The sequence below is a fragment of the Pristiophorus japonicus genome, chromosome 11 (assembly GCF_044704955.1).
Source record: "Pristiophorus japonicus isolate sPriJap1 chromosome 11, sPriJap1.hap1, whole genome shotgun sequence".
Lineage (NCBI taxonomy): Eukaryota > Metazoa > Chordata > Chondrichthyes > Pristiophoridae > Pristiophorus > Pristiophorus japonicus.
The window spans coordinates 199,273,907-199,345,995 of NC_091987.1; the positions used below are offsets into that span (position 1 = coordinate 199,273,907).

Sequence of the window (72,089 nt, forward strand, 5' to 3'; positions counted from 1 at the left end):
TGAATAATCCCGGTGTGTGTGTGTGTGTGTGTGTGTGTGAGAGAGAGAGAGCGGCTTCTCTATAAGAAAGTACTGAAAGTGGGAAGGCGGACGCGAGCAATAATTTCAGGCTCCCAGCCCAGAGTCAAAGCAACCAAACCCGACTTCTCCCCCAAAAGCCAATCTTGAATCGAGCCCATGTCAGAAGAGTAGTTAGCAGAGCCTGGTTCTGAATGCAGCCGGATGACTAGAAGGGGTTAACTAGAGGGGTGGAACCCGGGGGTTGAGATGCGCTGCTGTAACATTCATCATGTCAGGTACTTCACGGTAAAATAATAAAGCAAGTCCCTGGACCTTGGCCACGGTCAAACCATCTGGGTGGCATGCAACACCTCCCCATCGTGATAGGATGCACATTGATAATATTTGCAGGGGTGGGGGGAGAGCGAACCCGCCTCTATGTGGTTGAAACACTACATTATATTAAAAAAAAAGCCACACATCCAATAAGCATTTTCCAGGAGGTCCCTGCCCTGATTTGCACGGCTGTTTACCCGTGACAGAATGTATATAAAGCCCAGTCTGCCTCTACACTCCAACACACAGGTACCAGAGGTAATGGAGCAGTCTTGCAGCAGCCGTGGATTTTACATTACAGAGCTCGCAGATTGATGAGAAAAATACAGCTCTCTGGATTTAATCTCACGAGAAAGGAACTCCCTCTTTTTTTCAGATAAAGGATCGGTTTTGGACTTTTTAAAAAAAAAAGGAATTTCACTTTTTTTGGGGGGTGGTGAGAAGAGAATATAACCTAACAATGTTAGCGGTAACTAGATCGATCATAATTGTGGATCTTGTTCTGTTATTCAGCGAGTGGGCTCGGTGCATGGAAAGTCAGTTTGTCACCCCGGTCCGGCTAGACGCTCCCTCCAGAGACAAGCACTTCTTCCAGAGAAGCCTCGAAGATGCCCACGGGCGCAAGGAGGTGGCTTTTAAAATCAAGGCGTTCGACCAGGAGTTTTATCTGAATTTGGTGCCTGACTCCAGCTTCCTGGCGCCGGCGTTCAGCGTCCAGTCGCTGGCTGTTGCGCCCCGCCCCGCCTGGGGTACCAGCTTGAGCCACTGCTTCTTCTCGGGCTCTGTCAACGCCGACCCAGGATCTTTCGCGGCGCTCAGCCTGTGCGACGGTATGCACGGGGCGTTTGGTTCGCGGGGCTCGGAGTATCTCATCCAGCCGCTCAGAAACCAGAGCGGCGCCCCGAACGGCGCAGGTGCCGCCAGCACTCACGTTATCCGCCGCAGGAGCGCCTCCAACCCCTGGGCTAACGCCACCTCCAGATGCGGCGTGAGTGGGACCCATGCAAATGTGCAAGTCCTCGAGAAATTTAAAGGTGATCTGATTCATTTCTCTCCCCTCCCTCTCGCCGGCAAGAGTATTTTGCAATTTGCAGATTCATTGTAATTTTCGGAAGGCGCATCAAAAAAAATGTCTTTCCACTGATTTGCAACGAGTTTACATCAAAATTTCCCGGTCACACATTTTTGCAAACAGCAAATTCTTCGCAGCAAGTTGGGGGGGTTTCTGTAACTGTGTTTTAGTTTTAAACTGCTTTGCATTTTTAATTGAATGTAGGCATTGCATGCAGTCAGTACTTTGCATTTGTCAATTTCGGTAACTGACTCGGTCGAGAAATGACCAGCCCGTCAGTTACATCAGGAAGTCGGTCATACATAACATTTGGGCGCATTGCCCTTCCACATCTGCACACTCAGCCCTTCCGTGCAAAAAAAAAGCTTTTTTTTTGCTGTTGAGGCCTTTTGCGCCATGATTTCCTGCGATTCTGGCTTTATGTGGGCGGAATATATATCAAATGCAATGCAACGCACCCGCTGAAATGTCCCGAGGTAACTTTGTATCTTTGGATGTAGCTGCGGTTGCAGTCACTGGGTGTGTACTTGGCGCTGACGGGAAGGCGGGTTCAAGAACCATTCCCTTTTCCTTCTTATTGCAAAGTGAAACTTGGCCTTTCCTGCCCACCCCTATCTCCCGTTCCTTCTCTGAGCTCCAGCTGCAGTTTTCAAGCCCCTGCTTCACACTGCCTGTGTCAGCATGCAATGCGCATGTGTTCTGCCCCTCACTGTATATCTACAGAGGGATTGAGCCTCGCATTTCACGTGATCAGACTTGTCATGTGTGACCCCCGCACTGCAGCTGTGCATTTTACCCTGTCTTACATCAGTCACATTGGCGGGAGTGGGGCGGGTTGTGCTGGTCTGGTGGTTATGAAGTCGCTTCTTGTGTATCTCAGAGCCTTGATGACTTTCACTCCCTCACAGCGGCAGCCGGGCAACCATCTTGCAGCTGAAACATTGACAGACCAGCGGTATCCGCATGACTGCAACGACTTTAGCTGTTAACCCTTTGCAGGCGGCAGGACCAGTTCAGCACAGCAACGTTTCTCGTTTTAGTCCAGGCACACACATGTTCAGTTTCAATATAAATCGTTTACTTTGCAGTAATCTGCTACCAAAGAGGAGCTAAAACGATGCAGCACTATGACATGGCACAGGACTGCCATCCTGCCTCTGTGCTGTCAAGACAGCTTACTTGACATCCAGTCCTGGATGAGCTGCTATTTTCTCCAAACATTGGGAAGACCGAAGCCGCCACTGTCTTTGGCCTCCACCGCAAACTCCGTTTACTTGCCACTGATTCCATCCCCCGTCCCTGGCCACTATCAGGTTGAAGGGGGAACCAGTCATGTTTGCAACCTATTTGAGGCTGCCTATTTCCACCTCTGTAACATTGCCTGCCTCCACTTTTGCCTCAGCTCATCTGTTGCTGAAACCCTCATCCATGCTTTTGATCCCTCCAGATTTGACCATTCCAAAGCTCTCCTGACTGGCCTCCTATCTTTCACCTTCCATACACTTGAGCTCATCCAAAACTCTGCTACCCGTGTCCTAATCCGCACCAAGTCCCTGTCACCCATCACCCCCGTGCTCGCTGATCGACATTGGCTCCCAGTCAGGCAACATCTCAATTTAAAAATTCTCATCCTCCTGTTTACATCCCTACATGGCCTCTCCCTTCTCTATCGCTGTAACATCCTTCAGCCCTACAACCCGCCAAGATCTCTGCATCCTACAACTCTGGTCTCTTGTCCATACCAATCCCCTTGCCCCACCATGGGCGGCCGTGGCTTCAGCCATCCAAATCTTAAACTCTGACATTTCCTTGCTAAAGATCTCCGACTCTCCACCTCACTCTCCTCCTTTAAAACCAAGCTTTTAGTCACCTGGCCTAATATTTCCTTCTTTGGCTCAGCACCAATTATTTGTTGCTTTATTACGTTCCTGTGACGTACTGAGGGACTTCCTATGTTAAAGGCACTATATATATGCAAGTTGTTGTAGCTCGGGTCATAAGTGATGGCTTGCTTCCTTGTCACTTTACTCCCCGCCCACAACCCCACCCCCTGCCCTTACTCCATCGCTACCACTGTCTCACAGAGTGGGAAGGTAATTAAATCTAAGACAATTATTTATTATACAAAACTATTTGGAGGCTGCAAAGTACCATTTAGAAAATGTCTTCGCCAATGATTAAGAGCACATTGAATCTCTCCTCCCCTATTCTTGTCAACTGGACTAAAATTACAAGATTGAGCCTATCCTCTAGAACCAAAATTTACCTCCAGTGCACAGCCGATGATACCAGTGAATCCAAGACAATCGGAACGAGGCTGTCTAACTTCCTTAAGATCTTTCTGTAGCTTTATGAAAATGGATGTGCTGTACCTTATGGCTTTCATGGTGGATTAAAAACAACTCTCCTTAATTGTACATCATTTAGAACATTAATTATTAATCATAAACTAATTTCTGCTGAGAACAATTTGTGACACCATACTCTTGTTACCTCTCGTTTGGATATATTCAGCTTTACCTTAACTGGAATGGGACTAATGACTAACTGGCACTGAGTTAAATGGGGCAATTCAATCATGGAATTCTCTTATTGTTACGATCCACTTGAGATTTGGAGATTTAGGAGGTTATCAGAATCACCTGATATTCCCGATACCGTAAATGCACTGTGTATTTTTGGCGCTAAGCCATAAAGATTCTGAGTTATGTTGAGTTAGCTGATCTTGCCTGGACTCGAGGTTGAGATTCTACATTTGGCTTCAGTACTCCAGCCTAGGGAGGTAATAAAAATCAGATTGGGATCCCTGCTCCTCTTTATTGTCCAGTGTCCCCTGGCAGAAAATGGGTATATATGGATGCCAAGTAAGAAACGGATTGAATTCATTTTAATGCCTATTGATGCTTGAATAGTCAGCCAGTAGTTACTGTCTAGTTGTGGTGGAGGAGTGGTGAGAGATCATGGCGGAGGGGCGGTGAATGTTTGTGACGGAGGAGCGGCGAGAGATCATGGCGGAGGTGCAGCGAGAAAGCGTGGCAGAGGTGCGGCAGATGAGGGTATGGGTTCAGAAGAGTCAAGGGCCCAGGGGCAGCATGGGCCAGCCCACACTGCAAAATGTGTGCGCACTAGGTCTGTGCAGCAGAGCAGGTCTCCAGTTAACCCTTGCCACTGGATAAAAGCCTAGCTCTGTCAAGCCCATGTGGTGGCTGATGTGCAATAGTCATCACACATTAAAAAAATCCACGCACAGGCATCTTCCACCCCTTCAATTGGAGCTCAGAACTGGAACATTGGGTCCTTCATTGAAACATCTGTGAACTCATATGGAAGCACGTCATCCTCATTCGAGGGACTGCCTATGATGATGATGACGGTCTAGCTTCACACATGAAGAATAGCCATTTGGACACGGTACCAGATGGAGGTCAGGCCCAGTCGAACTTTATCCCAGTAAGAGTTGGCACCTTTAAGAGAAAAGAGGGATGAAATAATAATTTACTTTGAAGTAGAGGACAGCGAGTTACTTGAACTGATCTCCATTCTCTATCCAGTACAACATGCACTGAAATATCCACTCTTGGTAGTCTGTCGTATCCAACAAAGATGTTGATGTGCTAATCATCAATGGCCTGTGTCTTCAAGTGGCTGTATAGGCCAATTCTGGATGCACATAGTCTCTTGCACATCAGGCAAGGGAAGTTTGATACGCCTGATGCTGACAATGCTGCCACCTGATGTCGTCTATCTCTAGTGTCCCGCAGGCATTGACATTGGCTTTCTTCGAAGGTCTGGCAGGCAGTCCTTGTGAGGGTTCGCCACTGGATTTTATTAGCTGCTCTATTCTCGACTTTGGTCGGATGCCACAGTGCTAGAGGTTAGCCTGAATGCAATCTTTGTAGCGCTTGCGGGGGCGCCCCTGGTGTCTTTGACCTTCACAGAGCTCGCCGTGAAGAAGCCGACGAGGGATCCTTGACTCATCCATGCGGATGACATGTCCAGCCCACCGGAACTGGGCTCGTATGATCATCACCTCAATGCTAGTTGATTGTGCTCTCTCCAGAACCTCAAAGTTTGACACCCGGTCTTGCCAGCATATGTGGAGTATAGATCTGAGACTGCGCATATGGAAAGCTTCAAACTTTTTGATGTGATGTCTGTAGGGTGTCCAGGTCTCACATCCATAAAGGAGAGATGAGAGAACGACTGCTCTATACATCAACAGTTTAGTTGACAGTCAGATGTGGTGGTGACTCAACACCTTAGTGCGCAAGTGACCAAGTACCTGGCTGGCTTTACAGATCCTTGCATCAATCTCCTTGTCCAAGGACCCATCACTTGATATAGTGCTGCCAAGATACTTGAAGCTGTCCACTGTCTTTAGTTGTATACTGCCGATGGAGACTGTGGGAGCAGGTGCTGTGGTGCCAGGGGCAGGCTGATAGAGAACCTCGGTTTTACTAAAGCTGATGGTTAGGCCAAACAGTTCTGTTGCCTCAGCAAATTTGCTGAGTATGAATTGTAGGTCACTCTCCTGGTGTGCCATGAGGGCGCAGTCGTCAGCAAAGAGTGCCTCTAGGATGAGTCGTTTCCGTACTTTGGTCTTTGCAGCAAGGCGGCGAACAGTGAACCATCTAAACGATATTTCAGGTAGATCCCAAACTCCAAGTTTGGGGTCTACCTGAAATATCGATTAGATGGTTCATTACAATATCCATTACAATACTAGTTAAGGACAACTTTTAAATTGAATGGATAGATCTTGGCACTCGTGTAGTGTTGCAGTTCTTTATTAAAGAAAGGGAGTGCTGTGACATATTTGGTGCTCGCATAGCTGATCAGATCACTTGATTTCATTCATTGATGTTACTAATATAAATCTTCCATCTTTCTATGCATTTCTATAATTCCTTTTTTTGTAACACTTCTTATTTTCCTTTTTCAGAGGTAGATCTACCACATGCACCAACCCTGGCTGACAGCTTTGCCAGATCAATTTATTGTAAGCAGTTTATAGAAGGATAGAGCTATGCATGGGGCAGGGAGGTGGAGGCGACCTCAATGCTTCCACCAAGGCTAACGTCTCACCATTCAGATCTCTGGAGACCAACAGTTTGGGCAAATTCATTGTTTCTACACATGCAATGTGCTTTGTTCTATACAATAATCCAATGGTACCAGACCCAGGGTCCTACGAACGGGGAATATGGAGCCCAGTTTTACATTTTTTAAATTAAATAACTTCAGGACTTGTGAGGTTTTCTAACTACAAAGAGCTCTCAAAATCTGGAGCTACAAGAGCAACAAAAGGGCCACTATAATGGCTCATACCGATTCGATGTTTCAATGTGCTGAAGATGACGATGAAGCATTTACCAATATTTTTCCACATGCTTTGTGACAACCATAATCAGAAAACCTAACACACGGTACTTTACCTCATTCAGTATGCTTATATTTGTCACTTACCGAATTACTTTCCAGGCTGACTGTCAATTGACTTTCTTTAAATTGGAGTGAAAGTCTATTGATCGACAGATCAGCAAGATTAACTTTAACACGATTAATATTGTTTTAAAGCAATCTTCTAGTTGTACATTTTTGTTCTCCATCTCCCTTAGATGGTAGATAGTAAATGCATTAAGGGCCATTAGGCCCATTTAAATATATCAAATCCAATGCTCACCTTCTCAGCATATCCTTCATTCTCTTCTCTTTACAGAAACGCATCTCATTGCTTCTTGAACCCAGGACAATAATTAGTGGATAGCTATTTCAAACTAACAATATTTTTGATGAATGGGATTTGGCAAGTCTGACTCCAATAGGCAGCCACTGAACCAAGCTTTAATTGGTCTTATGGATAGCAGTGTAATTATGTCCTTGTATTGTTAAACTGTGTATTTAGTTTATGTGCATGCCAGTGTTGCTGGCTACTGACCCACTTGTCAGCAGTTATCTCAGTGTATTTGCCAGATTTGCTAATGTTGACTATTTTAACAAATCCTCCCAGCTTAACAATCTGGCAACTTCACCTTGGTATTGCTGCCAGCTTCATAAGATGGGCATTTGAGGATCTGATGGCACTGGTATGCCAATAAATCCAATAGCAAAGCAATTTTACAATACTATTGTACCCATGGTTGGGTACCCATATCATCAGGTAAGGTACAAGTTCTATTGATGTTTGTGGGTTAAGTTGTACTCTTAAAATAAATGTATATTTAATGAAGGTAAGCACTAGCAAAATGTCCTTCTTTATTTTACTTAACCAGCATCAGACCCCTGCTAACATTTTAATTTTCTCTTTTTAAAGCATCCCATACCATGGATCCTTCACCTAACGGGGAACTTGTGGGTAAAAAGTCCAGTAGATCCAAGCGTTTTGCATCAATTTCCCGTTTTGTGGAAACTTTAGTGGTGGCCGATGAGTCCATGGCCAACTTCCACGGTGACGACCTTAAACACTACGTCCTGATGTTAATGGCAGTGGCAGCAAGGTTATACAAACACCCCAGCATATTGAACCCTGTCAATGTTGTGGTGGTGAAGTTTATGGTCATCAATCATGAAGACAAGGGCCCGAAAATCTCCAGCAATGCAGCGCTAACTCTGAGAAACTTTTGTGCGTGGCAGAAGAAGTTTAACAAGGCCAGCGATAAGAATCCCGAGTACTATGACACTGCAGTCCTTTTCACAAAACAGGTATGTTCCTTCATCTCCTTTTCTATTGTGATTGATGACATGTCAGTACCCATTAGGAGCACGGAGAAGTCAGTGTATCTTCTCTGTCTGCACAGACCTTTCCTCGCTGGAATATGGAATGATTCTACGGCCTAAGACATGGTACTGCCAGTTCCACATGGACAGCTCAAATAAACACTCCCAATCTGATCCATTTCCATCCCTACATCTTGCTCCATCAGGAATTTGATTTTTCAGTAAAATGCTACAAGTTTATCTCTGTGCCATATTACAAAATATTCTAGGCCTAGGCTGTGATGCACTGTAATGTCTGATAAATCACGCGCTGTGGTTCCTTCTCTAATAGAAGAACATGTGTAAAGCGCCCACTTCATACCATACCTTTACAATGCTTCCAATGAAAACATATCAGAAAGGATTTAGTGCATATGTATTTTATACAGTAAAACAAAATCCAGCGACTGTTATTTTAGTAATTCATAGTTATATACTATTTTGTATCAATGGGATATTCATTGAAGGGAAATAACGAGTTAGGATGGGGTCATTATGTTACTGCAGCCAAAGAGATTCAGCTTCCCATTTATTTCAATAGATCCATAGACATCTTTTTTTATTGTTATGAAGTGTATGTACCTGAATCAAAAATCTTAGCAATGAACTGGTCTAAACTGGCTGTTTAATTAACATGTCCTATTCATACACAGGCTCATGCACTTTTGTTTTTATAGATCAAAATTCAACGTGCCAGAACAGCTCTATTTCTAGACCACTGGAGCATTGACCCTGAAACTTGTGTCTGCTCTTCTTCATTTGGACAGCTTGTGTGTTTTATTCTGTCACTCATTAACTGCTAACTTCTCCTCGGGTTCACAAAACCAGTTTCTTGATGGTTTGGCTATTAATGGAGCATGTTCAGTTCGGACATTTACTAAATTAAATATATACCAGGTCAGCAATGCTAAATCAGTCTTTAACCTGAGCCAATCAGGTAATGTCTAAACTCTGTAATAAGGGCTTTTGAGAAATGATCTAGCCAACTGAATACAACAAGCCAACAAGATTGATCATTTTTTTGCTCTTGGTGTTCAGATTCAAGTACAATCAATCTAAATCCCCAACAAAAACATGTGCTTTTTTTTTTTGCTCCTTTTGTCCGACCGCCCCCCCCACTCCACTTCTGACCCTTGCTAGGGTACAGCTCCATGTGTGCAAACTGCTCTCTGGCACCTCTCTACGTGAGTCATTCTTAAGTAGTTTACAGAATGAGTGTCGGCAGACTATTCATTTATGGAGAGCATCACAAGCTGAGCTCGAGCTTGTTCTTCTTCGATGCCCTTGCAAGTGTACAGCAGGGGTTGTTGGATAGCAAATAAGAGTGGGAACCTGCTTGGTTTAAATTTCCTCTTCCGTGCTCAAAGAAACTGAGGTCAATTGAAACGCAGCAACTGTTCTTATTGGCAGAAGTCTGTGTTCTTGCTGCGACTTGTGTTATTGGAAGATCATTGGTTCTGCAGAGCTACACGCTTTGTTTGTTTGCACTATAACCACAGGTGTTTGCATGTGCTTTGCAAGTCCCATTATGGTTTAGAGGGACAGATCAACTGATACATTCTGCCTTTCGATGCTGAGATAGGGTGAAGCAGGTATTTCAAAATTCCAATCACCACGGTACTGCACCAAAGCAAAATACTGTGGATGCTGGAAATCTGAAATAAAAACCGAAAATGCTGGAAATACTCAGTAGGTCAGACAGCAAGTGTGGAGAGAGAAAGATAGTTAACGTTTCAGGTTGATGTTCTGAAGAAAGGCCATCGACCTGAAACGTTAACTCTCTTTCTCTCTCCACAAATGCTGCCTGACCTGCTGAGTATTTCCAGCATTTTCTGTTTTTATACCATGGTACTGCACTTGCTTTCTGAATGTATCTCTTCTTACATATGTAGCTTTCACAGAAGACATGGGTTTCGGGTGAGGTGCGCACGAGACCTGCTTCCCTTCAGCTCCAGATGTATCCTCATGTCTGTATTTCTACATTTCCTGTAAACTTCTAACTTTATTTTTGACTGAAAATATCAGAGAAAAATTAGGAATGTGTAATTTGTTAACCCGTTTTTAGCATTCCTGTTCTCCTCCTCCCAGACCAGACACCATTTACTTTCTCATGCTCTGTTCTGTTATTGCACATCACGGTCACTTTCCTTTCCATAACTCCTGTTTTCATGCCTTATTGGCTTTGTTCCCAGGTCTGAAGCAGCTCCACTCTGCAATTATAGGGTCCTTTCCTCTGATGCATTCAAAGCCAAGGTTCACTCTCTAACACCTCAGCGAGTAGATGCTCCAATAATAAACTTTGTAAGAACATATGAAGTAAAAGAAATGCTGTCATCTGTTTAGCTGATGTTCAGGTCTCAGTTTTGGTCATGTTAGAATCAGACCGAGTAACTAGCCATGTGCTATAAGTTGCTTGTGATATCCTGGAGCATAAGCAGTGTTTACTAACCTTGTTCACGACTACATTGTAATCTACTGAAGCTCCCAAGAAAACCATGCTATGTAGAGGCAGAGAGGTTGTTTCCACTGGTCGGGGAGACTAGAACTAGGGGGCACAGCCTCAAAATACGGGGGAGCCAATTTAAAACCGAGTTGAGAGGGAATTTCTTCTCCCAGAGGGTTGTGAATCTGTGGAATTCTCTGCCCAAGGAAGCAGTTGAGGCTAGCTCATTGAATGTATTCAAATCACAGATAGAGAGATTTTTAACCAATAAGGGAATTAAGGGTTATGGGGAGCGGGAGAGTAAGTGGAGATGAGTCCACGGCCAGATCAGCCATGATCTTGTCGAGGGGCTCGATGGCCTACTCCTGTTCCTAGTTCTTATGTTCTTATGTTCTTATGTACAGATGAAACCCTCTATTTTAGTCAAATCACCTGATTTTTGAACCATCCGGGTTGTTACATCGCCATATGCAAAGCTCAACTCAATTTTTTTTATTCGTTCCTGGGATGTGGGCGTTGCTAACAAGGCCAGCATTTATTGCCCATCCCTAATTGCCCTTGAGAAGGTGGTGGTGAGCCACCTTCTTGAAGTGTTGCAGTCCGTGTGGTGTTCTTCATAGTGGTTTGGTAAAACTGAGTGGCTTGCGAGGCCATTTCAGAGGGTTAGTTAAGAGCCAACCACATTGCTGTGGATCTGGAGTCACATATAGCTTGGACTGGGTAAGGACCGCAGATTGCCTTCCCTAAATGATAATATGCGCAATAATTCTTTATGCTGAAATGGTATTAGAGGGGTTGGAGATTTAAGCGATATTTGGGATGGAGTTTGTGACATCTTCTCAAAACTTGTAGTGTAGAATCATAGAATAGTGCAGCAGAGAAGGAGGTCATTCGGTCCATCGAGTCTGCGATTGGTGTGGCCTAAAGCATATTCTTTAGGCATCCAGTTCCTGCATCACTCACTGGGAGTGATTTAAAACTGCTGGCTGCACATTTCTCGTTTGACAAATGGGCATATGGTAGTTGAAGATTGGAGGGGAGAGTCACCTCAGCCCAAGGCCTGCCTAATACAATTTTCAGGTGGGCCGGTAAATGGACAAACAGCACGCCTGACCATTTCCAGTGGGGAGGCTGCTCACATATGCGAATCAAAGATGTCCGCTGTTGTAGGACCTGATTGCAATTTGAAGTACAATGGGTGGAGCGTGAGCCGCATATGCGGCGCCCCGTTGAACCAGAAGGTAAGTGATTTAACCAGTGCTCCTTAAAGGGACTGCCGGTGATTTTTGAATGATAAGGGAGTCAAGGGTTATGGGGAGCAGGCAGGGAAGTGGAGCTAAGGCTAAGATCAGATCAGCCATGATCTTATTGAATGGCAGAGCAGGCTCGAGTGACCATATGGCCTACTCTTGCTCCTATTTCTTATGGTCTTATGACCACCCCATAAAAGGGCTCCAAAACTATTTTTCTTCACTGCCGGCCACTGTTGCCCTCCCTCAGGGATCGGCTCCATCCCCCACCCTCAAGGCGTGGTCTGCCACCCAGTTTAGCCTAGTAACCGGCCCATTTCCGCACCTCACCAACTACTTTCAGACAAGGCCTGAACCTCAAGATGGGTCAGGCCTCCTGCTGCTTTCGGACACTTCTCGTCCGTTGAGGGAGGAAGTTGGTGATTCTCCACACTTTGTCGGCATTTGCCATCTTTTCCACACCGGTTGATAGCACTTACCAGATGCGCACAATGTAAAAGCTAAAAGCTTGAGCATAAGGTTAATCTCCAAGCCATTGCTTTAGTTTATTGGTACAGCGGGACCGGTTTACAATGAATTCTGATACGGTGGAACTGAGTTTATGATGGAAAATGGCAAACTCCCAATTCACTTCATGCGTAACCAAACTAAATTGCACTTCTGTTAAATTCAAATAAACTAACTCCATTATGGTGAAACTCTGACCATTAATTTTCCATTATTTAATCAGTCAGGGACTGTGGAATGCACGCCACAGATCAGTGGAAACTCCATTCACAAAGTGTTTAATTTCTGTCTGCACACTGACTGGAACCTGAAATTTACACTGTGTGATATTACAATACAAATGCTTAATGCATTGTCAAATTCCTCTGTCACTAAATAGATGCGTTAGCTGGTTTATTTAAAAAGTTAATGCTTCTGTTAAAGTATTGGAAGGAATGTGCTAAGTGCTTCTACCATAATATATAAACCTGGAAATTGTGACGTGTGATAACTCTTATATTTCACTTCCATAGTCAGGGTTACTTTTTAAATGTTTTATATTCATTAAGAGTTTGATGTCCTGCAGTATCAGTTGCTTTGGTTTAAGACGTTCCTTCAAATGTGACTCTACCTTCACCTGTAACTTAAATAGTGCCTGACAAAGTGAAATTGTGTTCTGATAGACAACCTCTTCCTTTAAAATTGGTTCTACTGTCCAGTATACACTTACTTGAAAATGTTCCTAAGTTAGCCGCTATTGCATAACCATAAATTAACAAACTTTCAGTTCTTTACAGGGGAACCGTTGCAACTCACTCTTTTCATTCATTCACGGGATGTGGGCGTCACTGGCAAGGCCAGCATTTATTGCCCATCCCCAATTGCCCTTGAGAAGATGGTGGTGAGCCGCCTTCTTGAACTGCTGCAGTCCGTGTGGTGAAGGTACTCCCACAGTGCTTCCAGGATTCAGCGCCAGCGAAAGTGGTTTTTGGGTCAGTGCGTAGATCTGTTCAGGCGAACCTTGACAGATCGCAAGTTCTGGGTTTTCGCGCATGCGGAAACACGGATCTTGCGGGTTCTTTTACAAGGCTTACGATGGCGTACGTTGAGCGAACTCTGTCATCAGCCTTGCAAAATCCGGGCCGATGTGTGTTATATGTCCAGCTGGTGTCCCTTTCAATCTGCAGGTATTTCTTATGAAATGAAAAGAGGTAGTTGACCTGAGCAGTTAAATTCAATCAACAGCGTGTTTTGTTCCTGGGAAGATATTCAGATCCAGACAGAGAGTTTGCGTGGTCATAGTGGGTTTACACACTTCCTGACCTCCAGAAGCCATAAGGGGATGGCACGTCTGCTGTTCTGACCTTGCTAATGCGGGGACTTCAAAGCGAATTTCGATATCCTTGATCTGAATTTATTGCAGGGGTCTCAGAGTTCTCCACCCCACTTAGGAGATGCTGTGCAAAGGAAACTTTTATCTGGAGTGCTGAACAAAAAGGGCAGCAGTGGAAACTTATCAAAGGAGCCAAGTCTTTAGGAATTGTGGATGGAAAGTCAATTTACAGGGTTAGAAAAACAGTTGCTATATCTAATTTGGAACGATTGAGCATAGAAGTAAACACAGCATTAAAACTAATAGGAATAATCTATCAATCCTGGTCTAAACAGAGGGATTGTCATTTCGCAAATCAGTAAGCCAGTTGTTATATTTTTCCAATGATTAACAGTATCACAAAGTATCAGCATATAATGGCTTCTGGTGATTCTGTTAATTGTTTTTCCTCATTTGTGGTAATTGCAAACTAGGCTTGGTCACCTCAATAGATCACAAGTACAAAAAGCTTCAAAAAAAGGAACCGAGCCATTTTAGCCTGCATGAAGTTAGGAAAAAAACATTGTTATTAAAATTCCATTGCGTCATCGCAATAGATGAAGAAAAAACTTAGTGGCCCAGAAATTGTGGTCGGAGGCTTCCTGCAGACTGATGCCTCCGACCTGAAAACATTTCTACGAATTCACCTGGTGGTTCGGGAGGCTCAGAGACTTGTGGTCCTGGGCCTCCATGCGAAGGCCTGTGTAGATGGCCACGTATCCCAGGGACGTAAGCGCTTCTCACGCGTCCCTGGGAGCACGTGGGCCAGCCCAACCGATCCAAGGAGGGATATTCCCATTCATACTTGTAGTGAGTTCCATTGTGTCACCTCAACATACAAATCTAACACATATTTAGATCCAAACTAACCTGATTCCAGCTTTGATGTGGGTGAATTTGTTTGCAATTGTAACTTATTATGTCGCGACTTCTCAAAACACTTCACATAAAAAATTACTTTCGAAGTGAAATGACTGTTATGTAGGCAAATACAGCAGGTATTGTGTGCCAGCAATGTCCCACAGACAGCAATAAGACGTTTATTTTGGTGGCATTGGTTGAGGAGCAATGTCGGACCTCAGGAGAACTCTGTGCCCTTAAAGCTTATGTGATTCTTAGTGCAGTGCTTTACCACTTGGTAAACATGCAGTAATTTTAATTTGAATCTACTTCACATTTGGTTCAGTATTAAGCAAACCTGCAAATGGATCAAAGAAGGTTGGGCCTCTACTCATTGGAATTCAGAAGAATGAGAGGTGATCTTATCAAAACGTATAAGATTATGAGGGGGCTTGACAAGGTGGATGCAGAGAGGATGTTTCCACTGATGGGGGAGATTAGAACTAGAGGGCATGATCTTAGAATAAGGGGTCGCACATTTAAAACAGCGATGAGGAGAAATTTCTTCTCTCAGAGGGTTGTAAATCTGTGGAATTCGTTGCCTCAGAGAGCTGTGGAAGCTGGGACATTAAATAAATTTAAGACAGAAATAGACAGTTTCTTAAACAATAAGGGGATAAGGGGTTATGGGGAGTGGGCAGGGAAGTGGAGCTGAATCCATGATCAGATCAGCCATGATCTTATTGAGTGGCGGAGCAGGCTCGAGGGGCCGTATGGCCTACTCATGCTCCTATTTCTTACGTTCTCATATTAATGTATATGAAATTTCTGGAAAATTCCTCATCATATATGATTATAAAACTCTGCAGCCCGTGTCGTAACTCGTAACAAGTCCCGTTCACTCATCACCCCTGTGCTCGCTGACCTACATTGGCACCGGCCTCGATTTTAACATTTTCATCCTTGTTTTCAAATCCCTCCATGGTCTCACCACTCCCTATCTCTGTAATCTCCTCCAGCCCTACAATCCCCCGAGATATCTGCTCTCCTCCAACTCTGGCCTCTCGAGCACCCTGATTTTAATCGCTCCACCATTGTTGGCCATGCCTTCAGCTGCCACGGCCCCAAGCTCTGGAATTCCCTCTCTAAACCTTTCTGTCTCTCTACCTCTCTATCCTCCTTTTAAAATGGTCCTTAAAACCTACCTCTTTGACCAAGCTTGTGGTTATCTGCTCCAATATCTCCTTATGTGACTCGATGTCAAAAAAATTGTTTGAAGCAACTTCGGATGTTTTACTACATTAAAGTTGTTGTTATAGTATTGGAAACTCTCTGTTAGGTTCTTAACACCAATTCCATGGGAAGCTATTAGAATGTATCAGACATGCTAAAGCATATTCTACTACTTGATGCTTGCACTCTTCAGTGCAGCATCCTTTTTGTGTGCAACTTATAAAAAGAGGTGAAGTTGTGCCTGTGTAATTAACACACCTACTATATATTTCTTCTTCGCTATTTTCACAATATTTTGACATTCTTTCAAATTTTGATGTGTAAAAGACCTGGAGGCAGGCTTCTGAATTTTTTGTTAACATTTAAGAACGTAAGAAATAGGAGCAGGAGTAGGCCATTTGGCCTCTTAAGCCACCTTTGCCATTTAATAAGATCCTGGCTGATATTCTACCTTAACTCCATTTTCCTGCTCTATTCCCATATCCATTGATTTCCTGAATATCCAAAATCTATCGATCTCAATCTTGAATATACCCAACGACTGAGCCTCCACAGGCCTCAGGGGTAGAGAATTCCAAAGATTCACCGCCCTCTGAGTGAAGACATTTCTCCTCATCTCAGTCCTAAGTGGGCAACCCCTTATTCTGAGACGGTGACCCCTGGTTCTAGAATCCCAGCCAGGGGAAATATCCTACCTGCATCTACCCTGTCAAGCCCGATAAGAATTTTGTATGTTTCAATGAGATCACCTCATTCTTCTAAACTCCAGAAATATAGGCCTAGTATACTCAATCTCTCCTCACAGGACAACCCCTCCCCCCCCTATCCCAGGAACCTTTGTAGCACTCCTTTAATGACAAGTATATCAATCCTTAGGTAAGGAGACCAAAACTGTACACAATACTCCAGGTGTGGTCTCACCAGGGCCCTATATAATTTGATACACTGTACATTCCAAAATCACCACATATTCCACCAGGCCTTGATAAGTGTTGACTTTTGGTGCAGTTATACTGCACCTACCATTACTTGCATGATGTTGAGAGTAGTGAAAATGAACAGCGTTGATCTTTACCTTTCTCATTGTGACCTCAGCTCAATCAACTCTGACTAGTAGTAGAATTTCTAATGTTGCAAAACAAGCCCTCCGTTTGGTCAGTTTAACATTGCAAAGTGAAAGCAGGTTGCCCACAATCTTCTTAAACGCTATATTTTAAGTCGAACATTCTTTCTCTGAAGTCCACTATTTTGCCAGAACATGTACCCATTATTTATAAATTCTTTGCTCTATTTTCAGAGCCCGATCATAGTTTAGCATTGTGAGGTGAAATTCTGCAGACAATTTAGGAACCTTTATTTTCATGTTACTTTCATGGTTCAGTCATTCAGTGAGAGAATCTTGGCTGAAATCTTAGCACAAACTGCCAGATGTTAACATAATGGCTCTAATTACATGAACACATCAAAATCACCTAATCTGTTGCTTCATGCGGAACTAGTCCTCATTGTTGAATCACGCCATATATACAGGTTGCTGTATTGTTTTGTTTTTCAGACTGAACTTTGTCATTTAAACATATTGCAAGGTATTATCAGCTAGATCAGGTCAAAAGACTTGACACAGGAGGTATCATGGGTTGAGTGGATGTAAATGCACAGGATTTCTGTAATGAATTGTTACCTTGCATCTAAGTATAATCATCAATGAGGTATTTCTGTGGAAGGTTAATTATTTTTTTGGTAAACTGTCATGAGACTTCAATATTTTAGAAAAATAATTTTTACCTTTACACATGGAGGGGAATTTACCCTGTAATATCATTAAGGCACTTTTTCCCTCCAAAAATTTCTCAAGTAATTTAAGAATTGTGCGATAATTGCCATTCATAAGAGCATAAGAACTCGGAGCAGAAGTAGGTCATTCAGTTCCTCGAGCCTGCTCCGCCATTCAATAAGATCACGGCTGATCTTCTACCTCAACTCCACTTTCCTGCACTATTCCCATATTCCTTGATTCCCTTAATATCCAAAAATCTATCAATCTCTGTCTTGAATATACTCAACGACTGAGTCTTCGCAGCCCTCTGGGATAAATAATTTCAAAGATTCACCACCCTCTGAAAGAAGAAATTTCTCCACATCACAGCCCTAAATGGCTGACTCCTTATCCTGAGCTGTGACCCCTGGTTCTACACCCCCCAGTCAGGGGAAACATCCTCCCTGCATCTACCCTGTAAGAATTTTGTATGTTTCAATGAGATCACCTCTCTCATTCTTCTAAACTCCATAGAACATAGACCTAGTCTACTCATATCAAATATGTCAACTAGATTGGAAATCGTGGCACAAGTGAGGTCGGTTCTGGGAGGCAAATGACATTCTCGACATTCCATATAATGGGCCAGATATCCTTGTGTTTTCTGGTGGTTTGGTTTCCAATGTCATATCAAAAATCACCTCGGATAATGCAAAAAAAAAATCTGATTTTGCTGCATAACAATATCTTAAAGAACAGTAATGGACTTCTGTTAGCTCAGTTTTATAGAAAGTTAGTTTAGAATCTTGTCAGCTATCCACCAGATATTAAATCAGGACACAGTGTTCTGAAAAAATGGCTTGTACCCAACTATTCAGTTAGTGATTGGAATGAGAAGGCGATAGCAGATGGGTTTGAGGTTGCAGCCCCAGATTCAAACCCCAGCCTTCACAAGAAGCAAGCGTATTGTACAGTGCCTCACTGCACAATTGTAATTCATCCCCTGGGTGCTCTGTGACTCTCTTATGTAGACAGCAACTACAGATAGGTTCTAACACCATATATGGGAATAAAATTGTGATACCAAAGTATTCAGTATAGCTTTGCCAGTAAGAAGTCAATGTCTTTGTGCCTGTGTTTATTTCTATCTCTGCCTCTCTCTCTCTCTCTCTCTGTATCTGTCTCTCTTTCTCATTTGCTACTATTCCTCACAGATGCTGGAATGATCAAGCAAGGAACATTTGCATTTGTGTAGTGTAGTCAGGTCAGAATGTCTGAACCTATCAAAGTGCTTCACACAATGAACTACTTTTGGAGTTTGGTGACTGTTGTATGAACAAGCACCTACATAAGATGCGGAATGGATTTATGGTGGTCAGCACAGATTCACAGAAGAGCCTCATTGCACAACGATAATTGATCATTGAGAGGGAAAGCAGCATGGCAACATGTCTGGGTGAACCCAACTCCTGAGCGTTCCTGCACCATTCACTGTTCTACTCAGGTCTACAAAGTGGTTGATGCACAATTGCTATTCATGGACAACAGAATATTGTCTTCCTCAAACACACTCACAATATGTTATATAACCAAAATTAGTAGTACTTCTCTGCAATAAATTACAGAAAAACTTAATGCCCATCTGAAGCTCACCTGATAAACCCATCACTCGCGTGGTGCTGAACCGCACAGACCAGCGAAGATTCAGATTCAATTCCTGGTCTGTGTTGAGCCAGCTGGTACTGGCTGTCCTCAGAAATCTTTGTCTAGAGAGAGGAAAAAAACGCTCCCACATTTATTTCCCAACGAGGTAGCCATGTTGGAAAGTGCGTGCATCACACGGGCTGGACTGTTGGCAGTTGTGTTACCCCCGCTGTCTGCAAATACTCACTATCTGCTCAAGAATAGCCAGTTGTGCATGGTACCAGAGGGTTTTCATTGCCTGTTGAATAATATGAGTCAGTGCCTTCAAAAAGGTAAGGGAAAAGCTGAAGAAAAAACACATACACTCTTCCAATATTTGGGTGTAGCTGGCTATTGAGATCCAAATTTAAAAGTCCGCTTGTGTAAGAATTTTTAAATGCAATTTTTGTTTTGCAGTAACCCTTGGTTTGATAATTTGATTTGCTGGTTTAAACTTCAATGACCTTGATAAAAATTTGCAGTACTTAATTTTAGAAGTATAAGTTAAGGTAGTAATCTCTGGATTGCTACCAGTGCCACGTGCTAATCAGAGTAGAGGAAGCAGGATAGCTAGAATAAATACGTGGCTTGAGCAGTGATGCAAGAGGGAGGGATTCAAATTCCTGGGACATTGGAACCAGTTCTGGGGGAAGTGGGACCTGTACAAAAGGGACGGTCTGCTCTTGGGCAGGACTGGAACTGATGTCCCAGGGGTAACATTTGCTAATGCAGTTCGGGAGTGTTTAAACTAATATGGCAGGGGGATGGGAACCTATGCAGCGAGATAGGGCGAAGTAATATGGAGTCAGAAACAGATGGTAGAAAGGTAAAAAGCAATAGTGGAAGGCCGAGTAAACAAAGGCAAGAAACAAAAAGGGCCACACTACATCATAATTCTAAAAGGACAAAGGGTGTTAAAAAAACAAGCCCGAAGGATTTGTGTCTTAATGCAAGGAGTATCCATAATAGGATGGATGAATTAACTGTGCAAATAGATGTTAACAGATATGATGTGATTGGGATTACAGAGACGTGGCTCCAGGATGATCAGGGCTGGGAACTCAACATCCATGGGTATTCAACATTCAGGAAGGATAGAATAAAAGGAAAAGGAGGTGGGGTAGCATTGCTGGTTAAAGAGGAGATTAATGCAATAGTTAGGAAGGACATTAGCTTGGATGATGTGGAATCTATATGGGTAGAGCTGCAGAACACCAAAGGGCAAAAAACATTAGTGGGAGTTGTGTACAGACCTCAAACAGTAGTAGTGATGTTGGGGAGGGCATCAAACAGGAAATTAGGGGTGCGTGCAATAAAGGTGCAGCAGTTATCATGGGTGACTTTAATATGCATATAGATGGGGCTAACCAAACTGGAAGCAATACGGTGGAGGAGGATTTCCTGGAGTCTATAAGGGATGGTTTTCTAGACCAATATGTCGAGGAACCAACTAGGGGGGAGGCCATCTTAGACTGGGTGTTGTGTAATGAGAGAGGATTAATTAGCAATCTCGTTGTGCGAGGCCCCTTGGGAAAGAGTGACCATAATATGGTGGAATTCTACATTAGGATGGAGAATGAAACAGTTAATTCAGAGACCATGGTCCAGAACCTAAAGAAGGGTAACTTTGAAGGTATGAGGCGTGAATTGGCTAGGATAGATTGGCGAATGATACTTAAGGGGTTGACTGTGGATGGGCAATGGCAGACATTTAGAAACCGCATGGATGAACTACAACAATTGTACATCCCTGTCTGGCGTAAAAATAAAAAAGGGAAGGTGGCTCAACCGTGGCTATCAAGGGAAATGAGGGATAGTATTAAAGCCAAGGAAGTGGCATACAAATTGGCCAGAAATAGCAGTGAACCTGGGGACTGGAAGAAATTTAGAGCTCAGCAAAGGAGAACAAGGGGTTTGATTAGGGCAGGGAAAATAGAGTACGAGAGGAAGCTTGCAGGGAACATTAAGACGGACTGCAAAAGTTTCTCTAGATATGTAAAGAGAAAAAGGTTAGTAAAGACAAACGTAGGTCCTCTGCAGTCAGAATCAGGGGAAGTCATAACGGGGAACAAAGAAATGGCAGACCAATTGAACAAGTACTTTGGTTCGGTATTCACTAAGGAGGACACAAACAACCTTCCAGATATAAAAGGGGCCAGAGGGTCTAGTAAGAAGGAGGAACTGAGGGAAATCCTTATTAGTCGGGAAATTGTGTTGGGGAAATTGATGGGATTGAAGGCCGATAAATCCCTAGGGCCTGATGGACTGCATCCCAGAGTACTTAAGGAGGTGGCCTTGGACATAGCGGATGCATTGACAGTCATTTTCCAACATTCCATTGACTCTGGATCAGTTCCTATCAAGTGGAGGGTAGCCAATGTAACCCCACTTTTTAAAAAAGGAGAGAGAGAGAAAACAGGGAATTATAGACCGGTCAGCCTGACATCGGTAGTGGGTAAAATGATGGAATCAATTATTAAGGATGTCATAGCAGCACATTTGGAAAGAGGTGACATGATAGGTCCAAGTCAGCATGGATTTGTGAAAGGGAAATCATGCTTGACAAATCTTCTGGAATTGTTTGAGGATGTTTCCAGTAGAGTGGACAAGGGAGAACCAGTTGATGTGGTGTATTTGGACTTTCAGAAGGCTTTCGACAAGGTCCCACACAAGAGATTAATGTGCAAAGTTAAAGCACATGGGATTGGGGGTAGTGTGCTGATGTGGATTGAGAACTGGTTGGCAGACAGGAAGCAAAGAGTAGGAGTAAATGGATACTTTTCAGAATGGCAGGCAGTGACTAGTGGGGTACCGCAAGGTTCTATGCTGGGGCCCCAGCTGTTTACATTGTACATTAATGATCTAGATGAAGGGATTAAATGTAGTATCTCCAAATTTGCGGATGACACGAAATTGGGTGGCAGTGTGAGCTGCGAGGAGGATGCTATGAGGCTGCAGAGTGACTTGGATAGGTTAGGTGAGTGGGCAAATGCATGGCAGATGAAGTATAATGTGGATAAATGTGAGGTTATCCACTTTGGTGGTAAAAACAGAGAGACAGACTATTATCTGAATGGTGACAGATTAGGAAAAGGGGAGGTGCAACGAGACCTGGGTGTCATGGTACATCAGTCATTGAAGGTTGGCATGCAGGTACAGCAGGCGGTTAAGAAAGCAAATGGCATGTTGGCCTTCATAGTGAGGGGATTTGAATACGGGGCAGGGAGGTGTTACTACAGTTGTACAGAGCCTTGGTGAGGCCACACCTGGAGTATTGTGTACAGTTTTGGTCTCCTAACTTGAGGAAGGACATTCTTGCTATTGAGGGAGTGCAGCGAAGGTTCACCAGACTGATTCCCGGGATGGCGGGACTGACATATCAAGAAAGACTGGATCAACTGGGCTTGTATTCACTGGAGTTCAGAAGAATGAGAGGGGATCTCATAGAAACGTTTAGAATTCTGATGGGTTTCGACAGGTTAGATGCAGGAAGAATGTTCCCAATGTTGGGGAAGTCCAGAACTAGGGGGTCACAGTCTAAGGATAAGGGGTAAGCCATTTAGGACCGAGATGAGGAGAAACTTCTTCACCCAGAGAGTGGTGAACCTATGGAATTCTCTACCGCAGAAAGTTGTTGAGGCCAATTCACTAAATATATTCAAAAAGGAGTTAGATGCATTCCTTACTACTATGGGGTTCAAGGGGTATGGCGAGAAAGCAGGAATGGGGTACTGAAGTTGCATGTTCAGCCATGAACTCATTGAATGGCGGTGCAGGCTCGAAGGGCCGAATGGCCTATTCCTGCACCTATTTTCGTTGTTTCGTCGTTGTTTCGTTCCTGATGATAGGGGTCCAGATCTGTATCGGGAGGAGGGATGTATACAAAAGAAGTATCAAGTTTCCTGGCAGGTTAATATGGTACAGGTCATCATGATGAGCACTTATTTGAGGAAGAAATGTGAGCTGGTCTGAATTTGATTGGCTTGATCAGTTCAGGGTCCAGTTTCTTGTACAATAACAAAATCCTCCATTATCAGGAATTTTAACCCACGCCAGCAAAAAAAAAATTGGACTGAAGTCAAATTCTCCTTGGTAGAGTACCACTTAATTAAAGGTGTTTTTAAAAAATATTTTAGCAGTTCATTTCTGGCTGAGTTTAATGGCTTGAATAACTGGAGTTTGAACTGAATGCCATATCTTAAACCAAAGGCAACTCATGCATTTCCTCAAGTCTGACATTTGTATCAGGTAAAAATAGTGGAAAACTGAAAAAGAAAGGCTAAAAATCCAAAGCTTTAGATTTAAACTTATGTTCTGATCCTGGGGAAAAATTTCCTCTGTTAGCTAATTGGCACAAAATTGTAATTGTGCTCTTTACGGGTGTGCTGATAATTTCACCACAAGTTAGTAAATCCTCCACCCCCGCCCTGACGACCTCCTTTTTCATGGATAGTGAAGAGCAGCACTGGCATCAGCCATACAGACGTTTGTATTATATTCTGTCTAACTATCCCAGTTGTAGGGCAGGGTAGAGGTGGATAAGAGCAGCAGACAAGATACCACAGCCATGTCGCATTGGTTCATGTGAGTTCTCTCCCCATTGAAGCCAATGTCTCTTTACCTTCTCGGGGGTATCAACTCTCTTAAACAATGGCGCAGAAATTGCGGTCGGAGGCTTCCCACAGACGTATGCCTCCGACCTGAAAAAGTCTACGAACTTTCCTGGTGGTCCGGGAGGTTCGGCGAATCGCGCTCCTGGGCCTCTACGCGTCGGCCTGCGTAGAGGCCCACGTATTCCAGAGACCTAGGCGTTTTGCATGCGTCCCTGGGAATCACCGTAAGTATGAATGGGAATACCCCATAAAATACACAAACACTTATATAATTTTTTTTTTAAATCACATTTAAAATTAATCAAAATGGAATTTAATTAATTAATTAAAACAAAAATGGATTTTTTTGGAAAAATAAATGGACATTTTTAAAAAGGTCTAAAAATGAACTTACCTTAATTCACAGGTTTTTAGATGTTTAATTTATTGAAAAATAATTATTTTTCTGTCCTTTAAAAGTCTTACATTGATAAAAGCAGACCTTACGCCTGTTTTTAACAGGTATAAGAATTTCATAGGAATTTGCTGGGCTGATGTTGGGCAACTAGCCCAACTCTCCGCCAGTGAATGGCCATTTCTGTTAGATTCGTACTGTCTGTCATTCTTGACCGACTGCAAGTTCCCGGTTTAGGCGTGTGCACAGCGCATGCCTAAACCCGGAACTTGCGGGGCCCCTTCTTCTTAGGCAGTCCCTCGAAGTCGAGGATGACTTGCTTCCACGCTAATGAGTTCTCAGGTGACTGATGAGTTCAATGAGTCTCTGTCACAGTTGGGGCAGACGGTGGTTGAAGGGATGGGTGGGTGGGATGCTTGGGTTGCCATGCGCTCCTTCCGTTGTTTGCGCTTGGCTACTGCTTGCTCCTGGCGAAGAGACTCGAGGTGTTCGATACCTTCCCGGATGCTTCTCCTCCACTTTGAGTGGTCTTGGGTCAGGGATTCCCAGGTGTCGGTGGGGATGTTGCACTTTTTCAAGGAGTCTTTGAGGGTGTCCTTAAAGCGTTTCCTCTGCCCACCTGGCGCTCGATTGCCGTGTAGGAGTTCCGAGTAGAGCGCTTGCTTTGGGAGTCTTGTGTCGGGCATGCGGACAATGTGGCCCGTCCATCGGAGCTGATCGAGCGTGGTCAATGCTTCGATGCTGGGGATGTTGGCCTGAGCGAGAACACTGACGTTAGTGCGTCTATCCTACCAATGGATTTGCAGGATCTTGTGGAGGCAGCGTTGGTAGTACTTCTCTAGTGCTTTGAGGTGCCTGCTGCGGGGATCCTACGGGCTATGCTCATCTCGTACCCGCCCGTCGGGAACGCAAATTTAGCCCCATGCTTTTAAAATATTCAGCAATCAATCCTTCTACAAACCCATCAGTTCTGAATGCCCCATTGCCCCTTCCGTTTCTTCTTTGTTGTTTTTCCAACTGGTGAAGTGCATTTTATTTGAGCGATAACATAACAAACATAACATGGCATTGTAGAAGCTGGATCATGCCTTTTTAAAAAAACAATATATAATCAGTGTGATCTCTGTTATTTGAGATCTTTATCTTCTGTTTGCAAACAGTGTCCCAGATGGGTCAGAAGAAACATAAACAATTGAAAAACATGCAATAGTTTAATTGTGAACATGCATCGCTGTCTCCAGTGCTGCTGGTAAAGATCCAACAACTGTACCTCCGGTATGCTGGGCTGGTATTCCCGTTCTGCTGTTTATGAGCTACATTTCTGGCTAACATTCTTTGTGAACATATATCTCACAGGATCATGAAACGGGTCAGGCTCGAGAAAGGATTTTAAATTTGGTTTATGTGGACAGAACAACATTATCTTAAATTCTCATAAAGCTGCAATGCAGGGAGAGTAATGACACCATGTACTAGTCTTATCTTTCACTCTTTCCCTTTTAACTCTTTACTAGTCTCTGTGGGGACGTTATGTTCTGTGACAAATGGCTTCAGTATTGGAGATGTCGAATTAATCACCTGCAAAGCTCTCTGATGTCAAAGGTCATATTCAGGTCTGTTTCCCACCAGCTTGAGTACTTGTACACGAGGAACTTACTTTTCCACATCTGCCTTTCAGTCACATCATCAACTTTCATCTAATCAATTATATCCTTAGCACATTGAAATCAAAACAGTGCATTTTGTCATACCCTTCACTGGTGCAAGATATATTTCCAGATATCCAATCACAACAGCCACTTTTGTTTTAAGCTGTTTGAAACTTACTTCTGCTGTCCCTGATAAAGTAAACCATTTTTAATAGCACTTTACACATATGCTTGTAGAATAGAAGACCCTGTCACCAGGGATTTCACATAAAAGTTTTGGAACAGCCCAGGCTGTGCCATCTCTGATGCTACAAAGGAAAGCAACTGATTGCACTAGGAATTAAATCAGAGATGTCATAAATTATGTGAAAGTGTATCATTGATTTTGCTGTACAGATTTTAAAAAATCTGAAATAAAAATGGAAAAAAATGCTGGAAATCTGCAACAGGTCAGTCAGTGCCTAAATGACAAAAGGCAGTGGGACCCTTCATCAGAACAGCTTTTAGCTTTACCACGGACACTTAAAGGGGCACTTTAGCCTAATGATATATTGTGTCAAGAAGCTCAACTGGCAAAACAACAGATTCACCAACTCATTTACAAACTAAACTACTTTTTCACAAAATCAGGAAATATTGGCCCAGAATTTGCGGTCAGCTGTGAAGCTGTTTGCTGCTGGCTCCGAAGGACATTTTGCACAAGGATCTCGCGATCTCTGTGTCGAGAACTTCGGGTTTTCCGACCTTCAATTCAAATCAATGTAAGTTAGTGGGGATCCCCTTGCGCGAACTGTTGTGACGTCAACAGGCTGTCTAAGTGTGCAAAGAAAATGTAGAATTCTCTCCACCTCTCTACCTCTCTTTCCTCCTTCAAGATGGTCCATAAAAATGTAACTCTTTGACCAAGCTTTTGGTCACCTGCCCTAATTTCTACTTATGTGGCTTGGTGTAAATTTTTTAATCTCATAATAGTCCTGTGAAGCACCTTGGGACATGTCACTACACTAAAGCTGCTATATAAATACAAGTTGTTGTTGTTCTCACAGACAGAGAACAAGGAAGTGAGTAAGCTCTTGAAATTCTAACGTAACATTTTTTTTTAGAGAGAGCAAACAAAGATTGGGGCTCTCACATGGGGTAAAGACCAACCTGAAATAATGATGGACAAACTTTATAAAAGACTTTTAAAAATGTTTTTGAAAAGTTTCTTAAAAATGTAAACTTTTATTAAAATGGACAAATTTCACACTGTCCAAAATTAAAATGAGTTTTCCAGGCCCTTAACATTTGTTTAGCATTAATAACGATGTCAAAATCCCGGTTACACCTAATCCCTTTGGATTTAACTTTCAGTGGTGAATTTAACAGCGTACTTACTGCGGAAGAGACAACATTTTTCATCAGTTTGAATGATTTGCTGATTACACAGTTTGCCGGGTTTGTGGCCAAAGGGGGCGGGGGAAGAGAGCGGTCACAGCACCTGTTTCGGAGCAGTCAGTGACTCACCACAACTTTGGGATTTCTGCATCCACCTGCGCATGCGCCAAATCCTGAAGCGGCGATCAGTTTCAAAGGAGTATTGGCGTCAAATACATCATCAAGACCATAAATTCCGGGCCATTACTTTTGTGAAAGTGAGACACAGCAGTAGTAGGATCTGTGCTTGTGCAGAGAAGGAAGAAATTGGTCTCTATCTGAACAAACAATATCATTATCACATTGCTGTTTGTAGGAACTTCGCTGTGCCCAAATTGGCTGCCGCGTTTCCTCCATTACAACAGTGACTACACTCCAAAAGTACTTAATTGGCTGTAAAGCGCTTTGAGACATCCGGTGGTCATGAAAGGCGCTATATAAATGCAAATCTTTCAAACAGGCCCAGCCTAATACCACTCACTGATTCACTCCCCAGCTCTTATCTCCCTCTGTGCAGCCCTGGGACGAACGGATCATGTTATCATTGATGTTTTAAAACAGACATAACCAATCAGCAATGTACAAGCTATCAGATCCATGTATCAGTAATCCATCTTGTGCAGTACTTTAATCCCAGTTGATGATTCAGCTGTGAATGTGAATTTTTACCCCCTTAAATTACAGCTGTTTTAAATCAAAACATTGCAAGGAATCACTTACAGTGCTGTAGTTGGTAAAAAGGATTCACCAGGGATGGAAATTGTTAAACTGGTAAATCTTACTGAGTGCTTGGCCTCGTCTAGCATTACCATCTTCAGTGTGTTGGGACTACAATTATAAACCATTTGTCAGAACAGTTTCAAGGAGTACATAAGTTTATGGTATCTAGGTTACAGCAACATTTTATTTAAACTGGATCTACTGAACATACTTTTCAAGATATACCAGTGTCAAAACATCATCTCTCTCAATATCACGTGGTGTCAATCTGGAACATTCTGAACAATTGGTGGCGTTGATTTGGAAAATAAGTTTTTGTATGGGGTAATGGTTGGCGTGTTTTACTAGCTGTATTCTGCTTAGAAATATAGTCCCTCATAAGCAATGTTGGTGACTGGGAGAGGCGTGGGGGGGTGGGGGTATGATGTGGTGGTTGCAGTGTGAGCAGACAGAATGAGGGATGATGCAGTGAGGAACATTCCCCTACTATTGAAAGGTGGAGAAAAGGCAGGGTAAGCTTTACTGACGGTAAATTATACTCTGCATTTTCTTCCAGAGATTGACAGAGGAAAAGACAAGTGGTCCAAGCTTTCTCCATGCTTTAAAGCTGGGATCCCTTGTTATCTACCCTGGAATGTGGGAAGAATAATTTTCTTTGCATAGGAAAGCGGAGAGGGAAAAACTTGTCTTTATATTTGCACAACTTTGGTGAAAAGTAATACAAATGCAGCTTATTATACAATAAAAACTAAAACAAACACTGCACACTTTCAATTCTTTGAGATGCATTCAATCTGATCTTTACACTCACTGCATATAAGAGCTATAAATCTGTACAGTGGCACGCAGCTTACGGCAACCAGCCTTCAAGCTGTTACAAGACCACTTCCAAGCAAGGTTTTACTCTTCAGTATTTAGCTGGCAAACATACATTGGTGACTTTTTAAAGAAAATTACTTAGAAATAAAGTTCTGGGAAAAAAAAATTACCATATGCCGGCTGGCCTCCCAATCGTGACATTTGCAATAAAATGCAAACACATGTAATCTACTGGCAGTGATAAACTCCGCGCTGAATGATTTAACCAGGCATTAGCTTGCCAGATGTGAGTTTAGTACTTGAACGGTCTGTATCTTGAATTGAAAACGCTTTGTGAATTCGCAACTATAATGAGCCCTCACCTTTTTTTGTTTAACACTACCATTGTTAGAAGTTATTACCTTACAGATTTTGAACACCATGCAGTTCTGTGGAACCTTGAACGTGGATGGTGCAATTATATATATTTTTAAATGGTTACACTTTCCATTTCCAGTTAACACTTCTTCTACCAGTGCATCAAGCTCACAGCTGCTTTATGAAGGGTGTATGATTTATTTCTAGGACTTGTGCGGAGCTCAGACCTGTGACACGCTGGGGATGGCAGACGTGGGGACGATGTGTGACCCGAAGCGAAGCTGCTCTGTCATTGAGGACGATGGGCTCCCATCAGCCTTTACAACTGCTCATGAATTAGGTATAGATTATATTGCATTAGATTTAGCAATATCCAACATTCTGTTCTGCATTTTTCCCCCGTTTGTTTTAATTCACAGCATATTGTACAGTAGCAGGGTATGGTAGCATAGCGGTTATGTTACTGGACTAGTAATCCAGAGGCCTGGGCTAATGATCTGGAGACATGAGTTAAATCCCACCATGGCAGCTGGGGAATTTAAATTCAGTTAATTAAATAAATCTGGAAAAAAAGCTAGTATCAGTAATGATGACCATGAAACTTCCGGATTGTGGTTTAAAAACCCATCTGGTTCACAAATGTCCTTCAGGGAAGGAAATCTGCCGTCCTTTTCCGGTCTGGCTCATATGTAACTCCAGTCCCACAGAAATATGGTTGAGTTTTAACTGCCCTCTATTGTATCAAAGGACAATTAGGGATGGACAATAAATGCACGCATTGCCAGTGATGCCCACATCCCATGAATGAAAACAAAATCTTAAATTAGACAGATATTTCGTCCAGGTAAAATATAACTAAGTATATTTTGTAAATTTAGTGAAAACATTTTAATGCATTTTCTTGAATGCAAAATATTTATCAAGGGAGGGAAAATGGTTCCAAGTTTTAAGAAAATGTGCCCATAAGAAAATGTGTGCTGATATTTGTTATGGTCAAGAAACGAAATAAAGGGGAACTGATAATCCAGCGACAGCGGTGTTTGCTAGCCAATTGCCCTTGGATAGTACAATAAATTGTCATTGAGATTTTGCTGATGAGTCACTGAACTGTCCAGATCTGGTGAATGCATTCAGTCACTGCTAGATGCTGGTTGGCATTGTTCCCTCAGGTTCCTGCATAGATGCCAGATGGCATCTTTATTGCAGCTGTGCTGAATGAGTGGAGGCTGTTACAAGCGATACCACAATGACCATGTGAAATGACTATGCTGAATGACCTCCCTTCAGATAAAGCTGGCTTCTACACAAACTTTTCAGGCAGATAGTTTGCTTGAGTTTGATGAGAGGATTACGAGTGCTGATTATCTACTCTTTTGCCATTGAAAGCTGATCATTGAACATAATTGATAGCACATTTGGGAAATATAGGGACCCTACATATCCAAGTGATGAAGAATATATAGAGATGAGGCAAAATATATCTGAGTTACAGTGAAAGAATTGGGGGCAGTGCCAGTCTATAGTTGAGTTAGTTACATTGGCCCCAAGTTTCCACATGATTTACTCCTGATTTTTAGGAGCAACTGGTGTAGAACGGAGTATCTTAGAAATCAGAATTCTCCACATTTAGTTTGCTCCAGTTCTAGTCAGTTAGAACAGTTTCACTTTGGAACAGAATTTCTTTTTCAAAAGGGGGCGTGTCTGGCCATTTACGCCTGATTTCAAAGTTTCGTGAGTGAAAACTTACTCCAAACTAACTTAGAATGGAGTAAGTGAAGATTTTTATACCCTCGAAAAAACCTTGTCTACACTTTAGAAAATCAGGCGTAGGTTACAAATTAGGCATAGGGAACGAGGTGGGGAGGGGAGTGGGGGGGGAGGGAAGTCATTAAATTCTACAATCAATCCTTAGTTATACTTGTACAAATATTATACAAATAAATCCAACCTGAATAAAAATTTATAAGCTAAGAAAAGATTAAATAAACCATGTTCCTACCTGTGTGAAAGTGCTTCAGGCAGGCCTTTCATGTTGGAGACAGGCAGCGGTGTGGCGTCAGTGTCTCAACGACAGCGGCAGCAAGCTTCGAGCTGAGCTGCAGTGCTTGAGGCAGGCCTTCATTCTCTTCGTGGCTGGCCGCGAAGAAGCAGCACCGGACGGACCCGAGGCCATTCGGCCATGAGATATCAGCGGCGTCAGTGGCTGGCCGGCAGCCGAAGAATCAACGCAGGACACACGCAGCTCATTAAGGTTCTTGAGGCCATTCGGCCACGCTTTAGGGGCGGCGTCAGTGGCTGGCCGGCAGCCAAAGAATCAGCAGCGGACGGACGTGAGGCCATTCGGCCATAGGATATCAGCGGCGTCAGTGGCTGGCCGGCAGCCGAAGATACAGCAGCAGCCTCCGAGCTGTGAGGGGGACTGAGGCCATTTGGACAGGGAGAGGCAGCCACATCGACAGTTTTATATTTAAATTTGCAGAATGGGTGCTGCATTGTCAACACCACGTATTATTGCAAAGTTGAATTGGCACTCTTATTTCTCCAAACACACAGTCCTTAATTTGCATACACCAATGCAGCACCGGTTCTGCAAGTTTAGCAGTGAAAAGCTGAACTCACTGATTTCAGCAGGTGATTTATTCAGCAGTGCTGCTAAAAGCACTCCCTCACACACAGAAATATCAAAAAAAATTAAATTACAAGCCTTTGCAGGGGTCCAAGAAACAAATCTTCACTTTTTCTGTAGTATTTAAAAAAATGGCCGAGTGCCAATGTTTGTGTGAGACTGCGCGTGCGCGCATGCTCCAACGCGCACGCGCAGGGTAGCCGGCACCACGAAGGCTAATTGAAATTGTACCCGCCCCCTGCTACTTAGAAAATCGGCGCGAGTGTTCGGCTCCGCCCCCTGCTGCGAAGAGCGCGCTGTGCCAAGCAGACATCGAACTCCAAGGAGCTTGAGAATATTGGACTTTTTTTTAGGCGCAGTTTTCGGCGCGAAAAACAGGCTCCCACCTCGGAGGTGCGCCGTTTTCGCCGCGGCACGAAACTTGGGGCCATTAAGTGGTGTACTTTCTGACCGTACACTATCCTACAATATTTAGCAGTCTCTTTTGATAGAAAACTAACCATCTGCACACTTAGAGTACTGCATACAGTTTTGGTCTCCGAATTTAAGGAAGGATATACTTGCATTGGAGGCGGTTCAGAGAAGGTTCACTAGGTTGATTCCTGAGATGAGGGGGTTGACTTATGAAGAAAGGTTGAGCAGGTTAGGCCTATACTCATTGGAGTTTAGAAGAATGAGAGATGATCTTATTGAAACATATAAGATTCTGAGGGGACTCAACAAGGTAGATGCAGAGAGGATGTTTCTACTCATGGGGGAATCTAGAACTAGGGGGCATAGTTTCAGAATAAGGGGTCGTCCATTTAGAACTGAGATGAGGAGGAATTTCTTCTCTCAGAGAATCGTAAATCTGTGGAATTCTCTGCCCCAGAGAGCTGTGGAGGCTGGGTCATTGAATATATTTAAGGTGGAGATAGACAGATTTTTGAACGATAAGGGGGGAGTGAAGGATTCTGTGGAGCTGAACCCAAGATCAGATCAGCCATGATCTTATTGAATGGCGGAGCTGGCTCGAGGGGCCAAATGGTCTACTCCTGCTCCTTTTTCTTATGTTCTTACCTTAAAGGATCTCCAGTAACTGACAGGATCTGTATGACCGCATTTTGATTTGAAGTTCTTTTGTCTTTTGGTTTTAGGCCATGTGTTTAATATGCCACACGACAACGTCAAGGCGTGTGAAAATGTGTTCGGGAAGCTGAAAGATAATCACATGATGTCTCCAACCCTCATACATATTGATCGTTCTAAACCGTGGTCAGTGTGCAGCGCAGCAATCATCACAGACTTCTTGGATAGTGGGCATGGTAAGTAGGAAACCATTGCTGCATGGCAAAGCCTACATGAATTTTAAATGTGTTTAATAACTTGCCGGCACAGGCTCGATGGGCCAAATGGCCTCCTTCTGTGCTGTAACCATTCTATGATTCTATAGGAATAGTCCGCCTCTTCCACTTTCTGTTCACAACAGAATTTCATGAAGAACAATACAGTTCATTTGCTTTGTTGTTCTTTGTGGGCTGAACCGTTACCCCCTCAAAGGTTTTTAGCATTCGCTGTACAGAACTGAAAACAGCTGTACAGAAACAAGAAGGGTAGGGTTGGGAAGAAAATCAACCTCACTAAAAATACAAGTTGGCTTAGGTGTTCGAAAAGCAGTTGAATTCATGATGAATCTCAAGATTAAAATGGTCCATCAAGTATAAGTTATGCTGCTTGCCCACTGAACTGCGATTATTTTTCTGCCAAGCATCAGAATGGAACACTATCGTATTATTATATTTTTAATTTTTCTAAAGGGGAATTCTGCATCTCAAATAATAGATCCATTGTAGGGAAGCAAAAAAATTCAGAAAACAATGCATTCTAACCACACTACATGCCAACCATTAAGTGGGGATTTGGTGCATGAGATCAGCTGTTGAACATGAAATGGGTTAGCAGCTGTCTTTAAAAAAAAAAGACTAGAGAAGAATGTAATATGAATTACTAATGGTTCATAACTGGACTTTGCCAATCAGAAAATATATGCTACAAGTCCTGTTCAATCATTTATCTCTTTCAAACTCATTCATCTGATAGTAGGCCAGTTCAGGTCAGCAGCTACAATGTGAATACATTCTTTTTTAATGGTTCAATTCATAATATGGGTAATACTGTGATCCTTATTTTAAATGGGTTACTACCTCGGAGATTAGCAAAACCGTTTATTGATATTATTGCAAAATGCAACATCGAGTATAACGACGTTCCAAAGGCACTATGTAAAAGAGGAGAAAAATGCATGAGTAAATCCAGAATAAGTGCCCAGAAATGCAGGGCTTTTTTTTTCTAATTGCAGAATTCCTCTTTAGTAAAATTTAAAATATAATTTCTTGGCAGAAAAATAATCGCACTTCAGTTGGCAAGCAGCATAAGTTATACTTGATGGGACATTTCAATCTTGAGATCCATCATGAATGGTTTTCGAACACCTAAGCCGACTTGTATTTTTAGTGAGGTTGGTTTTGGTTCGGCCCACCCCTCCTCTTCTTGTTTCTGTACAGCTGTTTTCAGTTCTGTACGGCGAATGCTAAAAACCTGAATGGACCAACACTTGTACAGGTATTAATCAGTGAGATTCCTTATACTCAAAAGTATTGTACAAGAGACCTGTTACAGATAAGTCCATTGCATAACGGAGCTCTACAGGGAGAAAAAATAATGTCCTCTATCCCTGGCTGCAATAATCTTTACTTATTTATTTCACTTTGACGACAGTTTATCCTATTAAAAGCAATAATGTAATGTAATCTATTTCAAACTAAATACTGTGTGAAGATGTCCTGTCACAAGTTCCTTGGCTGAATATTTCTCATGGAATTACATCCATTTCATGCACTTACTATAAATGTAATCTATAGAGGAATTTCTAGCCAAATATATGTAACTTAATAAGGTTGGGTTGGAGGGAATTGAGTGGCACATTGTTCATTCACTTCTGGACCTTGGGTTTGAATCTAGACTAGAAAGATCAAAAATACCTTTGGCAATTGTAAAAGATCCTCTGTAAAATGAATTTGGGTGATCTTAACTAAGTTTTTACTGGACATGAGTTCACAAAGCACAAAACTGCCTACAGTTTGGCACTACTTTGGCATTTTCAATGTGCATAATAATTCAGTCAGATAATTTACAGATATGTAAACGGAACTAGCAAGTTCAAAGTATAATTTTAAAAACGGTATAGAATTGCTGAATGCATGAATTCTACTTTGTCATCTTTTTATGTAGAGAAAGTGAATGTTTAAAACTCAATTTAACAAGATAGCTTTGTTTTCTGCTGATTTAGTCAAGGAGTGGAATAATTTTATTAAATCAATTTAATCTTGGCTGATGTGCAAATGAACAGCAGTGTTACTTGACTAAAATGCATAGTCGTTGGAGTTACAGTATCAATGTTTTCGAAGGAGTCACTCAGACTCATTTCAAATTTGATTTGATTGAAAGTTGAGATTTTGTTGAATACACATTATGATATCATGAAGGCTTAATTTTCGGGAAACCTTATAAAGGGATTGCTTTGACTACCTTCCATCACGCAGGTGGCACTATAAATACACAAACACATTAGGTATTCTGCTCAGGAACATGCAATTATATTTATTTACTTTTTTCAAACTAGTTATTTTAAGCAGGCAACCAACTATATTTAAAGGGAAAGAATGGAAGGTATTTGAATTCAGAGTTAAATTAAATATCTAGTGTTGAGATATTTATCCCATTATTTTAAACACAACATGAATTGTGTTAACGTGTTTAGATTGGAATGCATATATTGATATGGAAACTAAGAAGTATGACCATCTATAGAAATAATATTGCAACACCTTGGTACCCGAGTGAAGAATCACTGAGTGGAAATGTAATATTAATGGCTCGGATTTTGCGGTTGGGATGATGGCGAAATGGCAACTGACCGCAACTTTGGGATTTGGTTCAGTTCTTGACACAGAGATTGTGGGATCCTTGTGCGAGGCGTACTTCGAGGCCAATAGTGAACGTCTTCACATTTTGATGACCACAAATTCCAGGCCATTGCTTTTAATTGATTTGAACTCTAGTCAAAGGTGTAAGATGTAGGGGATTTGTGGGAGCTTGGATGGAGAAATTCCTATAGTAGGGAATGAGGGAAACAAAGACTATTGAGTGATGAGCATGATAAGGTTGACTTTGCAGAGACTGATGGAATGATTGGCGACAAGCACTAGCTGGCCAAGCATCCAATGTTATAAGAGCTGAAAATACAATGCTGCTTGGCAACAACTGATGACCTGCAGGGTGGGGCTGCAGCAGCTATTGTGTGTCTGATAATAATCACATGGCACAATATTATTAATCCTGTTGCTGCTGGTGGAATATTTGCTGAGCTAATAGTTTTAGGATGGAATGAACCAAGCAGAGTTCAGAGGCTCTGTTCAGGTTGCTTGACACGGACAGCTGTTTAAATTCAAAGTCTAATTGAGCCAGATAGTTTCAAAGTTTAAGTGATTTGAGATCCCATATGGTGCAATTTCTCATTGGTAAGGATTAGTACATGTGCAGCTGTGCTCCTTGGATCATAAAACAGGATTTTTTAAAAATAAAAACATTCCAAGTAAGCAAAACTTTAATAGAAATCAAACATGGATAAGATTTATGGTAATTAAAAATAAGGAGGGAAATTATATTTCATGTAACAGAGACTATTTTGTAGAGGATTCTCCATTCCTAAGGAGGGAAAGTATGGAACATGATGTGCTGGATCAATGACAGTTCTAGCCTTTCCCTACATTGACTCAACAATGGATTTCATTGTCTTAGACTCGTTATTTATGTAATGTTATTTCCGTTTGTATATTAAATTGTCATATAAATCACTGGTTAGGCCTCAGCTGCAGTATTGTGTCCAATTCTAGGCACCATACTTTAGGAAGGATGTCAAGGCTTTGGAGAGAGTGCAGAGGAGATTGACCAGAATTATACAAGGGATGAGGAACTTCAGTTATGTGGAGAGATTCGAGAATAATTCTCCTTAGGACAGAGAAGGTTTCAGGAAAGATTTAAGAGGTCTTCAAAATATTGAGGGGTTTTGATAGAGTAAATGAGGAGAAGCTTTTTCCATTGGCAGGAGGGTCAGTAACCAGAGGACACAGATTTAAGATAATTGGCAAAATAACCAGAGGGGAGATGAGGAGAATTTGTTTTAATGCAGTGAGTTGTTATGATTGGGAACGCACTGCCTGAAAGGTAGAAGCAGATTCAATAGTGACTTTCAAAAGGGAATTGGATAAATACTTGAACAGAAAAAAAATTGCGGCTATGGGGAAAGAGTGGGGGAGTGGGACGAATTGGATAGTTCCTTCAAAGAGCGGGTACAGGCACAATGGGCTGAATGGCTGTCTTCTGTGCTGTATCATCCTATTTGCCTTCTGTAAATACATTATTCAGATTACTTAATTGGAGTTAAATTTGAATGTTATTTAAACTTGAGAAATAGCACTGAGAATGTCAAAGGCATTGAATCATTGCTTCAGACCTCGAGTTATAGATTTGAGACAGATGCAGATCATCACAAGGATTAAAGAATGGTGTAGTTGGTAATTCCTGTTCACAACAGTTGTATCATTTGGTCAGAACTCAAGATAGTGGCAAAACTACTAGAAACATCTGAATCTGGATTCTCTTATGGGGGTGAGGGTGAAGATCATAAAGGTTGTAATGGATTCTTACATTTTCACTGTTTTGACAGTAGCTAGTTGAAATGCTAACTTATGGAACCATTCAATATTTGCAAAACATTGAATTAATATTTGTCACCTCCTTAAAATAAATAATGTATAATTTTTGATTGTATCTTATATAATGCACACCATGTAAATGAATGTTGATACCGGTACATATAGGACCAGCACTGCATGTTATTTAACTTGTATGTTTGATGTAGTCATTCCAGATATTTGGAACATGAATATTGGCTCCTCTATCACTAGCAGGAGTTACAAAATAGATTTGATCATCTGTTATCAAAAGTATACCACTTCCACAGTTTAGAACATACCTGACTGTCAGTCATATACAACCAACGCAGATATGAGTGAATTGTTAGTGGTTTTTATGCAGTATTAAGTTTCCTGAGGAGAAAGCCAAATTTGATTTTAATTATAACAATATGTGACTATGGAATGTCAGTGGCTAATCTCTTCCATCCGCAGGTGACTGCCTACTCGATGAGCCGATGAAGCCTATTTCATTACCCGATAGCTTACCGGGAGAAAGCTATAACTTGAACAGACAGTGTGAACTAGCGTTCGGCATTAACTCGAAGCCGTGCCCATACATGCAGCCTTGCCTGAAGCTGTGGTGCACTGGAAAAGCCCGTGGGCAGCTGGTGTGCCAGACAAGACACTTCCCATGGGCAGATGGAACGAACTGTGGGGATGGAAAGTTCTGCATGAAAGGTGTCTGTGTGGCAACCCATGATGTGACAAAGTACAAGGTAAGGTCAATGAATAATTACCATTAGAAGAGAACTTTGTGTGTGTGCAGCACTCCATTTCTTTTTTCATTTCACACTAGATATTTGTATTCAGACATTCACTGGCATGTGCTCCTTTTTATCCTTCGTATGAATAGAGTCCTTGGGGCCGAAATCCAAGGCCATAACTTTCTGGGCCCGGGTCAGTTCCAGCCCGGGGCGGACGTCCTGCCCCTAGCGTGGAATTACCCTTTGCGCTCCTCAAACGAGGCGGAGCGCTGTCTCAGGTGCTCCCGAGCAACAGTGCGGTGCTGCGGTTAGCTGGCCCACCAGAGACAATCTCGCACGCAAAGAGAAGTGCCATGCTGCATGATGGCAGCCCGGTCGAGAAGAGGGCCGCCCTTGTCAGGCCAACGGAAATGTCGTCCGGCAATCAAAAATGGCGGCCCATGGCGCACACGGCCTCCCCTTTAAGGGGTGCCCCGGACATCGGCACACACCCGCCATGTGTCCTGCGGGGCAATTTCCCCTGCGGGGCGAAAAGGGGTCGGCGTGGGATGGTGAAGGGTCGGTGAGTGCAACGATGACGTCATTGCCGAATGTGTGCCAGCCCGGAGTGCAAATCGCAGCACTAACTCCAAATCGCAGCCAAACTCTCGCGGGCAATTTCGCCCCAGATGCCACTGCCGCACGGCCCCGGTCAAGAAGGCAATTGTTAGCACCTACTGGTGGCACTAACAGGACGCAAAAAAAGGAGCAATTCCAGCCCCCTTATTTCTAATTGCTGTTGTAGTTAGTTTAGATCATACAATCTATCTAGAGTACATTTTATGAGTGTCTTGTCTATGCATAATAATTTCACAAAATAAAAATGTTAAATCAGGCATAACTTGGATATTTTGTGATATGCACCTAATCGTGGTGCTCGGCCCACAAACGCTTACTGGCTTCATTTGATTACAATGTTTCACTTCACTCACAATGAATATAGTAAGTAACATGTAAGAAAATATTCTAGCTCTAGTTCCTCAATGGTTGGCTGCAAAACATAATCAATAACCTTGCATCACTGACCTCTGATCATTTTTGTTTCAGTTTCAACAGATATCTGTCCTTGCTACAATTGCCTCTGGGTGCAACTTGTTACACCATTAAATATATACACTTCAACATTATTCTATAAATTAGTTACTTTTTACTTGTGTCAAATTGCACTTGAAAATCTGGGAAGTAGGACATTTGAGTTTCATTAAATATGTTGGTGATCATAGTTGGCAGGAAGTTTTCCTACATGGTCCTAATGCTAAGTCATTAATGTCATAAGACAGCTAACCTGCTAAGAGTTCATAACTCATAAAATAGACACCAATTAAATGTAATGAGTATGGAAATCTTGCATGGCATCTAACAATTTAAGCACAGAAGCCCATCAGTCTTACAGTGCTGCAGTTATCCCTCAGGGATGCCCAATGGACCAATACACTTGTTTATGTCATAATGTCGAAAAATAGCTCTTCTCATTCTACTGTCAGCAGGCAATATGGTTAAATATAATAAAAAATGATTTTTTTAAATCTGATATGCTGAGAAAAAGATGCAGATGCATTTTCAATGTAATGGCCTTTTATAATGACAAGATTCAGTAAAATTAATTAGTTATCTTTGGAACCAACCTTTGAAAATGTATATTTAAAATGTTGGCAGATTTAAAATAGTAAATGGATGTAATGCAATTTAAATAATCACACAGTAAATACTGTGTTGTGCAACAGTCATTTAGTGTAGATATATGTATAACTGATCCATCGCAATTGCTCTAAGTTATATACAACAATAACATCAACTTGTATTTATATAGCGCCTTTAACATCCCAAGGCACTTCACAGGAGTATTATGAGATAACAAATTTGAACTGAGCCACATAAGTAGAAATTAATGCAGGTGACCAAAAGCTTGGTCAAAGAGGTAGGTTTTAAGGAGTGTCTTAAAGGAGGAAAGAGAGGTATAGAGGCGGCGAGGTTTAGGAAGGGAGTTCCAGAGCTTGGGGCCGAGGTAACAGAAGCTATGGCCACCAATGGTTGAGCGATTATAATCAGGGTTGCTCAAGAGGGCAGAATTAGAGGAGCGCAGACATCCCGGGGGGTTGTGGGGCTGGAGAAGATTACAGTGATAGGGAGGGGTGAGGCCATGGAGGGATTTGAAAATAAGGATGAGAATTTTGAAACCGAGGCAGGTAGTTGGGGATTTAAAATAAATCTCGCTTTATATTAACAAAAGGACATTTTGAAATGAGAAGCATGCTAATCGTTTGGCCAAGTTTGCAAATAATTACCTGAACTGAGGTGTGTAGGTGAACAACAAGCACATTGACAGTTTTTAATGTCAATAATGTGAGATTGGAGCTAATACTCTTCTTATGTGGCCTGCAAAACGACACAATTGACTCGAAAAGAAAGGGAATAAGGGCTTTTGTTTTTTGATAAACATTTAAACTGCACACTCCTTTAAATAGATTAGATGGTGTTATATTTTATTAAAGGTTGATGACTGTTTAGCTGACAATACTTTTACTAGGATAATGGGAACGTTAAGGAAGCTCCTAAACCTGGTAAACTTGAAAACGTGCACTCCAGAACCACTCCTGCTGGTGTGATTCGGGAACTCCTGGGTCAAAGTCCCTTATGAATAGATAAGCACCACTAATAACAATAATTGGCCACAGAAGGCTTGCTTCCAAATTGCTCTTCAACATGGAAATATTACCTTTGACATGCTGCGGTTGGCTGGATGTAGCGGTCATTATTTCTTAGCATTGGGTCCACATCAAAGCAAATCAGAATGGTCAGTCCTGACAATCTCATTTCAGTAATATTAGATGTTTATTCATCTAGAGTGTAATGTATGAAAATAATGCAGGAATTGATCACAGCATCATAAAATCTTTTGGCATTCACAATGATTTAGCAATAGCAAGCCCAATCAACTCTGCTTTAAAATGGATTTTTTAAAATTGTTCACTTACATCTGGGTTTCATTTAAAGTTAATAATGGTGTCAGCCTGTATTATTTTACAATATTGGCTTCAGTTATATAATTTGTGGTACAAGGATGAAGGTTTAGATGAATATTGTTCACCACTTCTTATTACAGGTCGATGGGAGATGGGGAAAATGGGGTCCTTATGGATCATGTTCACGAACATGTGGAGGTGGTGTACAGCTTGCCAAGAGGGAATGTAACAAACCAACCCCTGCCAATGGTGGAAGATATTGTGAAGGGATCCGTGTCAAGTACCGATCCTGCAATTTGGATCCATGCCCTGACAATGGTAAGACAGTTATTAGAGACATATTGGGTTGTTTCTTTATCCAACTTTTAATAACTGTTACATTTTTCATATAATGTTAGCATACTAGAGCCATTCTGTTGTATACATTTATGGGCCCAAATTTCCCCAGGAGTTGCTCCGTTTTTTTTTTGGAGCAACTTGATTTTTCTGGAGTATCTCTTTAGTTGCCATTCTGGCCATTTAATTTGTGTCAGTGTAAGTGAGTTAATTAGTTTTTCCCAAAAGGGGGCGTACCCAGCCACTTACGCCTATTTTGGCCATTTAAGCGAGTTGGCCAGCAAATAGTTGCTCCAAACTAACTTAGGCCAGAGTATGTGCCACTTCTGTCTGCACTGAAAAACCTAGAGTTAAGGAATCGGCGCAAGTAAAAGCACCACCAAGCACCAAACAAAGCACAAAAAGTAATAAGCATTCAATAAAAAAAAAGAACTGAAATAAATAATTAAATTAACAAATAAAGAATTGAAGTAAATCCTACCTTCAAATAAACTCGGAGCAGCCGGCCATGCGGGAGTCCCTTCGGCCTGGGATAGGTGCTAGAGAACGCGGCAGCTGAACGGGGGTGGGGGAGAAGACTCAAGACAGCAGGCTGGGGGTGGGGGTTGGTGGGTCAAAACTCTTTTCCCCCCCACCCACCCAACCAACCTGTCTCTTGTAGCCCTCAGCACGGGAAGGCAGCGGCCGGCCAGTGCGGCAGGCCATTTGGCCCGGGATAGGGACGGCGAGCGTTGGCCCCTCCCACATAGCCTGCGTCTCACACACTCAGATTCTGGCGGCTAGGAGCTACTGCGTATGTGCACGCACTCTAGTGTGCGTGTGCAGAGGTCCCGGCACTGTTTTCAGTGGCCAAGATTTTTGGTACCCTTGGAGTTCTACAAAATCGGCACACCGCTGCTGAGTGCACCAGAAATCTGTAGTGGCCAAATTTGGCTTTTCCATTTGTGTTCGTCTCTCCCATTCATTGCACCAATCTTTATTTTATCACTCTTAATAGGTACCTTTAAGGCTGATGAGTTTGTTATGCTGATTCTGACCAAATTTGGGTCCTATAGTACTAACTTTACTAAGAGTAAGAGCAAAAAAGGATAATTAAGCCTATGTAATTTGATCCGCAGCTTACTCAAGAAAGCTAGAACCATTTTCCTGACATTATTCCCTTGGCTCAAAGTTAATTTCCCACTCCGTTCTGAATTGAAAATGGTTTAATGGGTTAGAAAGAACACTGTCCTTTCACCATTGGGGCTCTAGCCCATATTGATAGCAGAAACCTTGACTATTTGATAGCTAAGCCCAGAGAGGCCCTAAGGATAGCAAGGCCGAGGAAAATTCACACTGATGAAGTATGTGGCACTGTTCTGAAGTTTGATTTAATGTGCACTGCTGGAGCCAAGGAGAGAGCTTTATTTTGTATCTGACTCATGCTAACCCTGACCAAGAAATGCTTGATGCTGATACAGCTCTTTATATGAAGTTGTTAATACTTTAGTTGTAAAAGAAAATGGGAAAAGAATGACCTCTTTAAGAATGTTTTGGAAGGGCTATGAAGCCTATATAGGTCCAATATCCTTATTCACATTAAGTATGGAATAACAGATAGTGGGGCATCTGATTTATTACCAATCATTATCAAGAGATTGTCGTGACATAATTAACTGCAAAGGCTTTTCCATTGGTGTTGGTCTCTTCCATTCATTGCACCAACCTTTACTTTATCACTGTTAATAGGTGCCTTTAAGGCTTATGAGTTTGATTTTTGTGGCATCACCAGAAGAGTTTCTTTTTCGAAATATGTTGATAATCCAAGGCCAAGGAATTTAATAATAAAAGAAAAAGCATTGTATTTTCATGTTGTGTTATACCTGGAACACCCTCCGGGTAGGAGGCAAAATAATTTGGAATCATTCAAGTGGTAGTTAGATACCGTGACTGTAGGAAGGGTGAGTTAAAGGGGCTGAATAGCCTTATGCGTTTGAATTTATATCAACGAAAAATTATGCCGCATCCCTATTTTACCTACTTATAATACAACTTTCCTCATGTAATTAAATAATGTTACTAAAGTGCATTTCTGAAGGTGGATGTGGTGAAGAGATTTTTGAAAATAAATCAGTAAAAGTTGTTTCTTCCTTAAAGGCTCAGTAATTATTTTGTACCTCTGTACTTCCTTTGGAATATACATGGCTAATGTCTGGCAAAGACTTGGCAATTATATGCTAATTCCTTGAGAGGTGCTGACATTGTTTTGTGCATTCTATACAATGCTCAGAGGCTATGGAATGTGACACCTTTTATAAATATCTTTCTCCTCCTGATATGAATTGGTGTGGGTGAGTGCCCAAATATGGAGAATTGTTGACGCAGTAATTCTGGTCACTAAATTGCAAAGTTTATATGCTGGTCATTTAAATAGCGTGAACTCTGGCTAGATGTATAATTGGACGTGAGCCAATGTGGCATCATTCCTGATTCGTTGAATAGATTAAAGTGTCAGGACTAGGACTGCAGAGTATTAGAAGATAGAAGTGTTTGATGTGTTGCACACCAGCTTGTTCTCACGAAAGGAAGTGTTGCTGGATTTTTTTAACTGTAACTTGTCAGAAGACAGCATGTGACTTTGGATCTTTTTGCATAACGATGTGATACACTAGGGCCATCCAAGACGTATTATTCATTTCACATCAGTGGATGTAAATGAAAAATAGGTATCAGATGGTAGGTAGTTTGGGGAAGAATCTTTCCTTATGTTGTAGGTATTAATAAATTCTCAGACACTGATGGAAGCATTTTCACCAATGGAAACCACATTTGTCTACTGCAGTGGGGATGTTAACTATTGAAGGCCCAGAAAATTCTCAATAGTGCTGTGATAAATTCAATCATTCTTGTATTCAGTTTCGATAATACCACAACTGTGTATGGGATGTCTACACGTATCCTCTAATGTCAAATAGTACAAATAATTAAAAAAAATGTTTTCATTTGTGTGTGCAAAGTACACTTATGACACTCAAACTGTCCCTGTCATGAAACTGAACATAGAGTGCATTGAGGGATCTGTTTGAAACAATTGGCTCAGACCCAGCTATTTCCAGTCAAGTCATACAGCAATAGAACTGTACTGTTGTGCAGGACCTCCTAGCAATGACATTTGTTAAACTATCCCCACCAAAACAATAACATTCCTGTTTTTCTTTCCCCCTTTTGTTCATTCTCAATGGTTTTGTTTAAACAGCATATGCCATTGACATTGTCTGGGAGAAGTTACTTATCCTTACAGGATGAAGGGGTTGAATTCACATCTATGCCCTCACTATACTGCAGGTATTGGCATGAGACAGGTAGCATTTTGGCAACAGTGCTAGTGGACAGCACAGGTTAGACTCCCGATCACATTAAGTCATGGGCTCTGGCGTCTCTGTGAGAGCACTTTGATCACAACAGCAATGCGTCCTCGACCAGGCCAACATCCCCAGCATTGAAGCACTGATCACACATGATCAGCTCCGCTGAGCAGGCCACATTGTTCGCATGCCAGACATGAGACCTCCAAAGCAAGTACTCTACTCGGAACTCCTTCACGGCAAACGAGCCAAAGGTGGGCAGAGGAAACGTTACAAGGACACCCTCAAAACTTCCCTGATAAAGTGCAACATCCCCACTGACACCTGGGATTCCCTGGCCAAAGACCGCCCTAAGTGGAGGAAGTGCATCCGGGAGGGCGCTGAGCACCTCGAGTCTCATCACCGAGAGCGTGCAAAAAACAAGCGTAGGCAGCGGAAAGAGCGTGCGGCAACCCTGTCCCACCCACCCTTTCCCTCAATGACTATCTGTCCCACCTGTGACAAGGACCGTGGTTCTCGTATTGGACTGTTCAGCCACATAAGGACTCATTCTAAGAGTGGAAGCAAGTCTTCCTCGATTCCGAGGGACTGCCTATGGACTTGCGGCAACATCTGCTCTACCAGCCCCAGCCAGTCTTCTTTCATTCATGACAAAGTTTCAGAATCCTCTTGAACCTGCAAAGGTCCTGAATTATATGCCGATGGTGAAGGAAGAATATTGCCACACTGCAGATGTGATCATCTATATTTAACCCTTTCTGACTGTCTATTTATGGTTGTGTTTGGTCTGTGCTTGAATCGCAGGTAAAAGTTTCAGAGAGGAGCAGTGTGAATCCTTCAATGGATACAATGTGAATACAAACAGACTTGCACCATCTGTTGTGTGGGTTCCCAAATATTCAGGGGTTTCCCCCAAGGACAAATGCAAACTTGTATGCAGAGCGAATGGTACTGGATACTTCTACGTTCTTGCACCCAAGGTAAGCATATGAGATACTTCAATGTTATGTTTTAAGACCAGAGCACACATGACATTCATAATAGATATTTTTGCAAATTTTTAAAATTTGAACAGTTGTATAAAACTTTCACCGCTTCCAATTCATAAGACTTCACTCCTATAATCTATTATTCCAAACTTATTGCAATGATATAACATTAGCATTGCAAATTCATACCGATTTGTCATATAATTTGTTTGCTTGAAGGACACAAAGTTCCTTTTTTTTGTAGCTATGAGAAGTCCCATCTGATAATACTAGTATTGCATTAGGCAAGAGAAGACCATTTTTCTATCTAGGCTAGTGTTCCAAACCTCCTATCAAAGTTTCTTACGATGATTCTAACACTAATAGCTGTCTAAGAACATAAGTACATAAAAAATAGAAGCAGGAGTAGGCCATACGGTCCCTTGAGCCTGCTCCGCCATTCAATAAGATCATGGCTGCATAATCGAGGTAACCTTCAAAACACCACACCTCCCATCTATTTAGTTATTTCCCCCAATTTTCTGCTGGCTTCTCCTGCTCCCTTAAAATTCACTTTGTTTTAGGTATTCTGACTTTGGCTGAAAGTGTGGGTGAATAAGCCTAATTCCACCCTGTGGTCCAGCTGACAGGAGGTGTACTTTGGTCAAGACAGTGTGTGATTTTTTTTCTCTGTGGCGGGATGCCCAGCCTAACACTCTGGTAGGGAGCTTACTAACCCAGCACATATGGCCGGCAGATGGAGGTAGTAAGAATGGAGCCTCTTTATCGCATGATTAATAAGCCTTTCTTTATCTTATCATTACGCCATGATCGTCGTTAAACTGGATCTGTTTTGGAATCTGATTTTCATTTTAGTTGATATAGAGGCAACTTTTTATTCCATGTAAACCTACCGTTACACTTCTATCTTATTTCTACTAAAATTCTGGAACTGAATATATATATTTAAAAATATTACTCTTTTAGCAATCTTTGATAGGTAAATATCAAGATCAGACACTACTTTAAAACAAAAAGCACTTTAGACTTTATCTAAGACAATATTAGACTGTCCCTGTGTTCCCCTTTGCTTATAATATCAACCTACATTGGATTACATAGGATATACAGCACAGAGATAGGCCATTCGGCCCAAACAGTCCATGCTGGCGTTAATGCTCCACTTGAGCCTCCTCTCGTCTTTCCTCGTCTAAATCTATCAGCATAACCCTCTAATCCCTTCCCGCCCATATGCTTGTCTAGACTCCCCTTAAATGCATCGATACTATTTGCTTCAACCACTCCCTGTGGTAGCGAGTTCCATATTTGCACCACTCGTTGGGTAAAGAATTTTCTTCTGAATTCCCTATTAGATTTCTTGGTGACTATCTTATATTGATGGCCTCTAGTTATGCTCTTTCCCACAAGTGGAAACATTCTCTCTGTATCCACACTATAAAACCTTTCATAATTTTAAAGACCTCTATTCGGTCACACTTCAGCCTTCTTTTTTCAAGGGTAAAGAGACCCAGACAATTCATCCTTTCCTGATATGTATACCCTTGCATTTCTGGTATCATCCTTGTAAATATTCTCTGCACCCTCTCCAGTGCCTCTATATCCTTGTTATAATATAATATGGCGACCAGAACTGTATGCAATGCTCCAAGTGTGGTCTGACCAAGGTTCGATACAGGCTTAGCACAACATCCCTACTTTCCAATTCTATACCTCTAGAAATACACCCTCATGCTAGATTTGCTTTTTTTTTTAAATGGCCTTGCTAACCTGCATCGCAACTTTCGGTGATTCGTATATTTGTACTCAGATCACTTTGTTCCTCTACCCCACCCAGACTCGCACCCTCCAAGTAATAAGTGACCTCCCTATTCTTCCTACCAAAATGTAATACCTCACATTTATCTGTGTAAGCTGGCATAAGAAGATGGGCAGTAGAAACATAGAAACATAGAAACATAGAAACATAGAAAATAGGTGCAGGAGTAGGCCATTCGGCCCTTCTAGCCTGCACCACCATTCAATGAGTTCATGGCTGAACATTCAACTTCAGTACCCCATTCCTGCTTTCTCGCCATACCCCTTGATCCCCCTAGCAGTAAGGACCTCATCTAACTCCTTTTTGAATATATTTAGTGAATTGGCCTCAACAACTTTCTGTGGTAGAGAATTCCACAGGTTCACCACTCTCTGGGTGAAGAAGTTCCTCCGCATCTCGGTCCTAAATGGCTTACCCCTTATCCTTAGACTGTGACCCCTGGTTCTGGACTTCCCCAACATTGGGAACATTCTTACTGCATCTAACCTGTCTAACCCCGTCAGAATTTTATATGTTTCTATGAGGTCCCCTCTCATTCTTCTGAACTCCAGTGAATACAAGCCCAGTTGATCCAGTCTTTCTTGATAGGTCAGTCCCGCCATCCCGGGAATCAGTCTGGTGAACCTTCGCTGCACTCCCTCAATAGCAAGAATGTCCTTCCTCAGGTTAGGAGACCAAAACTGTACACAATACTCCAGGTGTGGCCTCACCAATGCCCTGTACAACTGTAGCAACACCTCCCTGCCCCTGTACTCAAATCCCCTTGCTATGAAGGCCAACATGCCATTTGCTTTCTTAACCGCCTGCTGCACCTGCATGCCAACCTTCAATGACTGATGTACCATGACACCCAGGTCTCTTTGCACCTCCCCTTTTCCTAATCTGTCACCATTCAGATAATAGTCTGTCTCTCTGTTTTTACCACCAAAGTGGATAACCTCACATTTATCCACATTATACTTCATCTGCCATGCATTTGCCCACTCACCTAACCTATCCAAGTCGCTCTGCAGCCTCATAGCATCCTCCTCGCAGCTCACACTGCCACCCAACTTAGTGTCATCCGCAAATTTGGAGATACTACATTTAATCCCCTCATCTAAATCATTAATGTACAGTGTAAACAGCTGGGGCCCCAGCACAGAACCTTGCGGTACCCCACTAGTCACTGCCTGCCATTCTGAAAAGTACCCATTTACTCCTACTCTTTGCTTCCTGTCTGACAACCAGTTCTCAATCCATGTCAGTACACTACCCCCAATCCCATGTGCTCTAACTTTGCACATCAATCTCTTGTGTGGGACCTTGTCGAACGCCTTCTGAAAGTCCAAATATACCACATCAACTGGTTCTCCCTTATCCACTCTACTGGAAACATCCTCAAAAAATTCCAGAAGATTTGTCAAGCATGATTTCCCTTTCACAAATCCATGCTGACTTGGACCTATCATGTCACCTCTTTCCAAATGCACTGCTATGACATCCTTAATAATTGATTCCATCATTTTACCCACTACCGATGTCAGGCTGACCGGTCTATAATTCCCTTGACCAGTCTATAATTTCAATTATGTCTGTATTTATGAAGCACCACCTTATATCACTGGGACTACGTGTCAAGAAGTTATTTCCCCTTGTTCAGCAAAGGTGGGATGATGCATAGCACGAATGGTGTTTGGAAATTCCCTATAGATGGCTGCAATGATGTAAAAGTCTCTAACATGGTGTTCATGTCACTAATCCATCATAAACCCACTTCCACAATTGTAAACAACCAGCCAGAAAGACAGACCAGAAGAGGAATCAGTGCTTGGCTATCTGTCATCACTAAATTTGAAAAACTGGGGCCTCGTCTGCGGGGGATGAGATGTAAAGGTTCATAATTCACACTGTCTTTCTCAAACATCCAGGTGGTAGACGGCACTCCATGTATGCCAGACACTTCAGCAGTATGTGTCCAAGGAAAGTGTATAAAAGCTGGGTGCGATGGAAAGCTTGGCTCCAACAAGAAGTTTGACAAATGCGGAATATGTGGAGGTGATCACAAAAGCTGCAAGAAGGTTTCTGGATTATTCAGTAAACCCATGTACGTTTTTCTTTTTTCATTACATCTCAATTTGATTACTTTTAACTTTAATATTTTTCCACTAAAATGCCATTAGCGTCTATTGGAATTTCACAGTTATATAAAAGATAATAGTCATTTCCATAATTAGGTACATAATCCTGATATTGGAAGAATGGTATAGTCTATGCAAATTAATTTTCGTAGTGACAGGATGCCCATTAATCCTTTGGAAATTCCCCAGAAAGTGAAACTTGTTTGAGGATAAACTAGAACAAGCAAAAGCATGCACCTGGTGTATTTTTAGTACTATCATCTGGAAGCTCAATTCAAACAATCGCCCTTAAAACACGCGATAGATGTTAGTGGTGTCAAATATTGCACATTACTCTGCGGGAAACACTGAGCGGAAGCTAGGTGCCCAAATGAGGAGGGGGGGGGGAACAGTGGGCAAGCCATCCCCGAGTTGTTGTTACACATTCTAGCAGTCAGGTCAGAGCAAGATTTGAAGGCCTGTGACCAATTTGCCTATATGCTCTGACCACAAGTGGTAAGTGTCCCAAGGAGTTAAGGTAATTGGAAAGGAAAAAAAATGTTAACGAATTTCATACTTTCAAAAAAAATGCACATCACTTTTGAAAAGTTCAATTTATTGAAATCTGGGAGGCCCAAACTTTGCGCACGAATGTTCGGGTGTCAACAACAAGGTGGCCATTTATATAAATTGCATAGGCTAGGCTTGTGTTCTCTTGAGTATAGATGAGTAAGGTGTGATCTAATTTTGTCTAAGATGATTGAAGGAGTGGATAGGGTAGGTAGAGTGAAACTATTTCCTCTGGTGGGGGAGTCCAGAACAGAGGTTCATAGCCTTAAATTTAGAGCTAGACTGTTCAAGGGTGATGTCAGGAAGCATTTCTTCACACAAAGGGTAGTAGAAATATGAAACTCTTTCTGAAAAAGCTGTTGAGGCTAGGTCAATTGAAAATTTCACAACTGAGATTGATGGATTTTTGTTAGGCAAAGATAATAAGGGATCTTGAACCAATAGAGTTAAGATACAGATCAGCCATGATTTAATTGAATGGCAGAACAGATTTGAGGGGCTGAATAGCCTACTCCTGTACCTATACCAGGTAGCAACACTTTTAATTGATTTATATATGTTTTCCCTCTTCCTTTTAAGGCTTCCTTACCAAGTATTATCTCAAGCACAATGATAGGCAGGTAACTTGCTGGCAAGTTTCTGCCAATATTGCTGTAAGGGACATTAAAGACCCTGGATGATTTTCTCTTCTTGCTTGTGTGCAGCACGAGGCCTCCACATAGCATACCCCATAATGGCACAACTGGGACCTAAGCTCACCATATGGGGAGGTGTGGGTGAGAATTTGAACCTTACTTCATGCCTGAGAGGGTTGAATCTCCATTGTGCTGCTCCATTGTTGCTCTTCTTATACAGACCTATTTGTCTCAAGGGCAATCTAAATGGGGAATTGAGTCTAGAAAATTATTAAAGAGATTTAAAGGAGGGAGAGAAATTGGCCTCCTTTGCGCCTCTGGGTGGCAATAACGGGGCGCTAAGGGCTTCCCGATCGGGCGCCGTGTAATCACCGGGGCCCGTGAACTTCCCTGGCATCATTGCGCTGGCGCTAAAATTTACCACCTCAATCTCTTGCGCCCCAGAGATCGTGACGTCATCCATCTATCAGCGGACTGGATGTAAAATTTGCTTCCGCCCCTTACAGCATTGCTGGGCGTCAACAACAGCAGTTGCAGGAAGCGTTGTCACCTCGGCTGGTCACTTGGGAGCGTTAATTAAAGACAGTAGTGGTCAGTTAGGCCAAAATTTAATTATGTCCCCAGAGTGCTGTATTTAGATTTTTTTCAAGCCCGGGATTGATCAGCCCTGAACTCTGAGTGCTTGGGGCTGCTATGCACATATCGCAGATGCCATCGGACACCATATACAGCCTTAACCTTCAATGACCGCAGCATTGGCCTTTCCCTTTAAGGGTCAAACCAGCTGTGCTGCACAGAACATTGTGCAGCGCTCTGCCGATACCGCCGCTCTCACTCCCTTTAGTGCTCTAAGGAAAGTGGTAGAGTTTGATTTAGCACTCCACTTCTCCCATGGAGCGCTAAAGCGGAAGTTCCCGTCTGAGTCAATTGTGTAGCGCCCGGCAATACTTTTGCCCTCCCGTAAAAGTTATCACCCCAAACGGGGTGCTACGCCATTTCTAGCCCGTAAACCTTTGAAGGAATTAAGTTTTGATGGCATTCATTTTATCACTATCACCAAAGGTTCTATTTTCTTTGTCTGTAATTGAGAGTGTGTTTGCTTCTTGTAAAGTATCTAATATTAAACAGGCTGGGCAAAGCACTCTGTTGGTGAGATTCTCCTGTTCCTCTCTCAATCTTCCACTAATTGAATGTTTCTCATTCTCAGCCGTATGTTTAACTGTATGACTCACCACATACGTGCTATAACTAAATAGTCTTACTCTTTGAAAATGACAATGGGAGTTCAACTATTTGCATTCATACAATTTCTTCATAGTAAAATGTCCCAAGGTTCTTCACACAGATGGAAATGAACACCTTTTAGGGGTGGCGAAAAGGTAAGGTGGGTGATCAGTCAAGGAGGCAGATTTTCAGGAAGCTTTTGAAGGAGGAAAGAGATGTAACAATGCAAGAGATTTAGAGAATGAGTTTGTGTGGGATCGTCAAAGGTGGAGCAGAGGGTGGGTGAAGAGGAAGGATGCCCATTAAATATTTCAATACATAGCATACTTAATATAAAATAAAATATATTTTCTTTCAACAGACATGGGTATAATTATATTGTGACGATACCAGTTGGAGCCACCAGCATTGATGTCAAGCAAAGAGGATACAGAGGCATGACCAATGATGACAACTATTTGGCAGTTAAAAATGAGCATGGCAAATATATACTCAATGGCCACTACATCGTTTCTGCAGTGGAACGGGACATTGTAATAAAGGGAAGCTTGTTGCGGTATAGTGGAACAGCAACTTCTGTTGAAAGCCTTCAAGCTTTCAGACCCATCCAGGAACCATTGGTTATTGAAGTCCTATCAGTTGGAAAAATGACTCCTCCTCGTGTTCGCTATTCCTTCTATCTACCGAAGGACAACAAAGAAGATAAAGCTTCACATAGTCCCAATAAAAAAGACACAAAAGGAATCTTGCTGAACAATGACAGTCTGAGCAAATTAAATAAAATTGATACAAGGCAACCAGATTATAAAAGACCCAGTTATAAATGGGTGGTGAGAATATGGTCTCAGTGTTCTGTTTCTTGTGGAAATGGACTGCAACATAGATCTGTTGAGTGTGAAGACAATCATGGTAAAATAGCATTTGATTGTGATACCACCCAGAAACCAGAAGTCATACGGCAGTGTGGAGATCCATGCCCAGTGTGGGAGATTGGCGGATGGTCACCATGCTCAAAGAGTTGTGGCAAAGGCTTCAAGAGACGTCTCATCAAATGTAAAGCTGATACTGGGCATGCTTTGCCCAGAGAACACTGCAGTATAAGGAAGAAGCCACAAGAGCTGGACTTTTGTACTGTGAGACCTTGCTGAGAGTCATCAGTGGACATTGTTTCAGATAGAGTAGTCTTTAGAAATGGCGGGCGATCATTGGTTTCCAGTAACCTTTAGTGACAGTGATATCTGTTGCTGCTGAATCCAAATGGAATATTGAAAACAAACTACTCCACATTGGGAAAAATGGAGATCTGTGATGCATAATTGTGCATGAAATTACCTGAAAGTTACATGTTTGAAGTCTACCTCTGACATTTCTAAGTTGGTATTAAACTGTTTTGGTGACTTCATTGACCATGTAGTGAATAAGTAAGAAGTGATGACTGCCTATTGAGCACTTACGCAATGCAGATTGTCACCAAGTTGGAAGCAGTCAAAGATTTTAATGGCTTGATGGTGCTTTATTCACTATTGAGCACAAAATAATACAGGGACCAATGTAGGTACAGCTGCAATATTATGCAGGGATATATGCCCTAATGTGATATATTGATGGGTCAATGAAAAAAGGGGTGACCATCCTTAACTTCAGAGATGTGGAAGTTAGTTTATTTGTAAACGGGCAATCTTATGTGCTACTTTATGAAATATATTAGGTAGATAATCTGTTCTTTGTGAAATGTATTAGAATATTTTACCCAGTAATACTATAGTATGACATGTTGAGTGACGTTTAGTCAAGTTTAACTGGTGTCATCAGTTACAAAGTGTTACGTTCTAACAAAACTGTATTTATGAAAGAAAATGTAGAGCATTAGGCTTGTGATACAGTTCTGTATAAATATAAACACATTTGGATGTTATCCGAAACTCGAGCATTACAGTGTAGGTAGCTGAGCCTGTTTGTAAAATGATCTCTTCCAAGTATCTCTTAGTAAACTACCATGTTTTATATATAATAATTTATTCTGAGAGGGACAATATTCCATGGTGCATAAATCATTTTCTGTATGCTGGCAACATTATTTATTATGTGTACTGGGTTCCAAAACCATCAATGCAAAACCAAACTGACAACTTAATTATTTTTTTTGTGGTAGGATTGTAACTATGGTGCTATTTGTTTTGTCGACATTTGCACATTTGATAACCTTACCTGTAAACATTTGTGATAATGTTTGGAAACTTTTCAATTTCTTTTACGAAAAAAAAGCCATTTATAGAATTGTTTCATCCGCCCCGTTACTATAATGAGAAAGTCTGAATTCTTAATGTATCGTGGCCGAGTCGCTAAAATGCAAGGTCACCTCGTATTAATGGCTTGTTCCATTTCCCCCTTTATATTGTGGTAGTGCTTCTTTTTTTTTAAAAACACATCATATATGCCAAACTCTGTAACCCTTTCACTTGCGTTCTGGTTGGGAGGGACTGCAGTTACTGTTCTTCCATCTAAAAGATGGTTCATATGTTATTGGGATTTATTTTACTCTTTTGCATTTTTAAATTGCAAAAGGCATAAATACCGTTTATTGGCTGTTATGTATACTATGTATACATCTGTTTAATTGTGCACAAATAAAATTGTAAATATCTATGAATTGGTAGTCTTATTGTTTGTTAAGGGCAAGTATATACAAAGGGTGGCAATTCATTTGAAGCTGCGCAAGCAGAGAAATATTCATTGATGATATTCATTGGTAGTCAATGGGCTGGATTTTCGGTTGAGGTTATTTGGGGCGTTAATCATGGTGGGGTGATAATTATAGCACCCGAGAAAAGTTTGCACCTCAGGCAACAAAATTCATCAGCTGGGCCCTGAGTTTGGAGCGGGGTGCTAAGGGAGATGTTACACACCTATTTTAGGGCGCAAGGCTGGCTGAGCAACTGAAAATCTGTTGTTAAAGAGTTGGCCTCCGAGAGGATTCTGTGGCCCCAAAAAAAATCGCAACCAAAAAAAAAAAGCAAATATTCCCAATACCTTAAACAGCCCACAATAAGCTAAATCTCCCAAAATTAAAATAAACGAAACAATCAAACTTACCTCATTCACCAAATCCACCACTCACTGCCGCCGGGACAGCTCTGACTGGCTGGATTTCCAGGCAGTTCCACCTGCGGGACGCTATGGGTTCAGTGCACAACAAATTTCAGTGTGCGGTCGAAACCGGCGCCGTTGCATACCGGCTCGACGCTCCCGGACGGTGCTGCACTGCGCCCCCGCAAAACCGGCAACTTAGTTTGCCGGCGGGGCGCTGGAAGCTGGCTGCCTGGAAAGCATTTCCTCCGCCATTACCGTCTCTCTGGGGCGTGAACAGAGGTGGCAAAATAACATAAATCCAGCCTAATGTGTTTGACTAAAGCTGTAGGCCCAGAAATTTGTCTCTGACGATGCCGCAAAACGGATGGTATTGGATCGGCCACCTATTTACACTCAGCACTCGATATTCAGTTTCATTGCGCCACCAGCCAAGACCAATTTCTAGGCCGTAACGTTTTGTGGCTATCTTCACACGCCTATGAGGAGTGCACTGGTTGACGATGTCTCTTACGGCAATGAATATCAGCAAAAAAAAACATCAAAATGCAAAAACCTCTTCATGAACATCACAGTATTTGTTGGCAAGACCAATAGAAGTGATTGCACCAGCTGGCTGAGGATTCAGTTGATGGTTATAAATGACTTAACTCCACTCTCATGGCTTATGCTATCAACAAAACCCTTCCATGAGATTGCTGTCTTCCAGTCACTCCCACATATTCATTACTTCTAAAAGTATGATCACATTTTCTGTATAATCTGTTTAATGTTTGTTGCAACAAAACATTCACTAAAAAGTTAGAATTGGTTACGGCGCCCATCACAAAATGAAAGGTTAACAATTATTTTTCTTTACAATTACTGTAAAATCCAAGATGAAAGATAATTTTATACAGGTTTCTATGACCTGTGGAGATAAATGCACAATTTATATAAAATGAATAGTTTGCTACTTGGCTATCTGGCTTAAAACCTGTTACAGCATTTGCTGTATTCATTGTTTTATTTTTTAGATATATTGGGCCAAAATCGCGGTCTCTACGGGCGCACGTACGATGTGCGCACACACCCGTTGAGGCCTCGCAAGTGCCGTTCAGGGAACGCAATGCGCATGCTCCGGAATCTAGTACTTGCGAATTGACAGTTCCAACGCATCCCCGGGAGAAGGGCCTTTGTGGGCGGACTATTTACCCAGCGAATGTCCTTAAAACTCTTACACTTGGTAAAAGCAGGGGTAAGGCCTGTTTTTACCAGCGTAAGAGTTTTAAAAGATAGAAAGAAACATTTTATCAGTAATTTTTACATTAAAGACCTTGTCCTATTAAAACATGTTAAAAAAAATCCAAAAAAATAAATTTTTGTCTAAAACATTTAATTAAATTCAATTTCAATTAATTTTAAACATGAGAAGTGTTTTTTTTAAATGTATTTAAAATGTTTGTATTTTTGGATATAATTCCATTCATAGAATTGGTGATATCCGTAAAACTGAACTCACCATTACTGTGATTGGGGCTACGCCATTTTCATTGGTTGGTCCGGCCCACATGATCCCAGGCTGCACATATGCTCCAGGAATACGTGGGCCCCTACGCTGCACTGCACAGCTAGGCCTCGGAGCGCAAGTCTACGTTCTTCTGGGACCACCAGGTACATTCGTAAAACATTTTTGGTCAGAGGCATCCGCCCGCAGGAAGCCACCAACTGCAATTTCTAGCCATTTTTTTTCTACTACTTCATCTCCTCATATCTCCCTGTTTCTTCCAAAGGTGTTGACTTTTACTGGGGTATTGGTCCATCAGCCCTGGAAACACTCTGGTACCTCACCATAAAAACCCTTGAATACTTCTTTCTGTGTGATAAAGCGTTTGTTCACATGATTACATCCTCGCCGTTCCCAATCGGTTAAACTACGTGATCAGGTTGCACATTGTTCCTCTATACCCAAAATCGAGGAAAGTGTAAAATCTCAAAAAAGTTTACACATGGAAAAATATGATGTGCCTGAACTTGGTCAACCTACCCCCGGCCGCCTGTTTTTTTGGCGCTCTCCCCTCCGAGCGAGTTTGGTGAGGCCCTCATGCCGGCGGTGAGGAGGAGCATCCTCTGGCATGTGCTGGCGTGCAACGCCAAAAAAAGTCCTCCCGCCCACTCTCCCCTGGAATTGGTTCGAGCAGTCCTCCCCTCTAGCAGGAGAAAAGACTGCTGCATGGAAGCAGGTCTTACCTGAATGGTCGGTATGAAGACCTGCAAGAAAAGATTAATGAGATGGTTTGCTTTATTTCTTTTGCAGCGATTTTGTTGGATAGGGTCCTCTGAAGGATTTGTCATAGTGTGTTTTTCATTTGATGAAGATTTTTTTCCCCGTTTCCGCCCTCCCTGGGGAAACTCCAGCCTCGCCGTTACTTTGCCGAGGATTGCATTTGCCGCCCAGAATCCGACCTCCCGTCCGCTGCCACCCAGAATCGGCGTGTAACGCCTATTTTTTCTGCCGGGCAGTTTTCTTTCCATTTTGTCACCAAACTTCCGCCCTTTAAGTACCGTCAGGATCTTAGCGGTCTTTTTGACGGTAAATGGACGGAACTTAGGTTTGACCAAAGTCGAGCCCATGATGTAGAATTAATATTAGAAATGATTTAAACTAATGAAAAACACCTTCACATGCTACCTTACCGATAAATACCAATGTCCACTTATAACATCATATGATGATTTTGTATTATCATTTCCAAAGAAAATATGTAGCAAATCAAAGACACAATGAACTATAATTATAACAATGATCACACTCCAAAAGTACTTCATTGGCTGTAAAGCACTTTGAGACGTCTGGTGGTCATGAAAGGCGCTATATAAATGCAAGTTTTCTATTGGAGAGAAGGCTGAGGTGGGGTACTGAGGTTGAATGATCAGCCATGATCATATTGAATGGCGGTGCAGGCTCGAAGGGCCGAATGGTCTACTCCTGCACCTATTTTCTATGTTTTCTAAGTGTTTCTTTCTTTATAGAAAGAGGTTGTAGTTCTGGGATTTATAGTGGGGCAGGGAAAGAGGAACACACCCCACACAGAAATAATTTTGGGGGGGAAGATATGTCTCCTTCATCAACCTCTTTCCCTGCCCAGTGCTTGAACTTATGCCACAGACCAGATAAAGCATTCAAAAGGAATCCAAGACAGTACTGAAACCTGTTCTAACAAAAGCACAAACTTTCCTCAAGTAGCAACAGTAGATTACAGCTTGAACTTTGACCTAGGGCTTACGGCCATCCCAGAAATAAATGGTGGCCTAAATTTGCCTCCGGTTGGCACATTGCAGTTGGGACGGTCTTACCATTCACCAATGAGAGCCAGCTGCAGCTTGGGCCCAGAACCCTTATTAGCTGCCCAGGGCAGTTTGAAGACCAGAAAGCTGCTCTTCATTGGATTACCACTGCTGGATGTTTAACCACGCAGTTCTGGTGTAGCCTTTAAAAGGCTGTGAACATTGAAAGGGCAACATTACTTCTCAGCAGGTTGGCAGAAGAAGCAACAGCCTCGGGGATGTGAGCAGATGGCAGGGATCCCAGATTTCTCGATGAGACTGTTGAGATGCTGTTGGCAGAAGTAAGGGCTCCACTGAGGACAGGAGGCCCCATAGGAGAGTAGTGCAGCCTCCAGCACTCCAAAAACTGCCACAAAATATAGAAAGGTGTTCAATGATCTCACACTGATGGCCCAAGGTAAGCCAAGGCTCTGGTGACAATACACATCCTCTAACACTCAACCAGTTTCACTCACCTCTTTACCTACTCTCTCTCCCTCAGCTGTGGCAAGGGAACTCACTTCTGATAAGTGCAACCTCTCCAAACACTCAAGCACCCTCCTTATCAAATCTATTCTCTCAACTCACTGTGGCTAGCACAAGGGCTTCTGTTAATTTTCAAAAACACTTCTTTTAAAGGGATAAGGCATCTTCACCCCTCCTCATTAAGGCTTAGAAAGAAAGAAAGAGTTGGATTTATATAGCGCCTTTCATGAACACCGGACGTCTCAAAGCACTTTACAGCCAATGAAATACTTTTAGAGTGTAGTCACGGTTGTAATGTAGGAGACACAGCAACCAATCTGCGCACAGCAAGCTCCCACAAAGAGCAATGACCAGATAACCTGTTTTTTTGTTATGTTGATTGAGGGATAAATATTGGCCAGGACACCGGGGATAACTCCCCTGCTCTTCTTCGAAATAGTGCCATGGGATCTTTTACGTCCATTTGAGAGAGCAGACAGGGCCTCGGTTTATCGTTTCATCCAAACGATGGCACCTCCGATAGTGCAGCGCTCCTCAGCACAGCGCTGGAATGTCAGCCTAGATGTTTTTTTGTGCTCAAGTCCCTGGCGTGCTACCCACTGAGCCACAGCTGACACTTAAATGACCTCATATGGGGAAAGTCTTCATAACAGTTACAAGCCTGTTCTATCCTTCCAAAGGAAAGAAATACATTTAGCGAGTGCCACAGAAGGGCAGCCAGGAGGTTGCAGAAAACCCTGAATACATAGGAAGAGGTGGCATTGGGTATAGTCGGCAGAAGGACAGAAGAGCATGATGGAGAGGGCAAGATTGTAGGCAAGTTGGCAAGGGAAAGTTAGTAAAGGTTGGGCAAGGCTCATCCTCTGTAATTCCAGTTTAAATCAGCTGTTATTTCTTCAAGGGAAAATCTCACTGTGGTCACAGCTAAAGAAGCCCTTCTGTCTTTCAGGTCAGAGGAAGTGCCTTGGAGGATGAGGCCAGCCACGCTGATGGCCGGCCAGACGCTTCCAGAGCAACAGACACGCCCACGTTGTCACCTACTCTATCCTGGCCTCTTACTTGCACAAACACCAGCACAGAGACACCTAATCGCTAGGAGTTAGTGAAGGCACTTGGAAGGGTTTTAACTGGTTGAGTCATGAGTTCCACTCAGAATGCGGACTGAGAGCAGAAGAGAGGGAGAGTGTTATTTCCATAGGGGGTGGGAGAAAACAACTGCCATCAGCTGAGGAGCCTACAGACCCAGATTTCAGGAGTCCAGACTTCAGCACAGCAATGATTTGGGAACAACATTTCCATGTGACGAGGGTGGTGATGGTTTTCACGTATCTGGCTGAGATGATGGATAAGTGGGAGGAGTCCACTGTCCACATCTGCAACACATTGCAAGAAGTTTCTCACGACCTGCAGAACACTCTGGAGACCGTGACAGCACTGGAAATTGTTGCAGCATCGAGACACCAGGGAAGAACTTCGAAGGACTTTGGTGACTTTCAGAGAGGCAGTTACCAATACTTTAATAGAGGCTTTGAACTAAACATATTCACATGGCTTTCGAGACCTAAATGGGACAATAGTACCTCAGAGCCTGTGCCCAGCACCAGTGGGCTGCAAGGATTGGGCGCAGATGTCACTGTCTGTCCAGAGAGAGGCAGTGGGCCCAATTCCATAAGGCTTCCTCCAATGCTTTCACATGAGGGAGCTTCCGACTTGAGCCCGGCGCCTCTTGCTATTGCTAGCTCCAGGCTGTAGAAAGCTCTGGTACAGCATCTACACTGAGACAAGAGTCATGACTAAGTTTCTAAGCCTCCAGGGGAACTATACTAGCCACTCAATGGCATGCCACTTAGGGAGCACTTCGTAGGAGCAGTAGATTATAAACTAGAGTATGTGAGGTAGCTGGCAGAAAGCTAGTCATGGTACTAAGAAGAAGTTGGTGAGAGGGGAGCGACCTGTCAAAAGCCCAGCGGGAGATCGAGAGCCAGCGGCAGTTGGTGAGAGGGGAGCGACCTGTCAAAAGCCCAGCGGGAGATCGAGAGCCAGCGGCAGTTGGTGAGAGGGGAGCGACCTGTCAAAAGCCCAGCGGGAGATCGAGAGCCAGCGGCAGTTGGTGAGAGGGGAGCGACCTGTCAAAAGCCCAGCGGGAGATCGAGAGCCAGCGGCAGTTGGTGAGAGGGGAGCGACCTGTCAAAAGCCCAGCGGGAGATCGAGAGCCAGCGGCAGTTGGTGAGAGGGGAGCGACCTGTCAAAAGCCCAGCGGGAGATCGAGAGCCAGCGGCAGTTGGTGAGAGGGGAGCGACCTGTCAAAAGCCCAGCGGGAGATCGAGAGCCAGCGGCAGTTGGTGAGAGGGGAGCGACCTGTCAAAAGCCCAGCGGGAGATCGAGAGCCAGCGGCAGTTGGTGAGAGGGGAGCGACCTGTCAAAAGCCCAGCGGGAGATCGAGAGCCAGCGGCAGTTGGTGAGAGGGGAGCGACCTGTCAAAAGCCCAGCGGGAGATCGAGAGCCAGCGGCAGTTGGTGAGAGGGGAGCGACCTGTCAAAAGCCCAGCGGGAGATCGAGAGCCAGCGGCAGTTGGTGAGAGGGGAGCGACCTGTCAAAAGCCCAGCGGGAGATCGAGAGCCAGCGGCAGTTGGTGAGAGGGGAGTGACCTGTCAAAAGCCCAGCGGGAGATCGAGAGCCAGCGGCAGTTGGTGAGAGGGGAGCGACCTGTCAAAAGCCCAGCGGGAGATCGAGAGCCAGCATACCGGTGCAGCTACAGCGGGAGAGAAAGCAAAATAGAAGTAGAAAGTAATCAAAAAGTGACGTCACAGCCAATGGGGTAAGTGATTGGCTGGTGTTGGGTGAGTAGCTTTTCTTTTATTTTTTATATCAGTAAGTGAACTATAACATTGTTATTACCAATTTAAGGGTATCTAAGGTTAAGACATGGCAGGAGAGCTCAGTCATGTGATATGCTCCTCCTGTACCATGTGGGAACTCGGGGACACTTCCGGTGTCCCTGACGACTACGTGTGTGGGAAGTGTATCCGCCTCGAGCTCTTGACGGTCCGCGTTGCAGAATTGGAGCTGAAGGTGGATTCACTCTGGAGCATCCACGATGCTGAGAATGACGTGAGTATCACGTGTAGTGAGTTGGTCTTACCGCAGGAGAAGGGTCCACAGCCAGATATGGAATGGAAGACCAACAGGAAGAGCAGTGCAAGAAAGATAGTGCAGGAGTCCCCTGTGGTCATCCCCCTGCAAAACAGATACACTGCTTTGAGTACTGTTGGGGAGGATGACTCATCAGGGGAGGGCAGCAGCAGCCAAGTTCATGGCACCGTAGGTGGCTCTGCTGCAAAGGAGGGCAGGAAAAAGAGTGGGAGCGCGATAGTGATAGGGGATTCGATGGTGAGGGGAATAGATAGGCGTTTCTGCGGACGCAACCGAGACTCCAGGATGGTATGTTGCCTCCCTGGTGCAAGGGTCAAGGATGTCTCGGAGCGGGTGCAGGACATTCTGAAATGGGAGGGAGAACAGCCAGTTGTCGTGGTGCACATTGGTACCAACGACATAGGTAAAAAAAGGGATGAGGTCCTACGAAAAGAATTTAAGGAGCTAGGAGCTAAATTAAAAAGTAGGACCTCAAAAGTAGTAATCTCGGGATTGCTACCAGTGCCACGTGCTAGTCAGAGTAGGAATCGCAGGATAGCGCAGATGAATACATGGCTTGAGCAGTGGTGCAGCAGGGAGGGATTCAAATTCTTGGGGCATTGGAACCGGTTCTGGGGGAGGTGGGACCAGTACAAACCGGACGGTCTGCACCTGGGCAGGTCCGGAACCAATGTCCTAGGGGGAGTGTTTGCTAGTGCTGTTGGGGAGGAGTTAAACTAATATTGCAGGGGGATGGGAACCTATACAGGGAGACAGAGGGAGACAAAAAGGAAGCAAAAGCAAAAGACAAAAAGGAGATGAGGAAAAGTGGAGGGCAGAGAAACCCAAGGCAAAGAACAAAAAGGGCCACTGTACAGCAAAATTCTAAAAGGACAAAGGGTGTTAAAAAAACAAGCCTGAAGGCTTTGTGTCTTAATGCAAGGAGTATCCGCAATAAGGTGGATGAATTAATTGTGCAAATAGATGTTAACAAATATGATGTGATTGGGATTACGGAGACGTGGCTCCAGGATGATCAGGGCTGGGAACTCAACATCCAGGGGTATTCAACATTCAGGAAGGATAGAATAAAAGGAAAAGGAGGTGGGGTAGCATTACTGGTTAAAGAGGAGATTAATGCAATAGTTAGGAAAGACATTAGCTTGGATGATGTGGAATCTATATGGGTGGAGCTGCAGAACACTAAAGGGCAAAAATCGTTAGTGGGAGTTGTGTACAGACCTCCAAACAGTAGTAGTGATGTTGGGGAGGGCATCAAACAGGAAATTAGGAGTGCATGCAATAAAGGTGCAGCAGTTATAATGGGTGACTTTAATATGCACATAGATTGGGCTAGCCAAACTGGAAGCAATACGGTGGAGGAGGATTTCCTGGAATGCATAAGGGATGGTTTTCTAGACCAATATGTCGAGGAACCAACTAGGGGGGAGGCCATCTTAGACTGGGTGTTGTGTAATGAGAGAGGATTAATTAGCAATCTCATTGTGCGAGGCCCCTTGGGGAAGAGTGACCATAATATGGTGGAATTCTGCATTAGGATGGAGAATGAAACAGTTAATTCAGAGACCATGGTCCAGAACTTAAAGAAGGGTAACTTTGAAGGTATGAGGCATGAATTGGCTAAGATAGATTGGCTAATGATACTTAAGGGGTTGACTGTGGATGGGCAATTGCAGACATTTAGAGAACGCATGGATGAATTACAACAATTGTACATTCCTGTCTGGCGTAAAAATAAAAAAGGGAAGGTGGCTCAACCGTGGCTATCTAGGGAAATCAGGGATAGTATTAAAGCCAAGGAAGTGGCATACAAATTGGCCAGAAATAGCAGCGAACCTGAGGACTGGGAGAAATTTAGAACTCAGCAGAGGAGGACAAAGGGTTTGATTAGGGCAGGGAAAATGGAGTACGAGAAGAAGCTTGCAGGGAACATTAAGGCGGATTGCAAAAGTTTCTATAGGTATGTAAAGAGAAAGAGGTTAGTAAAAACAAACGTAGGTCCCCTGCAGTCAGAATCAGGGGAAGTCATAACGGGGAACAAAGAAATGGCAGACCAATTGAACAAGTACTTTGGTTCAGTATTCACTAAGGAGGACACAAACAACCTTCCGGATATAAAAGTGGTCAGAGGGTCTATTAAAGAGGAGGAACTGAGGGAAATCTTTATTAGTCGGGAAATTGTGTTGGGGAAATTGATGGGATTGAAGGCCGATAAATCCCCAGGGCCTGATGGACTGCATCCCAGAGTACTTAAGGAGGTGGCCTTGGAAATAGCGGATGCATTGACAGTCATTTTCCAACATTCCATTGACTCTGGATCAGTTCCTATCGAGTGGAGGGTAGCCAATGTAACCCCACTTTTTAAAAAAGGAGGGAGAGAGAAAGCAGGGAATTATAGACCGGTCAGCCTGACCTCAGTAGTGGGTAAAATGATGGAATCAATTATTAAGGATGTCATAGCAGCGCATTTGGAAAATGGTGACATGATAGGTCCAAGTCAGCATGGATTTGTAAAAGGGAGATCATGCTTGACAAATCTTCTGGAATTTTTTGAGGATGTTTCCAATAAAGTGGACAAAGGAGTACCAGTTGATGTGGTATATTTGGACTTTCAGAAGGCTTTCGACAAGGTCCCACACAGGAGATTAATGTGCAAAGTTAAAGCACATGGGATTGGGGGTAGTGTGCTGACGTGGATTGAGAACTGGTTGTCAGACAGGAAGCAAAGAGTAGGAGTAAATGGGTACTTTTCGGAATGGCAGGCAGTGACTAGTGGGGTACCGCAGGGTTCTGTGCTGGGGCCCCAGCTGTTTACATTATACATTAATGATTTAGACGAAGGGATTAAATGTAGTATCTCCAAATTTGCGGATGACACTAAGTTGGGTGGCAGTGTGAGCTGCGAGGAGGATGCTATGAGGCTACAGAGTGACTTGGATAGGTTAGGTGAGTGGGCAAATGCGTGGCAGATGAAGTATAATGTGGATAAATGTGAGGTTATCCACTTTGGTGGTAAAAACAGAGAGACAGACTATTATCTGAATGGTGACAGATTAGGAAAAGGGAAGGTGCAACGAGACCTGGGTGTCATGGTACATCAGTCATTGAAGGTTGGCATGCAGGTACAGCAGGCGGTTAAGAAAGCAAATGGCATGTTGGCCTTCATAGCGAGGGGATTTGAGTACAGGGGCAGGGAGGTGTTGCTACAGTTGTACAGGGCCTTGGTGAGGCCACACCTGGAGTATTGTGTACAGTTTTGGTCTCCTAACTTGAGGAAGGACATACTTGCTGTTGAGGGAGTGCAGCGAAGATTCACCAGACTGATTCCCGGGATGGTGGGACTGACCTATCAAGAAAGACTGAATCAACTGGGCTTGTATTCACTGGAGTTCAGAAGAGTGAGAGGGGACCTCATAGAAACGTTTAAAATTCTAACGGGTTTGGACAGGTTGGATGCAGGAAGAATGTTCCTAATGTTGGGGAATTCCAGAACCAGGGGTCACAGTCTAAGGATAAGGGGTAAGCCATTTAGGACCGAGATAAGGAGAAACTTCTTCACCCAGAGAGTGGTGAACCTGTGGAATTCTCTACCACAGGAAGTAGTTGAGGCCAATTCACTAAATATATTCAAAAGGGAGTTAGATGAAGTCCTTAGTACTCGGGGGATCAAGGGGTATGGCGTGAAAGCAGGAAGTGGGTACTGAAGTTTCATGTTCAGCCATGAACTCGTTGAATGGCGGTGCAGGCTAGAAGGGCTGAATGGCCTGCTCCTGCACCTATTTTCTATGTTTCTATGTTTCTAAGTTGCAAATAGGGAGAATGGATTTTTGTGGTACCTCCTGGTGAATATTATTGTTTAGAATAAGCACGGCTTGATCACATGGTGTTGAGAGTTCATTTTTGTGTTGGCTTTCAACTTTTGGGAGTTGGATGATGGTAGGGAAAATGTAGACTTCTGTTTCATGAAGGAGTCATGGAAAGTGAGAGACTTTGTGTAGGCCTGTAGGAGGGAGAACAGGCAGATATGAAATGACTTTATTTTGGTGAGTCAGTCTTTATTCATTGAACATTCTGGGCTTTGATTTGTGCTCTCCTTGCTCTAGCATCTGGCCGCTGGCTCTTCTGTTCCACTTCCTCTCCTTCTTTTGCACCTGCCTTGTGGGGATGCCTAAATAAGACCTTCTTGGCCTGTAGATCCTAGTGAGTTAGTTTCTACATATATGGAAGAGATACCTTTGCTGATGCCTGATTCTAGGAGCCTCCAGCTTAGCCCCTTCCATGTGTTTATCATTCTCTTCATAACATCAAGACAAAGGTACTCCCATTCAGAAATCCATGTTTAGAATTTTGAACAGAAATGTTCCCCAGATTCTGACAGCAGGGGACCTACGTTTGACTTTACTAACCTTTTTCTCTTTACATATCTATAGAACTTTTGCAGTCCGTCTTAATGTTCCCTGCAAGCTTCCTCTCGTACTCTATTTTCCCTGCCCTAATCAAACCCTTTGTCCTCCTCTGCTGAGTTTTAAATTTCTCCCAGTCCCCAGGTTCACTGCTATTTCTGGCCAATTTGTATGCCACTTCCTTGGCTTTAATACTATCCCTGATTTCCCTTGATAGCCACGGTTGAGCCACCTTCCCTTTTTTATTTTTATGCCAGACAGGGATGTACAATTGTTGTAGTTCATCCATGCGGTCTCTAAATGTCTGCCATTGCCCATCCGCTGTCAACCCCTTAAGTATCGTTCGACAATCTATCCTAGCCAATTCACGCCTCATACCTTCAAAGTTACCCTTCTTTAAGTTCTAGACCATGGTCTCTGAATTAACTGTTTCATTCTCCATCCTAATGTAGAATTCCACTATATTATGGTCACTCTTCCCCAAGAGCCTCGCACAACGAGATTGCTAATTAATCCTCTCTCGTTACACAACACCCAGTCTAAGATGGCCTCCCCCCCTAGTTGGTTCCTCGACATATTGGTCAAGAAAACCATCCCTTATGCACTCCAGAAGATCCTCCTCCACCGTATTGCTTCCGAAAGCCCGGTGTCCACCAGTTGCACCCTCTAGTGGTGCCAGCATAGTATATACACAGGGTAAAGCTTATTGATAGTACATCATGTAAACAAGTCTCCATCTTATGCAACTATACAGTGACTACACAGAGAGAATATCCATAGTCTGCATATATAACATCACCATTGGCAACTGTGCCATCTGCCACCACGGCCCCACAATTTGAAATTCACTGCCTAACACTCTCAACTTCTCCGACTTTCTGTCCGCCTTTAAGACCATTCTTAGAACCCATTTCTTTGACCAACATTTGGTCATCCCTCATTTTGGGCTGATTTCCTGAGTCCCACCCGTATGGTGGTCTGTGGTCTCAGCTATGATTATTTTTCTAGTTGTAACTGCTAGTTGTTTTCCTACACAAATCTTTTAGATACAGTCTAATTCTGCACAGGAAGATATATTTATGTACTCCTGTATTAATGCCTTTCCAAGTGTAAATGTTTCGAAAAAAAATATTAGATTTGCAAAGAAAATAAAGGAAATTGTATTGCTGTAGTTGTCACGGTCAAAAAGTCTACTTTTAAATCTGTTTTTACTGAGTTTCCAGTGCGTAAATGGCTTTTCAAGTTGAAGATTATTAATATTATTTATTCTTTATTTTTTGTGTTATTTCAAAAATATTGCAATAGATTTTCAGTATTCATTCTTTCCTCATGCAGACTAGTGCTATTTTATGTAGATAAACAGCTTACTGCAGAATATGCCATATTCTAATGACATGGAGCATTATATTGCAAAGCAACATACTGTGCAAAACCAGGTCTGGATTTTGCCCACAGCATTAAGGAAATGGTCCAGTCTTTTGAACATTTCGCTTTATTGCAGGTTACAGCTGCTGCCAGGTAAAACAGTTACTCACTGGCACCAGCGCTAGCAGTTTGACACTGAAGAGGTAGAATAAGGTAACTGAGAGCAGTCTTGCAAAACTAATGCCTTTTCTGATGATTTCCTGTTTTAAAGATGTCTGTGATAGCTCAGTGATAACACTCTCACCACTGAGTGGGAAGGTCATGAGTTCAAGTTACAGTCTAGAGACCTGAGTACAAAATCTAGACTTGACACTCCTGTACCAGTACTGTACCTGTACCCGACCTGTGAGAAAACAGCATCAGCAGGCGGGGGTATAAGTATCAGAGCCAGCCACTGCAGGGGCAACGCGAGCTGACCCAGGAGTGCGACCACTTCTAGAACGGCGACTGGACTGACGTCACCGAAGTCCATGCAGCCCTCTGGAGTGGCGTCTGAGCCCGGGGGGTCCTGAGACCCGAGTCCAGCAGGGGGCGGAGGTCAAGCCCAGTGCGGGACGGAGGTCAAGCCCAGCGCGGGACGGAGGTTAAGCCCAGCGCGGGACGGAAGTCGAGCCCAGCGCGGGACGGAGGTTGAGCCCAGCGAGGGGCGGCGCAGCATTTAATATCGGTGGGGTCTGGGCTCAGGGGAGGCGTAACAGAGCTGGTCTCCAGTCGTCTTGGTCAATCCTCGCCACTGGACCAAGACCTAGCTCTGTCAAGCCCGTGTGTGCAACGGTCACCATTATTAAAGAAAATCCATGCACAGGCATCTTCCACCCTTTAAGATGTAACTCACTGTAACACCTGTGAGCCCATCGTTTTTTGGTGTGAAGGGTGTCATCCTCATCACGAGGGACTGCCTATACTACATTAATACTGAGGGAGTGCTGCACTGTTGGAGGTGCCGTCTTTCAGATGAGATGTTAAACCAAGGTCCCGTCTGCTCTCTCAGGTGGACGTAAAAGATCCCATGATACTACTTTGAAGAAGAGCAGGGGAGTTATCTCCGGTGTCCTGGCCAATATTGGAGCAGCAGAAGGTATAGCTAGACTACATTAAAAGAAAGACTTGCATTTATATAGCATCTTTCATGACTACCTACTTTACAGCCAATGAAGTACTTTTGAAATGTAGCAGCCAATTTGCGCACAGCAAGCTCCCACAAACAGCAATGAGATAATGACCAGATAATCTGTTTTGTTACATTGATCGGGGGATAAATATTGGCCAGGACACCAGATATAATTCTTCAAGAGAGAGCAGACGGGGCCAGAGTTTAATGTCTCAACCGAAAGACAACACCACCGACAATGCAACACGCCACTGGGGTGACAGCCTAGATTTTTATGCTTCAGTCCCTGGAGTGGGACTTGAACCCACAACCTTCTGCACTCAAGAGTGAGGGTGCTACCCACTGAGCCACAGCTAACACTGGGAAAAGCAGTAAGTGATCAATAAAGCAGGGTGAATCTAATACAGGTACTATCTGTTTAAATCATTCTTTCCCAATTAGTTATCCATTTTTATCAAACACAGCCCAGTCAGCTTTGGGGTTAGATTTTCACTGACTTTGCGACCTGGTTTTCGCCGCGATTTGACGCTCTGCGCCGAAAAACCCGGTCGGCGGGATCTTCTGGCACCTCTTTGCGGTGGCGCTTTCAAGTACTGCCGGGGAGAGGTGCGCTGGCGTGAAACGACGTGCGACGCCGAGGATTGTGTTACTGTTGTACTTTCGGCACTCTCCACCACGCCCAGAATACCGACAGGTCAAACCTGTCAGTGCAGCCCTGCCAGCAGCGGTAAGTATGAAGACCTGCAAAAACGTAAGTTAACACTTTTGTTTTTAATTATTTTTCAGTGACTTAGTAGGTAAAGGTTTTGTGAATACTTTTTGCAATTTCCGCCCCCCCCCCATCCCCCAAGGCTTCTCTCGCATCGCTACAGGCCCTGGACTAAAGTTGCCGAAAACTTGCGGTTTGCACTGCGAATCCACATGCAATGCCGGCTTTACTGATGCGCATAAGAAAAGGCTGAAATTTAGGCCTAAATACGGTACCGCAACAAAAACAGTAATTTTGGCGTAAAACTACCGTTTTCGCCGACAACTGAAAATCTAGCTCCCTGGGTCTTCTGGGAAACCTTTCATCATATTTTTGTGCTTCATTTCAAGAACATTTCATATAATTATCTTAATCACCACACAAGTGGAAAAAATAACCTCTAATATTCCTTCACAAGTCAAGGTGCTCAAAGCTGCAATGAATTCACGGGTTTTAGTCAAGAATAACTGTAAGCTTTCGCACATCGCAAATAAAACCTGGAAATGTGCAGCACATAGGTCGACACGGAGGAGATAAAGAAGGGGTTAACATTTCAGGTGTGGTCCTTCATCAGAGCTCAGATGTGATGTCCTGTTCAGGATGTAGAAGGAAGAAGTGGAAAGGGTAGTGGATAGCTGGCACATCCTCCCCCTCTCTACCCCCCCAAAAAAACTGTTGAGGCGAGGTCAATTGAAAACTTCAAAATTGAGATAAATACATTAGTTCAGCAAGGGTATTAAGGGTTATGGAACCAAGGTAGGTAGGCGGAGCTAAGATACAGATCAGCCATATCTAATTGAATCAGGCTCAAGGGCTGAATGGACTACTCCTGTTCTTATGTTTCTAGAAGCAAGATATAAGGGCAGATTTTATGAATTCATGCCCCCAGTGCAAAGCTTTTGCCCAATCGTGGCACATTTAAGAAAGTCTAATGTAGAAGTCAGCAAGCTCAGCAGGATTTTCCATCCATTTATAACAGCAACAAATATGGCTGCTATAATCTAGAAAAAAATTGCAGGGTGCATGGAAAAACAGGTGATGAGCGATTAGGAGGGGTGACTAAAAACTAAGTCAAAGCGGTGGGTTTTAACAAGAGTCTTGAAGGAGGAATGGGAGGTGGAGAGGCTTGAGAAGGAAATTCCAGAGAGTGGGACTTAGGCAGCTGAAGGTATGGCTACCAATGGTAGGGTGAAGGAAGGTGAGATGATAGAAAATCCTTATCTGCAGTTACATGGCAAAAACCAAGGGGACTGCCTCCAATTCTGCAAGGTTGAAGATACAGAGCTGAGGCATCTGTAGCAAGGACATATACAGTCAACCTCCTCCATAGGCCATCAAGGCCACCTACTTCCAATTTTTGGTCTTTGCTTCCTTCCAGTCTCGTATAGGGATTATCTGCAAAATTAGCCAATGTGCTGCCCACAGTTATATCAAGCAAGTAACTGGTTCATTGTTGAGCACTTTTATCTCCTTTTCCATTGAATTGCAACAACAGCATGACACAGCTGCCCCATTTCACTACATGTGGATTTCTCAAACTACATAGGGTTACTCATGGCAGCCTTATTGGCATCTGGACAGCATATTCCTGCTCCTCATCTGGCACCAGCACTTGTTCCTCCTGAACTGTGCTTTGTAACTCCCAGAGGACCACCTCTTCAAGCTTGCTATCTGTTTCTCCGAGGGTGTGTGTAGCTGTGTTGGTGTTTGGAAACATTGGTGAGATTGATGCAGGGTAATGTGAGAAACTAGTAGTATTAGTATTACACAGTCCCTCGTGGCGAGGATGACCTGCTTCCACACCTAAAAGGGATGAGTTCACAGGTGTTTCAATGAGGGACCTGTCATTCCAGATCCCGAACTATATATTGAAGGGTGGAAGGTGACTGTGCATAGCTTCTTTTAATGTGGGGTGGCCGTTGCACACCAGCCACCACATGGGCTTGACAGAGCTAGGTCTTGGTCCAGTGGCAAGGGTTAACCAAGACGACTGGAGACCAAGTTCTGCTGCACGGACCTAGTGTACACACAT

The 72,089-nt window shown here is 43.0% G+C and overlaps 1 protein-coding gene across 1 annotated transcript; it reads left to right on the forward strand.

The window, feature by feature from the left end:
- The first annotated feature begins 505 nt into the window (after positions 1-505).
- LOC139276431 (A disintegrin and metalloproteinase with thrombospondin motifs 15-like) lies at positions 506-54,982 on the forward strand. The gene is made up of 9 exons (XM_070894410.1): positions 506-1,370; positions 7,722-8,110; positions 29,403-29,535; positions 32,958-33,125; positions 38,052-38,335; positions 41,466-41,643; positions 45,810-45,985; positions 49,721-49,896; positions 52,700-54,982. The coding sequence occupies exons 1-9, from the start codon at positions 797-799 to the stop codon at positions 53,484-53,486; spliced, it is 2,865 nt and encodes a 954-aa protein (XP_070750511.1). The 5' UTR covers positions 506-796; the 3' UTR covers positions 53,487-54,982.
- The last annotated feature ends 17,107 nt before the right edge of the window (positions 54,983-72,089 follow it).

Excerpts from the sequence above, each read along its gene's own strand:
- LOC139276431 (XM_070894410.1), top strand. The coding sequence starts at position 797 with ATGTTAGCGGTAACTAGATCGATCATAATTGTGGATCTTGTTCTGTTA. Across the intron at positions 38,336-41,465 it reads ATGATGTGACAAAGTACAAG|GTCGATGGGAGATGGGGAAA; the intron begins GTAAGGTCAATG and ends TTCTTATTACAG. Across the intron at positions 45,986-49,720 it reads TCTACGTTCTTGCACCCAAG|GTGGTAGACGGCACTCCATG; the intron begins GTAAGCATATGA and ends TCAAACATCCAG.